Consider the following 72089-nt stretch of genomic DNA (forward strand, 5'->3'; position numbering starts at 1 on the left):
AAAGAATTTTCTCTTCTTTTAAAAATATTTCTTATAAAAGTGTATCTTACCTTTTAGCCATGGTAAAAATGTCGGAGTCATCCTTCACACCTTCTTCTCCCTTAGAAATCAGCATAGTTTGCTCATTTTAGCCAAATAATGTTAACGAATCCATTCTTTTTTGACCAACAGCTGGTGTGGAACTTGTTAAGAGTGTAGACTCTGGAACAACATATCCTGGATTTGTGTCCAAGTTCATCTGTTTATTAATTCTGATATTCAGCAAAGTATGTTCTTAAGCTTTTTTGGCCACAGTTTCCTAAAATAGGTAAAATAATACTTCCTATTGATATGGTTGTTGTATTAAATGACTTATTATGTAAAAAAACAATAATGTGTGTGGCATATACTGCCTGATAAATATTAGCTTTTCCAGGATTGTTTCCATTACCACTGTCATATTTCAGATCCTGTGGCCTCATCACTGGAAAGCTATAACAATCACTGAATTGATCCACTTCACTTCCATCCTCCAAATAACCTGTACAGTGACCAGTCTAGAGTAGAAATCTGACCACATCACTCCTACACTTATTATCCATCCACAGCTTCCTGCCACTGACAAAAAGTGAAAAGGTCCTAACATGGCCAATAAGAGCCTCCATAACTAGATGTCATGTTACCTCTTCAGCCCTATCTTATACCCATCCAGCCTTTCACATTACACTTGAACAGCCATCAACTATTTATAGTCCCCAGGGTATGTCATGTTGTATTGTGCCTTTATACAAGTGAAACCATGCTGTGCTCACCTGCATTTCTTGGATGGGTAGCATTCTCTGGCTGCAAAGACCCATTTTCTCACCTGTCTGGCAGGCAAAAAGTGCTGGAGAATCAACACTTCCCAGGAACCTCCCCCCCGCCGCCCCCCCCTCCCGCCAGTGACCAATAGGAGCTGGTGTATAAAAACTGTCACTCCCTCATCCCTTTGGAATCACTTAGGAATACCTCTGAAGTGTAGATTCTACAATGTCCCTCAGAATTCCCCAGCACGATTAAGTTCAAGTTCCCCACAGCAACTGCTTGAAAATAATATTTTTATTCACCATCATCTTCACCATCTTACTTCCTCACTGGTGTGTACTGGTATAATCTCCCAGATTTTCAAATCCCACCGTTGGGGTCTGTTTTGGGAGGAATCTCAAGCTAAGACTTTACCACACTAATCTAGGTAATTAACGTTACCTGAAGCTATAGCCAGAACATCTCATAACTAAACACAAACGATGTGTTTTCTTACTTTTGTAAAGTCTAATGAAGACTGGTCAGCTCTTCTCCAAGTTGTTGCTATAGCATCTAGAACACACAGTATCCTAAGTCATGTCAGCCGGCACAGCAGAATGGATGATACCTTGGCTAAGTGACTTGTGCCACTTTTGCTCATTGTTCACTGGCCAGAACTCATCTCATGACCTAACCTAACTACACTACAAGCTGTAAAATACAGATGGAATAAGTGGTGAGCATCAGCTGTTTCTCTCCTACCTAACCTCCCATTTTACTACAAAGTCCATTATGGTTCACCACCTCAGCCCCATGATACTGGATCGGGGGTCTTCCTGTGTGATCTCATAATGCTTTTTATAAATCTCTATTAATTGTACCAACATAATTCATATTTTTGCGGGTCAGACTCAAATACCACCCAGTAAGCCTCTTGAATATAGAGATTACGTCTTCTTTTTTGATCCAAGCTCTTAAGAGCAAATAAATTTCTCTTGTGAAGGAGCTTATGTTATCAGTATTTTATAAAACATTCTGATTATTTATGATCAAATCCCATAAGCTTTTAGGTATACATTCCATGGCTGTCGGAATGGAAATCAATGACTAGGGAGAAATCAGAAAGAAGTTCAGAGATTGTTTATCCATCTATCTGTCATAGCACCTGTACAATTTCCTAGTGTTGCTGGAGAATGTGTGAAGAAATACAACATTAATATAGAGATTAAATTGAGTGGTTTTTATCTCTAGATATCAGACTACCCATTTGGAAAATGGTTGTCCCCATTTTATACTAATAACTATGGTTTATATTTTGCTGATTTCTTGTAGGCTTGAACGATAGTATACTTGGATATTTTCCTATGACATACTAAAATATTGTTTGTCACCAATTTTTACCAACAATGATCAAATTATCAGAATTAATTCATTATCACAGTTACCTCTTTCTTCACAGGACATAATCATTTGGGAAAGGATCAAGGTGAAACAATATACTTCATATTTACATAGACCAAACACATAAAAGAGGAAAATAATACATGTGAAGGGAAAGAGAGAGTGTGTGTAGTGGCTTCTGTTTCAAGCAGTGCAGCAGATACTTGAGACATTGAACATCCCTTCTAAGGAAAATAATAAAAAGTTACATAAAATATAAACATGTTTTTAAATGTTACCGCTGATCTGGCAAGAAATGAAGAATGGACAAGTTACAAAAAATAAAATGAAAACAAAAATCCCAGAATATAAAAGAGGAATAAAGGTATATATATCCTCAGGGCATGTATAAACCTTGATGACATTGAGCAGAGCATTCTCTGCTGCTATGAAGGGCACAGGAAAAGGAGCAGAAGTCTAAGGCTTGCCCAAGTCTAATACAACTCCCAGATTAAAGCTAAGGTCCAGAAGGGATAGACCTTCCATGTATGGTAATGAGAAATAAACCTGGCACACTAAGGGGACAACAAGAAAACATGCCTATCTTGCATGTGTTCCCTTAATGAAAGGGAATACAATCTCCCCTAACAATACAATAAGAAACAATAAAAAAATAAAAATGCGCTTCTGAAAAAAAAAAAAAAAACAATCCATAGAAATGAAAACCATAATAACTAAAGTTAGAATTTTGAGAGTGGACTAAATAGCAAATTAGCTGAAGAGAGAAGAAGTAAATTAAAGGCGTATGCAAAAGAACTCTCCAGAAAAAAGTTCAGAGAGAAAAAGCATTGGAAAATGTGAAAGAAACTAAATAAAGTATGCATATATAAGTAGTTATAACAAACAGCGAAAGAAACAGACATATAGAGTATTATATCTAAATATAATGGGTGGAGTGCCTAGGTGGCTTAGCTGGTTAAGCATTCCACTCTTGGTTTCGGCTCAGGTCACAATCTCCTGGTTCATGGGATAGAGCCCCGTGTCAGGCTCTGTGCTGACAGTGTGGAGCCTGCTTAGGATTCTTTTTCTCCCTCTCTCTCTCCCTGCCCCTCCCCTGCTCATGCTGTCTCCGCCTTGCTCAAAGTATATAAATAGAGTTAAGAATGTTTAAAAAATAAATACAATGGAACTCTGTAATAAAAAAGAAAAAAACACTAGCAATACTAAAAAAGGGGTAAGTAGTACAAAATAAATATATGAGAAATTTATTCTACTATATCAGTAATTCTAAAACAAAGTAAGACTAAACTCAACCTGAAAGACAATGACTTTCCAGACTATATACAACATAAAATAAAACCCAGCCATATGTTGTTTACATGAGACCTGCCTCGATTATCAAAATACGTATATTGAAAGTCAAATGATAGAATGATAAACCAGGCAAACAGTAACCAAAACAAAGATACTGTCAATATATTTGTAATAAACCAAGCAGATTTTAAGGCCAATGGATTGTTAAGGATAGAGTTTCAATTTTCTAGTAAATAATGATTTTTAACTCATATGGGCTTAATAATATACCTCAAACTATACAAAGTAGAAACTGACAAAATTACATGGAAAATTAAAAAAAACTCTCACACCATGAGAGTTTCACACACATCTGTAGTAACTAATCGATCAAACAGATAAAAACTTGGCACTAATACAGAACATTTGAATGCTACAATGAATAACTTTGACCCAATGAACGTTTATGTAACATTGCATACAGTGAATGAAGAAAATATGTTTTCTGGAAGAACTTAAGGAACGTTATGATAATTGACCATATTCTAATCTACAAAGTAAATGGCAATACATTTTTTTTTCTTCTTGCTTCTCCTTTCTCCGTACTGACTCTATTTACAACTCCAAACCAGAGTGATCCTGGGTAAATCTCACCTGGATGGGTCATGTCTTTCTTCAGATTTCTCTAACGGCTTCACATCATACTACAAAGTGAAATCTCAAATCCATAGTCCTTATAATAGTTTACAATGGCTACCCACCTACCTGTCCAGCTGGCTTTGTCTCTCCAATCTCATCTCCTTCTCTCTCTCTCACTCAGTGTACTCCAGGCACAGTGGCCTCTATTGTCCCATTAACACATTAAGCCTCACTCAACCTCTGAACTTTCCACTTGTGGTTTCTTCTACCAGGATCCTTCCTGCAGATACCTGGGCATTCACTCCTTTATCTCTTCAGGTTATTTTACAGATATTTATTACTGAGGCTTTCAACACCCTTTCCATAACTCATTCTCTATCCTTTTCCCTACTTTATTTTTACCTGTATCATTTCATACCCTCTCAAGGTAATTTTATTACCTGTTTCCCTTCACTAGAATGCAAACCTCTAGACCCTAAAGTTTTTATTCTGGTTATTTATTGTTATATTACCATTAACTATAGAAATTCCTGGTATTTTTTTCTGCACGTAACAAATACTGGTTGAATAAATAAAGACAGGATGAATTTGGAAATTTAGAAGTACTTTTTTAGGGGTGTCTGCGTGGCTCAGTTGATTAAGTGGCAACTTTGGCTCAGGCCATGATCTCACCATTTGTGGGTTCCAGCCCTACGTCGGGCTCTGTGCTGACAGCTCAGAGCCTGGAGCCTGCTTTGGATTCTGTGTCTTCCTATCTCTCTGCCCCTCCCCTGATCATGCTCTGTCTCTCTCTGTTTCTCAAAAATAAATAAATGTTTAAAAAATAAATTAATTAAAAAATAAAACTAAAAGTACTTTGTTATATAAAATTTGAGTCAGAGAAAAAAATCATAAAAATTATAAAATATTTTAAAATAAATGACCAAAATCATACATATAAAAACTGTAGGATATAGCTAAAGTGATACTGAGAGCAATTTTATATATTAGAAAAGAAGAATCAGTATATGTATATATACACTTCAGTATATATATTAGAAAAGAAGAATCATTTAAAAATAATTAGCCAGACATCCAACCTAAGAATAAAAAAATAACAACATAATAAACCTCCCACAAATAGTAGGGAATAAATAATAAGGATCATGAATAAATGAAATAGGAACAAAAGATAAGAGGCCCACAAAGCTTCAAAAAATTTTTGAAGAGACTAACAACTTGCACAAATCTCTAGTCTTATTAACAAATAAAACAAAATAGAAAAGGCAAAATGGACAATATTTGGCATGAATGATATAACATAATTACAGATATAATAGTGATTAAACAGATAAAAAATGTTATTAATAATCCTGTTAATAAATGAAAAATATCAAATAAAATAAGAAACATTTCTAGAAATTGCAACCTATCTAAACTGGTTCAATTGGAAAAAAAAGAAAACCATTAAAATACAGAATCAATAGTTTAAATTATCCCATCAAAGGGCATGGAGGAGAGCACTTGTGGGGATGAGCACTGGCTGTTATATGGAAACCAACTCGACAATATACTATTAAAAATAAATAAAAATAAATTATTCCATCAAAAAACACATTAGTGGGACACCTGGGTTGCTCAGTCAGTTAAATATCCTACTCTTGATTTCAGTTCAGGACATGATCTCATGGGTGTGGGTGTGAGATCGAGCCCTGCATCAGGCTCTATGCTGACAGTGTGGGGCCTGCTTGGGATTCTCTCTCTCCTTCTCTCTCTGCCTCTTCCCCTACTCACTCTCTCTCTCAAAAATAAATAAATAAACATTAAAAGAAAACAAACACATTAGAATCAGATGGCTTTACAGGAAGTTCCAGAAAACATGAAATAACAAAAAACTCCAATAATAAACTAAGTTTTCCAGTAAAGAAAAAAAATAGAGACTACTTCTTCCAATTCATTTGATGATGACATAATAACCTTAATAGCAATAAAATTTTTTTAAACAGTTTATTAAAAAGTTAGAGGACTGGTCTCCTTGGAGAAATGGCTGATTGATTCTAGGACTGGGGCTGAAAACACACTCAATGAGCTAGCATTGAGTCTAGCATCCTGCAGGGACAGAAAGAAAAGAAGTGTTTGAAACAAAACAAAACAAAATAGCATAATGATTTGGATATGTCAAAGGAACATAAGAGCCAACAATTGAGTAACAAAATAAATCACATACTATTGAATCGTAACGCAAAGTATAAAATAAATATCCATGATACCATAGTGATATAAATAAATGATTAAATAAACAAATAATTAAGGGATAGGAAACAAGTCTCCTGTGCAGAAGAATTCTAAATAATTTATGTAAATTCTTCTCCCTCAAGAAAGGGAGCATAAGTCTCCACTCCTTATTTATGGACTATATAATGATTTCCTTTCGAAGAGTATAGTTTGGAAAGTTTTAGAAACATTTTATGAATACAGATGCACTACTCACAAATTACTAACCACTTCAATATAGTCTTATTGAAAAAAAATCATCATTGCCAAATTGATGTTATCCCAGGAATTATTTTGAAACTTAACAGAAGACCACAGGGGAAGGGAAGGGGAAAAAAATAGTTACAAACAGAGGGAGGGAGGCAAACCATAAGAGACTCTTAAGTACAGAGAACAAACTGAGGGTTGACGGTGGAGGGGAGCGGGGAGGAGGGGAAAATGGGTGATGGGCTCTGAGGAGGGCACTTGTTGGGATGAGCATCAGGCATTGTATGTAAGCGATGAATCATGGGTATCTACCCCCAAAACCAATAGCACGCTTAATACACTGTATGTTAGCCAGCTTGACAATAAATTATATTAAACAATAAATAAAATAAATAAAATAAAATAAAAATAGCAATAAAATTTACTACATTACAGGAGGGAAAGATACATGATCATTAAATACATCAATAAGACGCATTTGATAGAATTCAACATATTTTCCTAATAAAAATTTTTAGAGAACTAGAAATAAAAGGGAATTATTAACCTCTATCATTAATTATGGAAGGCAGATCATCAGTTCCCAAGACCTAGGTGATGGGATGCGAGTGGGACAGGGTGAGGAGGGATTGATTGCAAGCGAACATGAGGGAACTTATTAGCAGGATGGAAGTGTTGTATATCATGAAGTTGGTGGAGATTATACAATTAAACATATCAGTCAAAACTTATTGAATTGCATAGTTCAAAATGGTGAAATTTACATTATTTTACTTCAATAAAGCTGACAAAAATAAAAAAGGGGCTATTAACTTGATAAAGGACACCTACAAAACCAATAAACTACAAAAAACTATAAAATGTCTTGCACCACTCTCATATATAAACTCTTATTTCATTTCCTGCTGCAGCAACCATTTCCAGGCTGCCTTTAATGATTATGTTCAAGAGTTACCTTCAGGAGGGCACTTGGGTGGCTCAGTTGGTTAAGCATCCAACTCGTGATCTCAGTTCAGGTCATGATCTCAGGGTTCATGAGATGTGGCCCTGCCTCGGGCTCAACACTCTGGGAACCTGCCTGGGATTCTGGGATTCTCTCTCTCCCTCTCTCTCTGCCCCTGCTCTGCTCATATTCTCATTCTCTCTCTCTCTCTCAAAACAAATAAATAAATTAAAAAAAAAAGTTACCTTCACAAGCTCCCTCCCCTGGGACTGCATTCCATACTTCTCCCTTCCTGGAACCATGCTGTCAAGTGGTACCTGCATGAACCTTACTTATACTTATGCATGTGAAATCTAAAAATACAGTGTAGTTAATACCCCCCGAGTCTATCTCAGTCCATAGGATAAAAGAGCCCATATATTAATCAGTGTTTCCCTCCTTCTTCCAGGTACACAGTTCTGAGATGCTTTTCCTAAGGCTCTTCAGAAATTCCAAGAGTTCACGAAGAGAAGGAGCAACAGAAATTACATTTGTTGGTTCACAAACCGGCCCCTGTACACAGATGGCGAGGAGTGACCAAAGAAAGGCAGGCCACTCAAGATTGGTAAGGAGCAGGTTTAATAAGCAAGGGAACTTACTTGTAAGACTTGTCTTGGGCTGCCGCAAAACAAGTAGATCTTCACAGCTGCCTGCAATAATCCTAAAGTTTATACATAGGGTTTAACAGGGTTTGGTCATATGTACCATCCAGAAGGTCTTAACAGCACCTTACTCTCTCAAGGCTACATCCTTAGAACAGCTTCTAGTCTGGGAATGGTGGGCAAAATATACATTTCAAAAGGAGGGAAAGGGAGGGTGAGGAGTCTCTGATTGCCCTAATCTAGATCACAGGTCAACCTGTGGTCATGTCCCCTGGATGACCTCCTTCAACATTCATGCACTGCTAGTGGAAACAGAATGGAAAACAGTTTGGTATTGTCCAATAAAAGGAAATAAGAGCATACTTGATGACCCAAAATTTCACTCATTAGTACATAATACTCGCACAGATGCACCAAGCAATATTTACCAGAATGTTCTGAACAGCATTGCTCTTAAAGGCAAAAGTGGAATCACTTGTTAGGGGCTTCCACAGGAGAATCAACAAATATTCCTTCATTGTATGAATAAACACTGGAATATTATACACCAGAAACAATGAGAAAAAAAAAAAACAACCAGCAACCGCATGCATCGGCATCTGTGAAATTCAAAAGAAATTCAGCCATGTTGTAGGACTTTGTTCATATTACACTAAAACAGATAAAGGTAGATACTATATTTTGTGGTAAAAATATAAAATAAAAGAGAAAATAATATAAATTTTTGGACTGTGAGTACACCTGGACTGAAGAAAGGAAAGGGAGATCAAAGAGGAGCATACAGTGGGCTCACAGGTGCTAATACTCTGTTCACAATTAGGTGGTGATGCATGACCACTCATTTAATTGTTATTGGTTAAATGGATATGCCTCCCTTTTGTAAATATGCATAATAAAAAATCTGATCCTAGCTACAAATTTACAGTTATAAAATAAGTAAGGCAAAGAGATGAAAAGTACAGCATAGGGAATACAGTCAATAATATTGTAATAATGTTGTATGGAGACAGATGGTGGCTACACTTAACCGTGGTGAGCATTGAGTGATGTATATAATTGCCAAATCACTCTGTTGTCACCTGAAACTAATATAACATTATATGTCAGCTATATTTCAATTAAAAATTAAAATAAACAGAGTTGTATACAAAACTGAGCAATGAATGAAAAAGTTCAATGTTCTCATAGTATTTGGCTAAATACAAAATATTTACAGAAGCATTTCTTAAAAATTGTTGTTTTTTAGGACCTGAAATACAAATGCATCTTTTTACCACTTATCATTCTCTTTCTAAAAATTACCCTTAACATAAGTTAATGTTGTGTTTCTTTTCCTCTCTGCACATTCTAAGTCACAAGACATGATTAAAAGTATTCTGTACATGGTACTGTCTGTAGTGTCTTTTTGACACATACTGCCATTTTCTAATGTACTCATTTTTGGCTTGTTAGTATAATAAAAATAATAGTTGGATGTGAAAAAAACATGATTGTGAAGAAAAATGGTTTTAGGGTTGGCAATTTGCTCAGAGGCGGAATCTGTCAGATGCTTCCCTAGACTTGTGTCTCTAGAGTAGAGGAACTTATTTACAATATTTATGGTGGATTAGAACAGAACTCCCTCTAAGGACCTAATTACACGACGCTACAATACCCATCCCCACCTCATGCATGTCCGGTGGTGTTTCCACCAAGTTAGAATAGTGTACACAAACCCAGTAAAAACTAAAAATATGTCTTTAGCTGATAAATTCCCCGCTGCCCTTCAGGCCACGTGAAAACCTGTGAATGCTCCCTCTTAAACAGTGTAAGACGTTGGATGTCTTGTAAAGATGTGTGGCAGTTACTGCTTCTTCTCAGAGAATTTGTCAGTGTTTGCAAACCTCCTAGATGTCATGTCATTCCCTCAGGTTCCATCTGGCTGCCATATCCCTAAATTTTACTTCTTGGTCTGGCAACATAGGGTTGAAAATCTGTTTACTTGATTTCTCGTGGCTTCTCCTCAGGATGCAGCCTCTTACATTGTTCCATTATCTGTACTTGCTACACTGGCCGGGAACAAGTAATGCTCTGGTCCAAAGCCAAAACTTGCCCTGCTCTTTCCTGAGTGAGGAAAGGGCCCATCTACCTGCTTTGGCTTACTTCTTATAACTGCAAATTCACATGATTTTGGGGATGCAAAACCCAGCTAACCTGGATGGAGTGGAGGGCAGATACTGGTCCCACTACAATATCAAAACAGTAAAGTTAATATAAAAAACTGGAAAGAATTTTTTCTGGCACATGTGCCTGTAAGTGAAATTGTTGGAAGAGCCAAAAGCAAGAAAATAACCTTAAATTAAGTACAGATATTATAATGCCTTTTTGTACAAATCATAGTTTCTCTAAATCTGTAGCTTTTTATACGTGCAAATAAATGAATAGTAAATAAATTTATTTCTTGTCTTGAAAAGGTAACTAAATCATTTTATATGCAATCTAACAACATTTCCTAAGACGGAACTTAATGTTTATGACCTTTTTCAACAGGTTGGGATGTAAACAAGGTCATCTCTCTTTTATTTTTCAAATTGTTTGCTTAAAACCTCACATGTCCTCATTAGCATTATGTCCAGCTTCTCCCCTTTGAGGGTTTTAGCTAGCATTAACCAAGAAAAAAAGAGTTTGATCCAAAGAATCTATTATTCTCCCCAAATCTATCCACAGAGAGAACCACAAAATCTGGTTCTACCATCATTGTGTTGTTGCCATATGGAGTCACAGCTCGACTCTGGTTCTCTGATGGTGGCTTGTTCACTGCTGAAGTGAAGCCTTTGGTGGTTTGGATCCTTTATGGGACACAGGGTACCTTGGTCTAGGGATCCAACTTTACCACTGTGTGTGTGTGTGTCTGTGTGTGTGTGTGTGTGTGTGTGTGTCTGGGGTGGTGGTGGTTTTTAATGTCACATTCACAATCTTAGTCCTTGTTCTTCAAAGTAAAATGGGACCTCCTCAAAGATTGAGCAACTACTTACCAATTTTGTGATATAGGCCCAGATATGTCCTTTGAATAAGAGTGCACTAATGAATGTCTCCTAATATCTTTCATGAATAAATGACTGTCTTGTTATTTGGGTTTTTTTTTTAAAGTACGAAGGGAACTTAGAACGTAATGTCATTCTGGATTTGGATTGCATCTAGATTTTTGTCTGATTATTGTCCATTTTTATCAATGCTTCTCCTACAGTTAATTCAACAATTACCAGAACATGCACAAGCACTATAAACTGGTATCATAACGAACACAAATAGTTCTTGGGAAACATTTATCTCCATGGTGAGTGGGGTTACGATAGAGTAACCAACCCACTTGCACTGAGTCTTGAGTATGCCTTGGGCATCAGTTGGCTTGCCTTACAAAAACAGTAGAAAGTGTTAGTTAATTTCATTGGTTGGTTCAGTAGAAACAGATTTCTTATTTGAGATCATGACATGTTAAATGATATATGAAGTATGACAGTACAAAAGAAATCTGAGCTAGGAGACACAGGTTTCCCTCCATTTATTATCTTTCACTTAAGATGCTTTCATTTATCTGTGGTTAATATAGTAGTCTCACAAATTTTTGGTTTGTATTTGTATTCAGATAACGCTTTACACAAAATGAGCTAGGTGGGTGGGGTTTTTTGTTTTTTTGTAATAAATACTGCTTAGTCTGAAAGACTAAGTCTCAAGGTGGAAAGAAAGGCGATTAGTAATGCCAGGGGAAGGAAAAGGGTGAATGGAGGGTCAGTCCTGAGCTGAAGTCTACTAGCAGGAATAAAACAGAAGGCAATTAGCAGTGCTTTTCAACTCTTGTTCCCTGGGCATAACATGGCTTTAGGCCTCTTTGTAAAAAAAAACATTAGTTGGGGATAATGAAGCAATCTTAATGTTCTATCAGTTTCAGATGACATAAAAATAGAACCTCAGCTTTACTACTTAATTGTGTAGCCTTAAGTAAGTGACTCAATTTTTGTGCAACTCGGTCAACTTACCTGAAAAGCCGTTATGGTACCTACATTTTGTGTGACTGTATTCACTTAGTAAATAAAAAAGGATGTGCAAAACACCTCAAAAATGCTAGCAGTTGGTACGTGCTCAATAAATCCTAGCTCACAGTAATATTAACAAAATGATGTGCAATGAAATCTGATTTGGAATGACTTAGATCTCACACACTGGGTCATTAGCACATGTGTGTCACAACACTTACATCTCTGACTGTCCTGTACCAGCCATCTGAGTGATAGCCAAAGTTTCCTTTCTCTTCCCCAACCTTCTGGCCAAACATGACAGTACATTATAACAGGGTCTTACAATGAAATTTGTCTCATATTTAAATAAGGTACCAAACAGAACACATATTGGGATGCCAGAGTGAGGATGACAAAGACTATTTCTTCCAATTTCTGAATTTACAAAGAATATAAAGTAGGACCAGTTCCCTATCTCTTAAATACCCCAGCCTGATCAACGGCATAAAACTAGACTTCTAATAGAAGTAGCATTCCTTTAAAAAAAAAAAAAAAAAGAGAGTAGCTTTACATATCCGATCTAAATTAAGCCTGAGCTGCAAAGAGGTTTCAATACTAACTAAAGTTTGGAGTTTGGGTTATTATATTGCAGTTGGACATTATAATTGCTGAATTGAGATTTGTATTTGCCACCTAAAGTGACTGTAGGACTCCCTACTACCTGAGAGCGACCAGATACCCATGAGCTCTGTAGGAGATCTCAACAACGAATGTAGGAAGATTACCCCACACTAAAAATGTTTAAAGAGACCTTGGAGAAAGAAAAAAAATAAGTTGCTTTTTTTTCTTCCAATTTTTTTTATTGTGGTAAAGTATGTATAACATAAAATTTACTGTTTTAACCATTTTTAAATGTACAGTTTAGTGGAATTAAATGTATTCATAATATTGTGGTTACCAGCACTGCTATTGATCTCCAAAACTCTTTTCATCTTGTAAAACTGACTCTAAACCCATTAAACAATAACTGCCTATTCTTCCCTTCCCCCTTCCCCCTGGCAACCACCATTCTACTTTCTGTAAATTGCCTTTTGAATCATGTTTTTTTCAAACAGATCTGTTACCCATAAATGGTGGGGAAACATTTCCAACTCCTCATTCTTTAGTATCCACATATCTTGGTTGTTTCCAAAGAGGCTTTGCATTTTTTCCCCTTATAATGCTTTTCCATACTTTTTCTTCTCATGGAGTCATTGTCAAATAAATTATTCAGAGTATAGTCCACTCTAGCTCAATCTAGACTAGTTTCTCTACTTCTGATCTCTTTTGGGTTAAAGCACTATTAATGATTGCCATCAAAACTATTTTCATTTGTGCATGTAGCCTAGTATCTTACACTTCTGATAGCTCCCAGAAGGGATGATAGGAAAGCAAGAAGTATCTTACAAGACTAAACACTGCAGTATTAGCTAATAGGATGAGAAGCTTGGGCATGGTTGCAAAACCATTTGGAAAAGTGAAGGGAAAATGGAGTGGTGAGAAAACCACTCAAATGCTTGGCTTAAGCAATAAAGTCTTGACTGAGAACAGAGATCAAGGACAGAGCGAATGTTTTATACTACAGATTCAGCAATCCCAAGCCAGGGTTTTGCTGGACTTTTTAATGTTTGGCCTAGTCATTCTTTAAGATAGTTGGTCAGACCTTGTGTCCTAAATTTGGGTTTGATGACTTGTTGGATGGCATGAATCTGGCTTGGTAATGGCAAAAACAGCCCCACATTCAGTAAAACAGCAGTAGGAACATTTATCCTCAAATATGCAGAGCTTTCAGTTTGGCGAAATTACTCATATCCGAGTGAAATTTGACTATACTTCAGGGAAAGATGGCTGTACATATTTCCTGGGGAGAGACGAGGATATTAACGAGGATTGGATGTCATACAAATAGTACAGTATGGGCTGTACATGCTGTGTGTGCGTGTGTGTATGTTTTCAGACAATGTGATTCACTGCTTGCTTATTCCAAAAAAAGTCAGAATGTGGATCATGTGAGAGACTAAATATGACAACAGCAGAAAAAGGAATAAAGAGGAGTAAGATTTTTAAAATGGGAAAAAGCAAGTCATGCATGCATACTTTAAAAATGTCTTTTTTAAAATGTTTATTTATTTTTGAGAGAGAAAGAGACAGAGTATGAGCAAGGGAGCACAGAGAGGGAGACAAAGAATCTGAAACAGGCTCCTGACTCTGAACTGTCAGCACAGAGCCGGGCTTGGGGCTTGAACCCACGAACCGCAAGATCATGACCTGAGCCGAAGCCAGAAGCTTAAGTGACTGAGCCACTCAGGCTCCCCCAGAAATGTCTTTTGATTGTTTTTATTTCTCTCTTTTTCTGTCTTTTTCTTTTATTGGACTTGGAGAATGAAAGTAAACTTTGAAAATCATCAGGAAAACACCATAAATTCAAAAAGGATATGCTAAATGAAAGTAGAATTAAGAAGCATGGAATAACTGAATTTGCAGCAGGTCTATCAATAATTAAAACCACATCTTTTAAAATAATTTCTATTTTAGTTTTGCTGACTCCAAAGCACAACTTTAATATATTTATTTTTTCTTACATTAATTAATTCTATGCTCAGAAACTCAAGCAAAGAATGAAAACCAGATTTGGTTTTTCTCCTAAAAGGAACCTTGCTTCTCTAAGAGAGAAATGTACTCTAGAAAAGGCATGAACAACAGCAGCAGCACACATCAATTCAGTCAATGAAAAACATGTTAAAAAAACAGAAACACCAAAGCATGTATAACAGACACAAAATATGTGCTCTCCCTCCTGGGTGTGCACAAAGTATTAAAATGTATGACCAAAGAAATGTTCAGAGATTGAAATGAAAGTGATAGTGAATCGGTAAAAAGATTCAAAACACTGAGAAAACTTGCAATAGATATTGAAGAGCAGAATATATTGGAAAAATGTGCTTCTCCGAATGTGCGTAGGAATCTGCTTTATCAAAATTGGTGATACCTTGTCAAGAAATAATAAAGGGATATCAGAAATCACAGCTTCACTTAGTTCACTGTAGGGCAATGGTGTCAAAACATAGAATGGTGGTGTCAATCACCCTGAGTCCATGCCAGCTATGAAACATGGGGCCCTACAAGGTTACCAGCCTACCCTTCCGTCTCAATTGGCAACTGTAGCAATCAGTAACTTTTATTTGTTTTCTATTTTTTTCTCTAGAATTGCCAACTATCCATATGTAATTGAGCTTTTATAATCTCTTAAGTAAATTTGACTTGCCTGTCACCGTAGTTTTTTCAACCATACTGAAAATCCTGTATCTACTCTCTCTCTACATCATGCCCCTGGACCAAGTTCCTCAAATGCCATCTTTAGCTTAATTTTGCTTCTACACGCAGTTTCTGTGCTCAACACTGTTCACTGGCACACCATTTTTTGTTTGTCAATTTGTCAATTAAGAAGGCTATATAAAATCTAATTACTGTGTTGGCTAAAGATAAGGAATGTAAAAGGAATCTGGAGAGCAAATGTCAAAGTGGCCACAGTTTAAAACCACTACAATACAGCTTCATCCTCTCACTTTACCTACAGACAGCATTTCCAGGCCTGCAACTCTCTGTATTTGATGGTCTTTATCAGTGGGGATTAGCTGCCCTTTTGTACTTTGTTCTGTGATGTACTTTCAGATGACTTGGATAATTGAACTTTTGCCTCTTACTTCTAGATCCCTAGGAGTTTATTTACATATTGTGCAGCTGCATAAATATCTCAGAGTGAATTCACAAAAAGCCAGGGGTCACTCTCAGTGTTCCTCAGTCTCAGAACTTGTTTTTTAAGGTGTACTTGAAGAGGGATCAACATTTATCTTTAACAGTCAATTAACACATGATCAGAATCTTGGGACTGAACTGAGAATTACAGCTCTCAGAAGTGAGACAACATGGTGTAGAACCAGTGAGTCTAGAATACACTGATGCCAGTTAAGGTCAACATTGCCGACTAATCACTGCCAATGGGACTAAATTCAGTGACAACTAGAGCCTGCTGAGAAGTGCGCATGAAAGAAACACCACCTCCTAGGCAGCAGGTAACATGTTGAAGGATAGGGCATAAAGTGGTGCATTTTTATTTGTTTAGCAGCTGCTTTGGTACTGCTACTTGTAGTAGAAGTTGAGCCCTGAGAGGCCTGAGATCATGTAGGTCAGACATTTCTCAAACTTTAACTTGTATGCAAGCTATAGATCCCATTAAACTACAGATTCTGATTTAGGTCTGGGAGAGGCCCGAGCTGTGCATTTCTAGCAAACTCCCCGGTGATTCCAGTACTGCCGGTGTCCTTGGCCCACACTTGGAGTAGCAAGGATCGAAGGCACTAGGGATGGACTATACTGAAAGAGCAGATGGGGAGAAGAGTAAGGGATGGGACCGACAGAGAGGCGGGACAGATACAGAGCTGATGAGGCAAGCCAGACGTGGAAGCCTTTACTCTTCACAGTGTAGCACCGCTTACTTGTGACTTCTCAAGAGTCCACAAGTTTAATAATTCAAAACTATATACAGTGGTGCTATTCGTTGTGTTTTTCCTGGAAACTGATGAATAAGCTGACATTTGCACCTAGCTTTGTTAGGGGTAGAATCATGCTTTCGACTACATGCAGAACTATATACAGAGAACAGAAGCAATGAATTAGGAGAAGATTTGGGGGCTCTGAAAGATCATAAAATAGAGATTCAAACAAAGTTTATTTAAATCTCCCAGGCACCAGAAGGCCCTAGCTGACATCTGGATTATAATAATATAATAATTATGATTAGTGCCTACCATATGGCAGACATTGTATGTTATATAAATTACTTCATTAATTCTTACAACTCAATGACGTAGGTATCACCTCATTTTATAAAAGAGGGAGTTGAGGTGAATGGTATGCCCAAATGCCCAAATCCATATAGTCAATAGGTTCTGGAATGAGTATCTTAACCTTGGTCTGGCTAAATCAAAAGTAATTCCCATTCTTGTTTACCGAAGACTAAAAAGCTTAAAAGGAGAGGAGGGTGTGAAACAGGCTACGGAAAAGTTTTTTTAAAAAATGACGCACAGAATAACAAAAAGCAATGATCTTCATATTGTTCTGATATTTCCACCTATATTTGTTTGAACCTGAATGAGCTGACATTTTGAATTTTGACAGACTGCTGACAAATCATGCAGTACTACTCAGTCATTTCAGAGACACATTTTAAAAGGTGAAATCTAGAGGTGAGAGCTACACTGAAATATAATTCCTAAGAGGATCTGTTTTCCACCAGCCTCGATCCCCTTGCACTGCTGACATTTAAGACCACCTTTTGGAAATTCCAGAAACAAACAGCTTAGCTGCATTCTTCTCGTTGGAAGTATAAGTATAAACTGCCCTAGGTACTCTTTCTACTTAATCTTTTTTTAAATTTCAGCCTTACCTTCAATTCACTTTGAGCCACCACTGTACTTGAGATTTATGAATGTGGGGTCCATGTTTTTCCCAACTGCGAATGTAAGTCCTTCAGGCCACAAACAGGAGGAGGGATCCACGCTTTCTAATGAAACAGAACTTTCTTATACTATAGATGTGGTCTCTATCAGGAGGACACTTAGGAAGGGCTCCCAGCTATAACAATTTTGATATTGTTTATACTAAAAAACAAACACACAAGAAATCATACAACAGTGCAAATCATTGTGGATGAAACTATTTTTGAGATGACAAATTGACACTGTTGCAGCACCGTTTGGGAAGGAGAGGTTCCTAAGCAGTCATTTCTTAGAATTTTTCCATCTAGTGCCAAGGGTCTTCATTCAAATATCCAAAGGTAAAAGGTCTCTATGAGAACTCACCAAGAAATATGCCAAGATGGCTTTAGACTAAAATCTAAAGTTACAGAGGAAGCTTAGCTAACAAGCTGCAAAGAGAGCAACGGAAAGGGTAAGCAATTTCTCAGGGTGATTCCTGATGGTAATGATTCCATCTCTGTTCTAACGTCGCTTGGCTTGTGTTTAACCTAACACCTTAATCATATTTCAACACTCTGTCCCTTCAAGTTCCACCAAGCACAAGCTAAACTTGATCATCCTACCACAGTATTCAACTATTCAGGGAAGCCACTTCTGAAGCTTCCAGGGTTCCATTTTCAATTTAGTCCTCAAGCATGGGGCACACCAGGAGAGATGTAGAAATGATGTATCATGCTGGTGATGGGCAAGGATAAATGAAATTCCACCAAGATGAGAATATGTTGGTAGGCATGCACTTGCTTTAGGGAAAGCAAAAGCTTCAACTTGTAGAAACACTGAAATAAAAGTATAAAAATGCAGTCATGAGGTGCTTGAAATGCTTATACTGGTTCATTTATCTACAAAGCTGTAAGTGAATACAAATAAAACATAAATATGGAGGAAGTTTTGTGCCTATAAGTGATTACTATTAAGGAAATAGATGCCTGAAAAAGATGGAAAAGGCATTTAGAATTAGTCCCACTGGGAATATTCTAACTTTTTGTGTATTCCTACCTCCTGGGCATCTGACTCATGCTTCTTTCATTACAACAAACATTTATTTTAAAACTAATCATCCTTCAATTCCAGTTGCCTCTTGTGTTTTCACTTCCAAGATTTATTTCCTTTATTTGTGGATGAGTAAATTATTATGGTCATAGGTACTATTATGAAACAACAATTAACTTGAAATCAAAATGTCAATGCATAATGTGAATAGTGAATGCTCTATTATTGACTTAAATCTAACTGATTCAACAATATCATACATTTTTAAATCACAAAAGACATTAGCAAATGATAGAATTCAGGTTTTTTAGATGTGAAATCCTTTATTTTCATCAATGTTCTTTTTTTATAAAAGGAGAAATAGCAATTATTAGTCACAATTTTTTGTGATAACTCGAAGCCGAGAACATTGTCACAATGCAACAAGAAATCTCAATAATGCAATACTAAATATGCCATAACTGGAACTCTCTTGGACGTTATTAATTATCATAAATAGCAGGCAGGCCTCATTATATCATGGTTTCACTCACATCAGAGCCCTTCTAGCATGGAAGTCGAGAATGGAATTAGAGTAGAGAGAATAAACCACTGAAGTACCCTTTGTTTCTGATTTTTAGAGTATTTTGCCAACATTATTATGTGTGACATTGGAAAAACAGTTGGTACATATATCTAATCTTTTAATGACTGCTTCATAATTTTCCCTTTTCATTCATTTATTTATTTATTTATTTATTTATTTTGGGGGCAGAGAGAGAGAGAGAGAGAGTGCAAGTGGGGAAGGGGCAGAGAGGAGAGTGAGAATCCCAAGCAAGTTCAGCAGTTGTCAGTGCTGAGCAGTTGCAGCTCAAACCCACAAACTGTAAGGTCATGACCAGAACCTAAGTCGGAAAGCTTAACTGAGCCACCCAGACACCTCCTTTCCCCTCCTTTCTATTTCTTCTTCTCTCAGAACAAACAGGTCTAACCAATATGCATCTGGATGCCATCTCAGGGCTGAAAGTCATTAGTAGCTGCACATTAGTAGTTGTACATTTCAAATACTAAGCAAATACAGAGATGGTGCCTTTGCTGACAGACTATGAGCAGACAGCATGACATTTACTCATCCTTATTCTCTTGAGATATGTTCCAAGTCTAGAATGTACTATTCTTTCCATCTCTTCCATACTCTCTACTTCCCACCATGACACTTTTCTACTTTTATGATGAGCTTCCCAATCTCTTCCATTGAATTTCACCCCTCACATTGCTGCCCCATTTTTCTGGCCCGATTCAAGCATGAGGCTTGTCTTTTCTTTTGCTTCAGGGTATAGAGAATGACTCCTCCCTGCATTTCCTTGGCTACACAACTCACACAGAGTCACACATCAAAGTTCTGTGACTCCAATTTTCATGGAGCTCCTATACCATGGGATAGAGTTAGGACCTCTAGCCTTTGGCCCCTCTCAGACCAAGGGAGAGGGGGGACCACTGTGACACGGTGTCCTAAAAGAGGAGGCCTCTGGCCTTTCTGTGACACTGTCTAGTACAAGGCCAACAGAGATATTGCTTCTAAGAGATTCCAAGTCAATTCTTTTAAGCTAGGAACTCTTTCTTCACAGTTCAAGGTAGGCCTGCATCATTTCTCAGATAGAGGTCTATTTCAATCCTCATTTCTACCTCCCTCTCCGCCCCCCCCCCCCCGCCCATACACACTTCCTAGCCCACTTTCAGTCAATTAACTATTTTTATAGGTTTAAAATTTTTTTATTTGAGAGAGAGAGAGAATGAATACAGGGGAGGGGCAGAAAGAGAGGAAAGAGAACTCCAGGCAAGCTGTACGTTGTCAATTGTCAGCATGAAGCCCAATGTAGGGCTTGAACCCACAAACCGTGAGATCAGGACTTAAGCCAATATCAAGATCCAGACCTTAACTGACCGAGCAACCCAGGCACCCTTAGCTAACTATATTTTTTTGTAGTTTTCATTCAATGTTTACTAATTGTTAGAATCCTCCATACTATTTTTTCCATCTTTAGGGTAAATATAAATCCGCCACCCTTTATATAAAGCCTTTGGGGCTAGCTATGTTGAGGAATTCACCCTTTTTCAGATCTTTAAAGAATACTGTGATGCATATATTGTAAATTTAGACAATACCCAACAGGGCCTGTGGCTGCATATTTATTGATGTTAGGAGAGGATAAACCAAAACCATAAATAGCCTCACATTAGTCTGGAACTGTTTTTTCCACCAAATGAGTATGCTACAAACTTATGAGAACAACAAGAACATACTTTGTCTTGAAAGCTTTTCATATTTTTTTCTTTAATTTTTTAATGCTTATTTATTCTTCAGAGAGAGAGAGAGAGTCAGAGTGCAAGCGGGGGAGGGGCAAAGAGAGAGGGAATCTGAAGCAGGCTCCAGGCTCTGAGCTGTCAGCACAAAGCTCAATGAGGGGCTGGAACTCAAGAACTGCAAGATCATGACCTGAGCCCAAGTCTGACACTTAACCCACTGAGCCATCCAGGTGCCCCTGAGAGCTTTTCATATTTTAAAAGTGAGGATTAAGGATCGTACATCTGTATTATGTTGTGCAAATTCTAAAAATGATTAACTGAGGAATGGAGTGTTTTAGGAAAATTTGGGTTTTTGTAGTTAAAAATGGCTTATTTTTCTAATTTTAGAGACAGGACAGAGACAATTTTGTAGGTAGTACAAAGAAAGATGGATTTATTCAAGTAAGCAGTGGAGAAGAAGCCAGAAAAATGAAGCAGAATGAACCCCCCCCCCCACTCCTCCTGGGGAGGCAGAGCAGCTAGGGTAGAGGTGGAGAAGGATGGAAGCTCAAATTAGAAGAAACAAAGATAAAGAAAAATATTGGATGGCTGGAAATAAAAGTTATTAAAGGGCAGGTTATAGAACTTGGAGAGTAAAAGATTTCTTTGTAACTTTGAGGCATGGTCAAGGTATTTTTTAAAATATTATTTTCAAAAGTACATTATAAACCTATGAACATAAATCCAGCAAAAAGAAAAATATCATGGTCCTGGTCAGCCCTATTAATTATTCTGGTTTTTAATTTTTCAGTGTTCCATTAATTTTCAGAGAAGAGCACTTAGGCTTCTTTTAACTTGGAAGGTTGGGACACCAAGAAGCTTATTGGATGTTAGAGGTTCCTAAGCCCTCAGAGGGGTCTAGGCATTCCTTTGTAAGGGCACTATATATCATAATTGAGAGGTAAGGGAAAGTTGCCAGTTTTCTAATATTCAAATGTAAGAAAACCATGGTTTTTATTTCACATTGGATGGATTCTTATTCTCAAATCATTTGACCCTAACTCGATTGTTTATTACATTCAAAATGTTGCTTTGGTCAAAATGTAGTCAGCCCTATGGAAAGATGTGGTTACAACAAAGACGCAGAAAGAAACTGTTATCAACAGATAAGTATGAAATCCCTCAGTGCCAAGGACGGTGTTTCAATAAAAGAGAGAAGGCATTTCTTCCATTCTTTAGATCTAAACCACTATTTTGGGTTTCTACCAAATTTTCCAGATGGTGAAAGATCTGCGAACATCCCAATCCCCAATGATCTATTCAATAAATTGCTTCTTTTATAGGAAAAATGGAAAGTAGTCAAAAGATATAATAGACAACCCGCCAACCACAAGCTGAACTCGTCAATTACAGAACCGCAAAGTCAATTTCTAGGAGTGTTTATTTCTCACATATAGGAAAACAAACAAACAAACGCGTGAGTGAATCTCATTAAGAACAGGGGCTAGGTCATACTGGGTTGAGTCCTCAGTTCGAACAGTAGTTGTTCAATAAATATATGTAGATTGATTGCTTAAAGCTATGCTACTTTTCCTATGCCAGCCCCTGGGCCGGGTCTAGTGGGGCACAAGAACAGGTTAATGACCTGGGAGGAATTCAGATCTAACTTGGCATAGTGAAAAGCCGAATGAAAAAAGGTTTGTTAACACGCAGTCAAAGAACAGAGCAGCAGAAAATCAAGTAAGGTTTACTTCACTATTTGCAAGAACTCTCATCCTTGTTTTAGCGCCTGCGCTCCCAGAGCAATTGCCCTTCTTGGTGGGGAGGGGGGGGGGGGCGCAAAAGGAGGTGAGCCCAGAGAATAGAAGCGGTAGCAGGACTGGGGGAAAGTTAGGAAATAAGAAAAACTGCGGGGTTCCTGAGTCCAAGAGTGAGTTGGTCCTGGGTTTGAAAAGAAGGCTAAAATGTCTTTTGTCACTTTTCTCCTCATTCCTCCAAATCCCCCGGGAAGTGAAATTCGCTGGGGGGTGAGGGGGGCGCAGTTCACATCAGAGAGAGAGACACAGGGTACCGATCTCTGCTGTAACGGCCACAGCCCAAGAAACCTATGGATTCACAGCTGACGCCTTCCCGAAAAGGACCCACCCAGGCTCCCTAAGAAAGGGAAACCCACGTGACCGCAGAGGGTGGGGGTGGGAAGTGAGGCGACCCCAGAACGAGTACGGCCAGAGGCGGGGCCGGAGACCAACCAGCTACAGGAATTGTCCCGCGCAGCCGGTCGGAGGTGAAGGGCGCGCACCGGGATCAGCGCGTGTCGGACACCCTAGAGAAGCCAACTCGTTCCGAGCGCGCCAGGCACGGGTGTCAGAGCCCGTGGCCCCCTCCCCCCACCTAGCCCCAAACACCCTTCCTCCCCAGGAGCGGCCCCCCGGCCCCCGCAGGCCAGGCACGGGTGTCAGAGAAGGGGGACCGGCTTCGCGCACTGGCAAGGGGCGGGGCGCGCGCGAGCCTCTGGCGCCCAGAGCCGGGAGCGGGAGCTTTGACACCGCCCGGGTGCGGACTCACCGCCCCTCCCCGCTCGGCACCGCCTCCTGCAGCCCGGGGAGGGGCCGGGGCGGAGCGAACCGGGCCGCGCCGGGGAGGAGCGGGTACCGGCAGAGCTCGGCGCGGGGCTGGCGGCGAAGGTCCGCGGCGGGATCGGCGTAGCTGTCGCTGCCGAAGACCCCCACCCCGGCCGGCAGCCCCCGCAGACCCACCTTCCCGGTGCGCGGCGGCTCCGCTGCTTCCCTCCAGTGGAGGTCGGGCTCTCCGCTCTCCGGACCCGCCTGGCGACCTCGCCTCCGGCGGGGCGGGCGGCCGCGGCGCCCGGGGCATGGCTTCGGCGGGCAGCGGCATGGAGGAGGTGCGCGTGTCGGTGCTGACCCCGCTGAAGCTGGTCGGGCTGGTGTGCATCTTCCTGGCGCTGTGTCTGGACCTGGGGGCCGTGCTGAGCCCGGCCTGGGTCACGGCCGACCACCAGTACTACCTGTCCCTGTGGGAGTCCTGCCGGAAACCCGCCAGCTTGGACATCTGGCACTGCGAGTCCACGCTCAGCAGCGGTGAGGGCCCGGCGCGCCGCGACCCCTGCTCCCGTCCCGGACCGCCCCGCGCCCCACTGCCGGGACAGCCCCGCCTCTCCCCGCACCACCCCTCCCCCCCGAACCTCCTGTGTCCCCTACCCTTGTCCGCCTGGCTCCAGCCTGCCCCTTCCGGGACCCTGGGGCTGCAGCCGTCTCCCCGAAGGCCACCCCTCGCCTCTCCCCGGCCCGGTTAAGCCAGACCCAATGCGGCGTCCCACGCCCTCTCCGTCCTCCCGTGGCCATTCCTCGGGCTCTGGAGTAACACGTACGCTATTTGGGGTAATTGTTATCATATAAGGCGAGAACCGTGTGGCCGTGTTAAAAATGCAACGCCTTCCACACTCTCGTTAAAAAAAAAAAAAAGACAAGCAAAAACGCCCCAACTCCACCGAGACATTGTGGGTTCTCTCTCTGCTCGCTCTTTCCCACTCTCTTCTCCCTCTGCTCTCAAGGAGGAATTTGCCTGAGTTTACCTCTTCGTGCCCACGTTTCTGCCAGCTCTACTCCACTTTGTCTGGGTTTTCCTCAAGGAGTTTCGGTTTGGGTTTTATTTCCTTAAATTTTTGAGGGATATGGAGAGTTGGAAGACAGGCGTAATTTCCTTTCCTTTTTTGGTGACACGTCGTTGGTTGTGAGTTGCTCTTCTTTCTCTTCCTCTCCAAATACCTCGTCTCTCCTCCAGACCTTTCTTTTTCTTCTCCATGAGCTACTTACAGATGCCTGGAAAGTTGTGGCTTATTCAGCTAGTAGTGGAAGCTGCAAATGGATAGAATGCAGGGTGGAAAAAAAGGTAATCACTGGGGTTACCCAGCCCCAGGGGGAATTTACTCTCCTTGACCCCTAGTTGCCTTCCCCTCAGCCCCAGTTAGCCGTTAGCAGAAATCTACCAACTTCCGACTTCTTGCAGCAAACCCTTTTCCTCGCTAATCTTGATTCTTCAGCTGCTGGTGTCAGTGCAGAGAAAGGGTAATAAAGGCAGAGGACCTTCCCGTGATTTTACCCACTTACCCACACGCACCCCTAAGAAACTGATTAAATTCCTTCGTGACAGTTTGTCTTCTCTGGGACTATTTATGAAGCTTTGAAAAACGTTTCAAGTTCCAATAAAGTTGAAATAGCACAAATGCCACACAAATCCGATTTACTTTTGTCTTTGGTTTCTTGTTTCAAGAAAGATTAGTTCACTTGGTTAAGTTTGTTCCATAAATTTTATTTTCTGTTTACAAAAGGCTTTTTCTTTGTTTTTACTTCAAAATTCCCATTGACGGTTTCGTCTTTGTTGTTTAATTCACTGTGGAGGGGACTGGTTGGCAGCAGGAGGTCAACATTTAGGTCTTTTAATTCTTTCAGGGTTGGTTGTTTACAACTAAAGATAAAATAAATTGGTAAAATGCCTTTCTCCAGTAACCAGGAGATCCAAATAAACTTTGGAGAAAATATCTTTTCTTTCCCCTCTCCAATAGAAATGGAAATTTATGTAGGAATGCCAGCTTCAGCATGTCTCCTTAGCAACGTGAATCTTTTGCCCCTTTCTCCTGTCTCCTGAAATAATAGCCCCCTGATTGCATAAAGACTTTTCAGATAGGTTAGAGAAACCAGCTTCTACTCCTATTTTGTTTTCAGACCCTTACCCTTTTCTCCTGGCCAGGAATGTGGGGAATGGGGAGAAGCAGCACTAGTTTGTTGAGCGGTATGCAGTGTTTGCTAATCTTCCCTTAATTGCCTCCATACCCACTTATCTCAGCTTTTTCCCCTCTCTAGGCAAGGAAATAGACAAAAGCTTAATGCCTACGTAGTGATAAGAGGTCTGTCTACAAGGTAGAAATTGGAGGCAGGTACCTTTGCTGTCTCCCCCCCGCCCCCCATCCCATTATTCTTCCCCCTTGAAACTCACACCACAGCATTTATTTCTATTTGGGTTTCTGAAAATCAGCTTCAGTTTTATTTTGCTTAAAATAGTTTTCATCCCAGAAAAAGTATAGTTGGTGAGCAAATGAGGTGGGAGGCATAAAGATGGTTTTGTCTGAAGCTAACTGGAACAAGTTCTTGACTTTTTTTTTTTTTTTTTATGTAGTAGCAGTTCATTTTTCCTCTCCAAGGGGGTGGGTGGGGGGGTGCAGGAGGAAAGGAAACAAAATACGGAAAATTGCTCTATCTCCCCACTTTACAAAATGTGCTTTCTTAAAATGTTCTGTCAACTTGAACGTGCTATCCACAAATGTTTTGAAATGAAGAGGGAAGCTTGAATTGAAAGGAGCAATTTTCTTGCCTGTTCCAAAGGGCAGGCAGCTTAGTATGTTTGCTGTGTGGAGTAGCAGAAAGCAGGGAGGGAAATGTCTTCTCTGAAGATTTTAAGAGATCCACTTCATTGTCTCTTGAAATGAATTACCTAGGGAGGAACCACCAAGGACAATTTTACCAAAGGCCCTTCACCAACATCTTCAGGGCTTAATTAAAAACCTTTGTCTTAATTAGAATTAAAACTGCTATGAAGAAGCAAGCTTGTATTTACAGAAGGGAAATTTCAGGAATGTTTCTACTGACGACAATATGTCCTACTTAGGCCCAGTTCCTACGGAAACTTTTCCCTCAGCCGTTATTTTTAAAGCTGCGTTTTAATTTTGGTACCAAATATGCGGTGTTTGCTGCTTATACCCGTTTTATGGTTTTAAGGGAAAGCAGAAACGTGCCTTTTGTGTGCTGGTCTATGGAAGGCTGCGTCAGCATTTCTAGTACGAACCAGTAATCCGGTGTCAGTCAACTGTAATGCTTTTTTCTGGTGTCCCAGTTCAGTGTATGGGGGACAGTCCAGGCATTCATCTAAAGCCCTAAGTTTTCCAAAAGGACAGATGAGAGGCTAAGAGACTGTCATTCGTGGTGGAAACAAATAATAATAAAATAGGCTTGTTAGGAAGTTTAGAATAGGTAATACTCACATGCCGGCCACAGAATTTCTAAGGATAGTTTTCCCCACTACTGATTTTGGCAGCCTTTTAATCTTTAATCCTATGTTTTTTTAAATGGCAGTCATATTTGTGGCTTTTGCCTAGTCGCATATAGTGTTGATAACTTTGGTTTAGAATATAGTTTTTAGGGTTTCACAGCCACAGCCATGTAGAAAAGAATCCTTAGTGCAAATCCAAGTGGTTGCAAAGTGCTGATGGCCTAAACTCTATATCACATGTACTGTGTAACCTCTAGGGTGGTTTTATGTTTCTTCTTGAAAATTTATAAATATGTATAGCTATTTCATATAAAGCAGATTGCTTTCTTTTGATGTCTGTGTGATTTATTGACTAAGCAAAATGCAAGGACATGCAGATGGCCAAATGAACACATTTCACTGAGAGTGATTTTAGGATATAACAAGTGCATTTATCCATGTCTCCGTCTACAAAATCTATCCATCCTTTTCATCCATGAAATTCTTGATCAATTAGTGCCTTTTTCAAGGAATATTGTTAACATCATTGTGCACTGTCCTAAAAATAGCTACATGTGTAACATGAGTCACTGGCAGTTTTGAAATGGCAGTGTACCGTGTGCTAATAACAGGTGAATATTATTATTTTCAGTTGACAAGAGGTTCTCTTAAGAGTGCTCTATATGTAGCTCCTATTCTTAAAACTGTAGTATAAAATTCTACTTTAAAAGCAGTATAAGAAAACCCGTCTTAGGTGGTATTTTACAATAAACCAAACTACCTAAACACCTGCAAATCTTAGAAAATCTGAGGTATAGTGATGCTGAATTCAGATGTATATCATCCGTGCATATTTTGAATTCATATCTTCATTGGGAAAGAGAATTTTATTGGGAAACCTCAAATGTGTTATAACCCAGGAAAGGTTCAGCTTGTTGCTTGCTATGAGTTGATATTGATGCTTCTTTACAAATAGCTCCTCAAGCCTGGAGGTCATGATGGTTAGATATTCTTCTGGCTCTCCGAAAAAGTACTTAAGTAGAACAAATGCAGTTTTACTTAACCGCACAGCATAGATGGGTAGAAAAGTATACAAAGAGTAGCACTCCGCGCCAAAACTTCCTTAATAAACCAGAGAAACCCAGGTATAACTTCTTTCACGATCTTCATGATGATTTTCTTTTAACATCTCCTAAGATTTTCAAGCTCCCAAGATTGATTTTTACAAAGGACGTTTTAATTTGTGGGTAGATATAATTCCTCTTTTGCTCACATTTACAGAATGATTGTAATCTCCAGGGAACCATTTAGATCAGTCTTTGTCAGCAAAGGGATTTGATGGGTGTGTGAGAAGCCTCGCCTTTCATAAACCATTTCACAATAAAACCAAAACAAACAAAAGCATATCTCAAGCAATAGATTTTGCCTGCTGTCAGGAATATATTTTAGGAATTTCTTTTAAGTTTCTGTTAATAGTAAGACCACTTAGCGAGACCATAGATACGTCTAGTACTACTAGATATATTAGTGAAAAGGATTGTAGATGCTTCAAAATAAGTCCCTGGAATATGTCACCTGAATACCACTGTAAACTTTTCTATAAACAATGCTAAATTATAACTTAATCCCGTGAGAGGGCAGAGTAGTGTTGTGGAGAATATATAAAGCTTTGGATTCAAACTGCCCCGAACTTGGCCACTTGACCAGTCGTGTGAACTCATACAATTTAATGTTCTCAAATGGTTTGTCATTAAGATTAAATAGATAAAAGTAACTGCTCATTGCAGTTGTGTTTCTTCCTTATTATATATTCAGAAAAACAAACTTAAATATTGCAGATTTTTTTTTGGATAATTGAGGACCACCCTACTTAAAAGGTAAACGATCTTTGCATTGAATAGTGAAGTATGCTGTTAGTTTTGATTTTGAATTTTGCTGTGGATTACCAAGCATGTAACAGTGCTCTCGGTAGATCATGGTCACACAACTGTTTTCTAACAGTTTTGTCAGTACTGTTACAGGGCAGACATCTCAAATATTCCCAGGGTCATAGTAAGCTTGCAGGGTAGTTAATGTTATCCATATATGTTATTGAAGAGACCAGGCATTTTTGTAAGTTTACCAAGTTTTCAGTCAGTGGTAAAGATAGGTTTTTTCTGGGTTTTTATAAATTTACCAAGTTTTCAATCGGTTGTTGAGACAGATTTTTTTCCAAGAGAGTACCAGTTACTAATGCTGGGAAACAAACCACCCCAAAAGTTAGTGGTATAAAACAACAATTATTTTATTATGCTCATGATTTCTGTGGGTCACGAATTCAGATAGGACATAATAAGGATGGTTTTATCTGGGCTCCAGGATGTCTGGAGGCATAGCTGAGAGTGACTTGAATGACTAGGGACTGGAATATCTGGAACCGCAGGGTCCTTTTCCAAATGGTTTCACGGGCTTTGGCACCTTGGTGGAAATGTCTGGGAGACTGGATGCCCCTGGGACTAGGCTTCTGTGTACAAATAGAGAACTTCTACCTTTCTCTAGGTGACCTTAGGCCATCTTTGGTTTATAGTCTCAAATGACTGAAGCCCAAACCGATTAAGAATCTGGACTTAATCTGCTACTTCGTATTGTTGATAAAATTTTAGTTTTTTTTTTTTTTAATGTTTATTCATGTTTGAAAGACAGAGAGAGACAGGATACTAGCAGGGGTGGGCCAGAGAGAGGGAACACAGAATCTGAAGCAAGCTCCAGGCTCTGAGCTGTCAGTGGGGCTCAAACTCACAAACTGCAAGATCATGACTTGAGGTGAAGTCAGGTGCTTAACTGACTGAGCCACCCAGGTGCCCCAAAATTTAATTTTTTTTAAAAGAAAGTTTTGTATGAGCCTGATGAGATAGATGCCTTGTACATGTACACTAAAATGTTAAAATTTAAGACAGGAGCCAAGTTTTGTGGTGCTGGAAAGGAATTGGAGTTACAGAATTGGTTTTTGTTTGTTTTCCCTTTGTTTTAATAACATAATTCTCTTCCTGATAATTACCCATATACTAAAATGTAGAATCATAGCACATTTGGGGTAGAAATGATTTCAAAATTCTTAAAAAAATTTTTTTGGATGTTTGTTTATTTTTGAGAGACAGAGTGTGAGCAGGGGAAGGGCAGAGAGAGAGAGAGAGGAAGAAACAGAATCCTAAGCAGGTTCCAGGCTCTGAGCTGTCAGCAGAGACCAAAGTAAGCAGGGTTCAAACTTATGAAGTGTGAGATCATGACCTGAGCCAAAATCAAGAGTTGGTCGCTTAACCAACTAAGCTACCTAGGCACCCCTAGATGTCTATTTTATAAGATTATTTATCATCTAAGATTCAATTTCACAAAGAATTTAAGGTCTTCAGATAGACTCATATATTGATAAGTATTAAGTTTTAGATGTTTATTATCATTAAATTTACATTGTTGGCATGACTAGTCCTTAAAAATCAACAAAACTTGTTTTTAATTTCTCCATGATAGGATACTTTATTTTTTATTAATATTTATTCATTTTGAGAGAGAGAGAGAGAGAGAAAGAGAGAGCACAGCAGTGGAGGGGCAGAGAGAGAGAGAGGGAGACACAGAATCTGAAGTAGGCTCTAGGCTCTGAGCTGTCAGCACAGAGCCTTACGCACAGTGCGATCATGACCTGGGCCACAGTCAGAAGCTCAACCAACAGAGCCACCCAGGTGCCCCTGTGATAGGATACTTTAAAATATCTGTTTAATTGTACTTTGAATCACAATTGCAAAAGTATGTGGAAGGCAGCCATGTAAGTTTCTTAAATTGATTAAAGGACTATAAATTTCACTAGATCCAATTTTTACTGCATTCTGGCCTTATTTTTTTAAAAAAAGATACATTTATTTATCAAAAGAGATGGATTTTTCCTTAAACAGAATTTCATCCTTATATGTGGAAGGCATTGACAGTTAAATCTTACCAGTCTTTTCAAAGTATGGGATCATCTCCCTTAAAATTAGACAAGGACACCTTTCCTTGCCCTTTTTTGCTTCTATATTTGTATGGGATTTTCAGACACTAGTAGACCATCACTTTTCTATTCTGTTGTAGTCTTTGTGCTTTTGGCACCAAAGACTCCCATTAAAAAAAAAAAAAAAAAAAGACAGAAAACCTAAAAAATGAGGCCTCCATGGTTCCCAGGGCACCAAGAAAAAAAATACCTAGGAGATCATTTTTGTCACTACTAGCTTATTAACTTTGGGAGATTTTAAATGACAGTTTAATGAGCCCTGTTTCAACATAATGTCACCTCTCAATTCTCTTTTCAAAATATATGTTTATTAGCAAGAAGATGTTTAAACATACAAGTTGGGGCCCCTGAGTGACATGACATATCCTCAAAATGTGTATAATGGCACACCCGCAAAGAACTCAAATTTCCATCAAAGGGTGTTTTACTGCTCTTATGTTTTAAGGTCTCTAAACAGAAGTTCTTCAAAATGTGGCCATAATACATGTGAATGCAACCTGGTGTCCATTCCTGGCGTGACTAAGTGACTTAAGGAGATAAATGATCTTTCCTTTTTCTTAACTTCCCACAGGTACCCAAAGAGTTAACTTCATTAAAACATGGTCTTTGACTTAGTAACAGAGAGTAGGCATTATCCTGGTACAGTTAGCCAGTCAGTGCCAGCTCTGTGCCAGGTAGTGGCGGTAAGATGACAAATGAAACACTTTCCTTTAAACAAATTAACAAAAATAATATAAATGTACAAACTAATGTAAATGAGGAAATATAAGTTCAACTTCTGCAGAGGGATGGAAGAGATCCTATCTGAAGAAGTTTGCTAACAGGGATCCACTAGCTTGCTAGTTTTATCCCTTCAATATTTACTAAAAGGGTATCTTAATACTGATTGTGGGGGACTGTTTGGCTGTCTTCTGTCTACCCTTTCTTATTAGCTACTCTAAACCCATCACAGAAGAGTTTTAGTTGCTTAAAGGAAGATCACCCACTCCTCTTCTGTGTGCGGGTTTTCTTCCTGCTTTTCCAGATAATCAAGTTTTCTAAATTGCAATATTGAACCTTCTTAGGCTTTCTCCTAAGAGTGGGGAAGGAAAAATGTTCAGTGCAACAAACTCATCAAAACTCTATGGAAATACTGTGATTAGAAATTACTATTGAGAAATACCAGTACCTATTAGATAATATTAGTTACCATCAGATGTTAATGAAAGCTTTCTAACATGGTAAGAAACAGCAGTTGTTAATGGTGATGGCATGGTTTTGTTTTTTGTTTCTTTTTTATCTAAATTCTGAAACATTTAATAGAAGGGCTCTTTGGTAGACACTGTATATAATGGTTTTATTTGGGGGGAAAGATCTCATTCATATGTTATGGTATTTAGATGATAAATTGCATTTTCACCAAATTTTCTAAAGACAATTCTGTGAAGCAGCTAAAATGACTCTTTAGTTGTCAAAGAAGAACAAATGCCTATTCTTCTAACACCAACACAAAATAATTCAAAAGGCTTGAACAAAGCTGTTGTAAATTGGAAATTAGTAACCTGTCTGGACTTTTGGACAACCAGAATTTTCCAGAATTTTGGAAAAATTGACCTACATTTTGGTCATTAAAGTTGTTGCATCACTTATTTGCGTGGTTACCCAGGGTCATTTATGTGCTTAAAATCAGGTTGGTCCTGCACTTTTGACACATTTTTTTATCTATAAATTGTCCTGACTCTAATTTGTATCATTGCAACTTGATTGACATGGTACCTCAAGTAGGTGCTTCTCTAATATTACATTTCACTTTCTGTAGCACATGGCTGTGTCTATACTGACATTTTGTAAAAGACACAGATGTTTGCTTTAAACATTTGCACATGAAGAATGTTAAATTTGATATTAGTTGCTTGAAAAGATGTTGCCATTTTAATTATTGAAATGAGAATCGGAATTCTTCTTTTCCTGCCTATGTTTGTGTCTACATCTCATGGAATAGTGGGAAATTCATGCAACAGTGAAGGATGTAGGTCAGAATGCAACTTAGCCAAGAAAACAGTTTCAATTCCCTCAGTAATGCTTTAGGTTTTCCACTTCATTTGCCTCATGGAGACTAAAAATTCCAAGTATGTCATTTGATACTTCCGGAAATATTTTGGCTGTTAAGCCAACAGTTACCTTCCTTTTATACAAAATAACAGCACCATTTTTATTCATTTTTCATATATGAGGATATGGACTTAGTGTCCAACTCGGAAGTATATAGCATTAATCTCAAATTCTTAAAGTACAATTGATGGAAATAATTAAATGCCATCATTTCTGATAAGATGAACTTGTCGGGAAAAAGACATAGCCTCTGTGAAGAAATGGAGATGTTGGAGAATTTGCGTTTGACATGTTATTCTGTAACTGGAGCTTTTTCCCCCTTAAATACGTATAAACCATCCCATTATTTCCAGTTCCTGATTATAAAATGGAATTGGCAATAGTGAGTTTGCTTTCTGAGCTCTCACGAATATAATGAAAAGAACTTTAAATGTTTGGGTATAAATATGTCCTACAAGTGAATAAAAACTATTTGGAAGAACTGAAGGTTTAAATGGAATGATCCAGCTTATGTGGGTGAATTAGAGAGAATTTAGGGATGACCTGCGAGGTGGTATCAAGATGATAGGGAAAGATCACTCTCTCTTTTGAGGTTGAGCAGTAAATGATTTTGATTGCACATATGGATATCATTTTGGTTACTTTAACTCTTCTGAAGAACTCAAAGATGAAAATAAAAGCGACTGGCAAATTTGAATGCGATTATAAAAGTCACTTTTTTAAAAATTAGTATTTTGATTTGCAATGAGAACTATTAAACAGTGATATTCCTATATTAAAATGTCAAAATACATTTAGGAAAATACTACCCACCTGAACAGTGGGAGTTGAATTTATAAGGTTAAAAATCAGTTTCTTCATTGCTTTTAAATTTTATCTAATTTCCTAGAAGTGGCAATTGTGTGCTCAGGGATATACAGACAGGGTAGAACTAAACTAATTTCAGCAAATAAACAGCACCTACAGAGGTAAATAAATTAGGCAGTGTTTGACAGGATAAAGGTTTTGAAATAAGATAGGTGGAGGAAAGCTTTACGCATTAGTGTTGTGTATTTGACCTTGATTCAAAAGTATGGAAGGTGTATTGTCATTAAGATTTTGCCTTTATTGAAAAATGAAAGTAGATTTGACCATAAATTCCCTAAAGGGGTATGAATTCTCCAATTTGGTAATTATAATGTGGCCCATAGAATTTTCATAATGCAGCCGCAATTTCAGACCAGTCTCTTGTATTAGACTGTAAAGTAAGCACAATTTTGTAGAATACTAAAGCATTTATAGACATTGGAAACTCTGGCACCAGCTTATAAAAATACCTTGAAAGAGGACTTGAATTTAGTTCCTGAGTTGCATATTAATGCTGGACTTGATGTTATGACATAAGGGCTGCCCAATTTTTATTCTGTAACTGCAGGGGAAAGTATAATATTACATGTATTCATTCCTATTATATTTTTCCTTTCTTTTTTCTGGTAGAGAAAGGACTAGTAGAGAAGCACACGCTTATCTTGAGCGTTGGCTTTCATAGGTGCACTTCTAGTATCTTCTGTGTGTCATTGTAGCAGTTTGGCTAAAATATAGTAGTTTAATTTTTAAGTTAGACACAGTTAGAGATTAACAACACTAAGATTATAAAACTGAAGAGTTATAATATACTATAACAAAAGTTATGTAAATGCGATATCTCTCTCAGTATCGTATTGTGCTGTACGCATCCCTGTGATGCTTTGAGATTATGAAATGAAGTGAGGTGAACGATGCAGGCACTGTGATGTAGCCTTAGGCTACCTTTGACCTTCTGATGATCCCTCAGGAGAAGGATCCTCTGCTTCCAGACTGGATTGCTTTGATCACGGGTAACTGAAACCATGGAAAGTAGAACTGCAGATGGGGGGTGGGGGTGGGGGGTGGGACGGACAACTATACTCTCCGTATACTATGGCAGCCTCATTTTAGGTTTAATTTGAAACATCCTTCTCAGCCCATTTGAGTCCTCACTGGTTCCTGGTCCACGGAGGTATATTTTGTCATCAAAACTTGTTACCACTTGTTCTTGGAGATCTTGGAAACCAAACTCACATTTCAAATCAATTGGCCTGACAGTGAACAATGACCAGTTTTAATTGCACAGAGCACTGCAATTTGTAAAATAGCACCATTGCCATTGTTGTTCCACAGAGCTGGTTTGTGTTCACTGCTCCACGACAGTGTCAGTTTATCATTTATAGAAATGTGTAAAACTAATTTAGAGTAATAAATCTCTAAGGACTCTGAACACATCGTCTGACTAAATCCTGTGAGGGCTATGAAATTGTGGGACTAAGAGTGATATACAAATCAACCAATTATGAGAACTTAAAATAGATGTTTTTTTTTTTGAAGAAATGGGGCTGATAATTGACAATTTTATGACATTTTAATTTGTTTTGAAAACAATGAATATGGGATAGCAAGTATTTGTGGCCTGCCAGCCTTCTAATGGAGAAACCATTGGAGTAGAGACAAGTTTTCTGGTCATTTATTATACTGTTACCATAAAATTGTTCAAGTTCTGTAGTATATATCTTGTTAAATCTACATTTGATAGATAAGTAAATATATGTGTATACATGAAGCACAACGTATATTATTTTAATAGCCATTAGTAGGTATCTGTAAAACTATCTTTCACTTTTTAAAATCTCCCCTATTCTAGTGTTCAGCAAGAAAGAGGATATGGTATCAGGCCGATCTAAATAGTCCCTGACTTTAGCTCACCCATAAGGCAGGCAGGCCCTCATATTTGGACAATGGATTCTAGCTGTTGACTGAAAGAAACAGTATTCTCAGCTCCAGAGTACCTAATGCTGAACAGAGAAAAGTGCCCTAGGTCTTACTGACTATGGTAGCCATATTGAACCACTTTTTCAGCTTCCTCATTAATGTTCAACTGATGATCGAGTTAAAGCTTTGGTTCTGGGCAACCTGCCTGAGTGAAGCATTCCAAATGGGTATAATGACAACAATCTCAAAACATGGCACTGTCTACCAGAGATATAGCCTCCATACTTCAGTGTAAGCCTCAGCCTTTGGATGGGGCAGTGTCAGACATGGCCCAATTCTAGTCTTTTGTAAAATAAAATGGCTTCTCTGTTTGAACAGGCATTATCTGTGGTTATGAACCAAAGGGAAGGGTAGCGGTATTACAGTGTGATATTGGTAATGTGCCTCTTTGACTTTATGTCTAGGATGACTTTCTCATTAGCCACAACCATCAGTACTAAAAATAAATATAGGACATAGAAGAAAATCAGAACTGGCTGTATTTACTTACTTTTTAGAATTATTTCCTGTGGTATAAGAGGTTCCCTTCCTAATTAGGTTCTAGTCCCTTTTAATAAGTGTTACTCTCCTGGTGGCTTCTGTTGCATTTTACTGGTTTCCCATATGAAATAAATTACTATTTTCAGGAAATTTGACATTTTGTGACATTAGGATCTTTTGTACTTTTCTCTTGCTAAATTGCCTAGGTATCACTTTGTACTCCTATATTAGTCACTTATCAAACTGACTTCATTATAAAATTATTATTGTCTGAAAGACCTTTACCTAGAAAAAAGTTCAACATTTATAAATGATATGTCAAGTACAGACCAGGGATCCGCAAAATTTAGCTGAAGGGTCAAAGCAAGCCAACCACCTGTTTTTGTAGGTAAAGTTCTTTTGGGACACTGCCATGCTCATTCATTTACATATCATTTTTGGCTGTTTTCATACCATACAGCAGAAGCTGAGTAGTTGCAAGAGACTCTGACCTGCAAAGCTGAAAATACTTACTGTCTGGCTCTTTATAGGGAAAGTTTGCCTATTTTTTTCTGTCTTAGTTTGTTTTCACAAAATGCTAATAGCTATTCTTTGAGGATACTTAAAGTAGAGAAAAATGATCAAGATCAACACCTTTTTTATTTTGGGTGAAAAGTGGAAACAGTCAAATGAATGGCATTTTGTACATATGTATTGGGCTGTGTGAAAGAGCTTATCAGAAAAAAAGCAATCTTTTAAGGTATTTTTTATATGAGCGAATAGTTGTATCGACTTAAAATTAATTTTTCAGGAATTCTTATTTAAAGTAATTTGGAGAAAGTTGCTAAAAGTAATGATCATTTTATAAAAATAATGGTTCATCTAGAAAATATTCAGCATAGGCTCTTTTATGGAATCTGATGGATGAACGGATGGATTTTATCTTTTTTTGTTGTGCCCCAAAAACTTTGTTACAGTGAAAATTTTACTTTTTCAGAAATTGCAACTCAAATGTTTTCAGAACAAATTCTATTATGTTAAAGTGTAAAATAATTGTGCTATGTATAAACTTTTTCAAAGAAATTTAGAAACTTCCAAATGTAAGGATTATTCTTTTGGCTTTTTAAATTCAAAGTTACATGCTGTTATGGAACAAAAAAGTCATAGTATGGCTTTCCTTTTAAACTCTAGGTGAAAGCCAGATATACTTTTGTTTGAAGTTATATGGCTTTGTTACAAGTAGATGGCTGAAAAATACTCTCCAGTTTCTTGTGATTCACCTTTATATTTTAAGAAGTGTGGATTTTTTCCCTCTTTTTCCCTTGTTTGTTTCCTGAATGCATTGTGAGTTCTAGGTCAGTGCTGGTTACAAATCCAGAATTTATTAGAAGGAAAGGATGTGGAAGAGGACACTTGAGGCGGAGAAATACAAGTATAAATAAAAGGAGGAAATTCTAGGGAATCGTAGGTTCCTCCACTCATCCCTTATCCTTCAGTGGTAAAGCGTGCACTTTGGAAGCTTTCTGAAGGGATAATTTCAGAGTGCAGCATCAAAATGTCATGAGTTCTTGACTTTAGATAGACTACATTGCAACTTAACCATGGATTAAAGTTTGTTTTCATTTTCTGCACATATATTAAAGTGAAGGCCAGAAGAGGCAGCCTGGGACTTCCAAAGGACCCCCACTGAAGAATGTTCTGCACAGTTATCATTTTCTTGTGATGCTTCCTAAGCTGGGTAGTGCTTTCATATATTCACTTTGCTTCTTCTTAGAGAACATTCTACTCTTCTGTAGAATGGGAAATGGGCCAATTTTCTGTCAGGCTATTTCTACATCCTTATAAGCAATGACACATGCATTTCAGTGAGGTTTACTTTTCACTCAGCACATGGGAGACAAAATATCCATGTACAGAGACTTGTACATAGTAAGTGGTCAATATATGCTTGCTGTTTCCTTGCGTGAGTGAAGAAGGGGGCCCAGCAGCTATTTAGAGTACATTCTGGCTCCCTGGGAATACTTAAATTCACAAACCATCCTTGTGGTAAATACCACAGTAAGATTAGAATGAAATGAAAGAGAGGAGGAAAAAACAAACAGCTGATAAATTCTCCTGCTGCCAGTTTGCTGGAGGAGTTGTTTTAGAGAAAGGGAGGAAGAGAAAGGCAAATATAAACTTGGTGTGTGTGTGGATTTTTGTTTGTTTGTTTGTGTTTTTTGTTTGTTTGTTTTATGTTGATTTTGTACAGAAAGGGCAGGCTTTACAAGAAAGGACCAAAAAAAAAAAAAAAAAAAGAGTGAATGAATGTATTACTGCCACACAACATGGGTAGATATCGAGACATATAAGCCAGGCACAAAATAAATATCCCAGGGACTCCTGGGTGGCTCATGGTTGAGCATCCACCTCTTGATTTCGGTTCAGGTCATGATCTCATGGTTTGTGGGATTGACCCCCACAGAGGTGTCGGGCTCTGCACTAACAGCACAGAGCCTGGTTGGGACTCTGACTCTCTCTCTCTCTCTTTTCTCTTTTCTCTTTTTCTCTTTCTCCCCTCTCCCACTTCTGCCCCTAGGCATGCTCTCTCTCAAAATAAATAAATAAACATTAAAAAATAAATATCACAGACTTAAAAGCCAGACACAAAAGGGCTCATGCCACGTACATAACAAAGATGAATCTGAGGTATAGATGTCCATTACTAGCCCCTGGGTGGGAGGGTGATTATTGATGGGGGGGAGGGGCATGAGGGAACCACAATGATGGGAATGTTCTAGACCATAATCTGGATGGTGGATATATGGGTGTATGAATATATATAAAATTTCATCATGTTCTCTACTTTCATATTTAAGATGTATGAGCTTTATATGGCTGAATAGAAAAAAACTAATAATCAAAATAGGTTATGGAAAGGATACCAAATTTACCATGAAGGCTTAATAGAGTCCTTGGAAAGCAGTAGAGTCCATGGCAAACCCCTGCTCTAAAAACACTGCTGAGCCTAGCATAATAGACTTTTCTGAATAAGGACATTTATAGTAATTTTTGTTGCAAAAAATTTCAATTCCCAGAGGATGCTTAGCACGCAGTAAGCTTACACGTATTTGGCTGCTGCAAGGTGAACATAGTTGTGTTGATTCTTTGAGGACTGACTGCTTAAAAGCAATATCTTTCTTCTTTTCTTTCCAGATTGGCAGATTGCTACCCTGGCTTTACTCCTGGGCGGTGCTGCCATCATTCTTATTGCATTCCTGGTGGGTTTGATTTCTATCTGTGTGGGATCTCGAAGGCGCTTCTACAGACCTGTTGCTGTCATGCTTTTTGCAGCAGGTAAATATATATTTATTACTTTCGAAGTGGTATTAAAGTTTCATGAACCTTTCTACGCATCCTGCCTTCTCATGCAAAAGCAGTATGTGATTGCTGCATTACATACAAATTGAGAGACATTTGTTATATTTTAAGGTAAATTGGCTAAGGGTTTATCATATTGTTAGTTTTCAGTGTGTTAAATAAGCATTTCACAGAGCACAGTGGCAATTTCCAAACTTGTAACTAAAACATGAATAAGTAATAGTTCTTGACAGGGCTATTGTCTTACGAATTGCAGCAGATGTGTTTACCAGTGGTCTTCACATTCAGTTTTTTTCCACTCCTTTTACTGCCCCTTGGTGATCTTAAGGCAACATTATTGTTTTCTGACATGAAACTGAAAAAAAATTCCGATATAGATAGCCTTAAAGTATAAATCTGTTTGGAAGTAAACACAGCTGTAATGAAAAATGATAATGTAGAACTTGAACCATCAGACAGACAGTTGAGTTGTGTGAGGTCAATGCCATATTCATTAACTTAACAACCATCATTCTGTGAAGCACAGCTTGGATAAAAATATCAACCAACGTAAGATGGAGGTTTTGCTAAAATCAAGGAACTATTTAGAAATGAGATTTACAAGATTAAAAGTCCAGCACATTATTTTATGTGTTTTAATTTTCATTTGTAAGAATAGCCTTGGATATATTGTTCTTTTGGAATCAAACTGAAATACTCTTATGGTACCTTCAATTTACCCTGTCAGTCACATCTGATTTGAACACTGTAAAATAAGCCCCTGTGACTGTCAATAATGAAGACACTGACAGAACCATCTAGACTGTTAGATGGATTTTTTTAAAGCTGTTTAAAGATGAAACTTCTCTGTATTTGAAGGGTAGTTTGATCTAAAAATGTAAGATCAGAAGTATTCTGCTGCCCCCTGCTGTTTGTGCTCACTTTTTTTTTTTTTTTAATACCCACGAAGACTGGTCTTAATGTAGTTATTATAAAAACGAAGGTCCAAAGGCCTGAAGGAATCTGGAAGAACAGCTAATTCAAATCTCTTAAGTGACTTGCTCAAGATGACATACTAGTTACCAGCAGAGCCAGGGCTGAGAGGCTACTGAATTTTAAATATGGCTCATTCGCTACTGACTTGTTCATCCAGCTGTTTATTAGGTGCCTATTACAGACTGTCCATTGTATTAAGAGACCCATAAAACTAGTTTAAGTAGCACCACAGATACTTTCTAATAGAGTAGAAAACACTATTACAAAAGGTATTCTGAAGTCTTAGGCAGTGACCATACTATCATTATTTTGTTGATCTCATGTGTACTAAAGATCTGCATTATGAATCATTTGGTAAACATGAAAATTCTCCTAAAGATTCCATCACTTTTCTCTAGTTTATTTCTTGGTTCATGGATTTATCATGGCTCTTTCTATTTTTAGAATGAAATAACTTTAGATATTTTAATTTTAGTATAAGTTTGTCTTTGCAGCTAGGATATATTGACGTAGTGATTCGATAATTAATCGTAATAGAATGTCTTGATAAATTGTTCTGAAATGATATACCATTATTTAAAACTGGAATTATGTTTTGAATAATTCTTAGAATACTCAGGTATTTCTGATTTTAGGAAGGTATAGGGGTACTCTAGACATTCTCTTGTGAATATGCAATGTTATTGTGCTACCTAGTTGCTTCTCATTTAGACTTTAACTTACCACATACTAGCATATGCAGAATCTATAAAGAAATCCATTGTGTATAGCACCTATTATAAACATGCTTAGAAAAATAACTAGGAGTTTCTAGTTCTTTTCCCGTTTAGTTCTTTCTAAAAAAGCTCTGTATGTTTTCCCAAGTATAGCAAAATTTATGAAAATGTGAAAATAAGTACTGGCTGTAACAGAAAACATACTGTAAATGAATGTAAGTTAAAGGTACTGGGCTTGGTCAAAATAAAGATTTTCATTTAGCTCTAGCTACTTCAAGTAGTAGAAAATTATAAAATAATGAAAGGAATCCCTACAGCAGTATTCATATATTCATATTCTACCCAATGAGACCTCAAGTGGGCATCATACTGCTATATTTTAAAAATGTACATGTGCTGAGATTTAATTTTACTCATTCTCTTTTGACACTGTGCTTATGGAAGCTTTTTTTTTTTTTGAAATAACCATTAGTTTTGTGTTCACTTTGCACATAAGCAAGGTAAAACTTACTGGTGATTTGAAACATGTCATGAAAAGGTCTCTCTCCCATCTGAGAAACCATTAAAGAATTGCCTGTAACTGATTTCTGGAAAAGATACTCACTACACATAATAATCCATTACTGATTTGGGTAGAAGATGAACAAATTTGATACTCTGCCTACTTGAAACAATGCTAGCTAAAATCATGGCTGTTGATTTTGCTTGCTTTGTAGTAAACATACTTATTTTATTGGTTTTGCTTGTCTCAGTTGTAATTCCGTTTAGTGATTTTTTGTAAATGAATATTTGGGGCCCTTTCCTCTTTTTGTTCATCTGGGTCTGCTGGAAAATGGTCTATGTAAACCCTTTTCCCAAAGTGATTTTTTTTTTTTTTCCCAAATAATACAAGCCTTATCTTGGTGTTCACACACAGATCGTGTTTATCTGTCTCAGCAAAGAAATAATTTCTTCTGCTGAAACATGCAGTACATAAAATCACAACCCGCATAGCACTACCACTTGGAAACATCTCTACACAGGACTACATAATTCACTCAGTACTGTGTGCTATGCCTGGTATAACTAGGTTCTCAATAGATAGTTGAATCAATGATGGAAAGATGACTAAGGCATGTGGCTTACAATTTGACAGGGAAAACAGGCATGTAAACAACTAGCTAACTATAATTCAATTTTTCTTAAACCATTTCTCTCTCTGCAGTTTATGAAACAGTAAATTTCATGTGAGCACGAAGCTCAGACCAAAAAGAGCTTGAAAAAGTAATACTTATAAAAATGGTTTTTTCTTTTATTCACGTTTTCATTCATTTATTTCACAAATATATGTTGGGCACCTGTAGTATGTAATTATACTACCTTGGTGTTAGATTATATACTCCAAAGGTATTAACTAAAAGCTGATGATTAAATCTCATAAAGGTTTTTCATCTTCCCTTTTTCTCTGAAGTCCTTAATTTAGGGTGGGTTCGTTACCTGCCTGAATAGTTGCTCGAATTGCTAAGACCTAGTCATCACTGAGCCCATCTCAAACAGTGTCCTGGGATGCTTGGGTAGCTCAGTTGGTTAAGTGTTCAACTTGATTTCTGCTCAGGTCATGATCGCATCATCAGGCTCTGTGCTGACTTCTCAGAGCCTGCTTGGCATTCTGTCTCTCCCTCTCCTTCTGCTCCTCCCTGCTCTCAAAGTAAATAAATAAGCATTAAAAAATAAAACATTGCCCCATGTTCCATAACTCCCTCACTGGTCCTAGAAGTCTAGACTTCAGAATAAGGTATTATCTGTAATAATAATACTGGCAATACTAATGAATTGAGCACCTACCATGTGTCACACTGCTAGACACTCAGTATATACTATCTCTGTATAAGATGAGGTATTTCTTTTTCCCATAATATCAATGAAGAAATAGGTTCAGAAATTTTAAGTCATTCCCCAGAGTTATCCAACAGGTAAGTTTCAGTTCAGGGCATCTGTCTCAGTTGAAAGTCCACGTGGGGATTCATAAGTCATCTTTACTTGGTTATGTATAACACATAGAAAAACAAGAGCAGAATCAGCCTTGAATTTTGAATTCAGCTGCCAACTATGTACTCCAGTTGGAGTTCATCCTGTTACTCCTGTTAATCCATCTCTTGGGGGGCAACACATGAAGGGAGTAAGCAACCAACAAGAGATGTCATAAAGACCACAACTTGATCAGTGCAACATGACTGAATCAGAGCACATCATGAAAGTGTACAAGTTTCCTATATAGATGACTGTAGCACATTTCTTACTGTGTAACTGACAATGATTGGTGAGATATGATGGGATTATAACTGGCATCTAGTTCTCACTGAAGACTTGGTGAAATTAAAGGAGTTACCTCATTCTGTGTCCTCTTCTTTTATTGTCTGGTTTTGCAGATCTTTTTTATTCCCCAGTGGGACTTAGGGTGATTGTTTCCATTTTTCAGAGGCCTTTAGTACAAATTGCAAATTCTCAGTCTTATAATTCAGGTTTTAAATAACAGAATCCCCACTAATTTTATTAATGATATTTCCTTTCTGTTCTATGTGCAAAAAGCCTTCTGTAATTGAATGTTTATACAGAATGGTGATTTCCCCCTCCCTAGGGTCCTGTAACTGATTTCCACCTCTGAGCTATCTCTGATGAGAGGCTTGTCTTATTTTATAGCCCTCCTCACCATCATGTCACATGTATGAGATTGGCTGGAGGTATTTTCAGTCTAGATTTTGGCAGAAAAATCAGTTTCCAGCTTAGATTTCAAACTAAAAAGGAATTCTACTCACAGATCTTTATCAGTATCAAACTACTCTCTGGCTAGAACATTTTATAGTATCAGTGCAATAATTAATTTAATATGTACTACAACTCTCAGTAGTTACAGATGAAATTTCAAAAGGAAAAGAAGATGGCTTCATATTAACACTTTATGGGCAAATGTTTCCATTCTCCAAATTACCATTTTCTTTTTGTAAATTCGGTATTTAGGAACTTGGCTGGTAAGTCCTATAAATTCTGTCTCTAAATTATCTTCTAGAGCTTCTTTTCATGTACCACAATTGCTGCCTTAGTTGAGGGCATAACTCTTCCTCTAGTAGAACATCTCAGTTCCCAAATTTGAATTTCCCCTACTTTATTTTTTGATTTTTAATATCCAACTTAAAATGTCTACATGACTCCTTTCTTTCCCTTTCCTAGAATCCAGTTATTGAGTTTATCTTTTATGGTCTTTTCTTCCCATTCTCTGACCTGTGTCCATGCATTGACCAGCCTCCTAAGGGCCTTCTCCAGTCTCCTTCCGTTTATAGTCTGTCTTGCACACAAAGGCATGAGGTTTAGTTCTCAAATACAAATCTGGTCTTGTTGCTTGTCCCTTTGGCTTCCCCAGAGGCAGAACCTGAGACAAAGAGACAAGTGCAAGCACTTAATCTGGGAGGTAAAAGAAGGGAATGGAAAGTGAGACAGTGAAGGGAAGGGAGCCAGTAAGGAGTACATTATCAAACCAGTTGTTGCTGTAAGCAGCTGCAGCTTGTCTCGGAAAAATTCTGGAAACCAGTTTTACAACACACACCTCAGAGTTATTTCATCGGAAAGACTAGGGAACTGGGGTATTTAGAAACCAAATTCTGAGAGTCATTGGTAAGGGCTGAGGTGATGCTGGGGAGACAGCCGTGTTAATTTCCCAGAGCACCAGGCTACAATTAGGCAAAGTAGCTTTAGTGGCCAGAGGAAAAGTCAGGCCAAGAAGTGCAGGTGCTGCTGAGAATCGAAAGTCAGGCTGACATGCACTGGGATGATGAAGATGAAAGTGTATGGTTAGGGCACCGACAGCATCTACAATTAACCTCTGAGGGGCACCCAGATGCCTCAGTCGTTTAAGTGTCTGACTTAGGCTTAGGTCAGGATCACACTGTTCTTGACTTCCAGCCCATCATCAGGCTCTCTGCTGTCTGTCGGCTTTCGGATCCTTTGTCCTCTTCCCTCTCTGCCCCTCCCCCGCTTCCTCAAAAATAAATAAACAAAAAAAAATTCCTTATGCATGGGGTGGCTCAGTCGGTTAAGTATACAACTTTAGCTCAGATCATGATCTCACAGTTCATGAGTTTGAGCCCCACATCAGCCTCTTTGCTGACAGCTCAGAGCCTGGAGCCTGCTTCCCATTCTCTGTCTTCCCCCCTCTCTCTCTCTCTCTCTCTCTCTCTGCCCTTCCCCCACTCATGTGTGCGTGCGTTCTCTCTCTCTCTCTCAAAAATAAATGTTGAAAAAAAATTAAAATACTTTATTAGAAAAAAATAAAAATAATCTCTGATGTCTCCCTATAGAGTACAGTCTATTATATTCATGACACACTAAGCCTTTTAGAGTCTGAACCAAACATTTCCATGTGAATATAGCCTTTATTCCAACCCTGTGACGTTTCTATAGTACACCATCTTACACTGCTAAGCTTTGTACAAGCTGCAGCGTTTTCCTAGAGATCTTTTCATCTTTGCTGACCAAATCCTGTCCAATTCAAATGGTGCTTCCTCTCAGAAGCCCTCCCTTCTTTCTCCAGGCAAAAATGGTGTTTGGAATATTGAATTCAGTAAATGTGTAATGAATGGGTAAGCGAACATGCCTCTACTATTAGTGTTGAACACATTCGTTTGTAATTATCTTTGTGTCTGTTTCCACCATAGAGTATGAAATATGGCTGGTCAAGGGCTATGTCCTATCTGTCTTATCCCTTTCACCTACCACACACTGAACATCCAATAAATTTTGGATGTTTCCCCTTAGAAGAAAATGTTGGATATTTCAGTACTGAAAGTTTTCTGTTTCAATATTGAAAACACTGAAAAAAATCCCCTTAAAGAAAACTAGACATAAGACAAAAATTAGTACCTCTAAGTTCTTGTCAGGCTTCTAGCCACACAATTTCATGGTTAGTAGCTTTGTTGCCTCTTTTCAAAAAAGTGGAGAGAGGTATAAAATGAACTTCACATTCCCTTCAAATCCTAAAATGCTCCACAACTTTACTCATGTTGCTTCTGAAGTAGAGTATAGAGAATACCACTGCCAATGACTATTATGTTTCATTGATTGGTGGTAAAATAGAATATAAGTATGATGATATTTTCTTGAGTCCTGAACTGTTCAGGTTTGTTTTTTGTTCTTATGTTTTTTTTTTTTTTCCTTCACAGCATCTATAAAAGGCAAGGAGGCATTTTTACCTGTGTGTGTATTTTTATTAAATGGAGAAAGTTATTTACAAATGCAGGCTTATATATGTTTTTTCTCAGCTTTGCTATTACATGCATTTCTCTCAGTGATTCTAAAGAGAGAAAAATAATTCAGAGTCATAAAGCGTTTTAGGGTAATTGTCATCTGGCTACAATAAAATAAAGTTTTATCTCTAAGAAAGCTGCTCAGGAGAATATGCCAGTGGAACCTAATGGAGTTGTATTTCCACTTTTCCACTGGAGGGAAATTATGTCATTGTATTATACCAGGGAGGCCAAATATTTGCTAAATAAAACATATTGAAATGAATAGGTAAACAACTCACCCTAGAGACTGGCTATCTCACAAAAGAACCTGTAGATCCCTTCTAGAATAGAATCCAGATCAGTTATTGCTTCTCTGCTCCAACTCCTTTAGCAGCTGTCCATCATACTTAGAATAAAATCTCGACCCCTGTCCATGGTTCAAAGGGCCATTCCTGAATGGGCCTCTGGCCGCCTTTTCCATCTCCTCTCCTGCCACTTGCCATCATGTTTTCTGTCCTGCAACCACAGCATTGTCACTGATGCTCCACTGCAATCAGCATGCGCCTGCGTCAGGGGTTTTACACTGCCTGTACTGTCCACCTGGACTGCTCACTCCCCACTGTAGTGACCTATGCCCCTCTCTTCGTTCAGGTCTGTGTTCAAATGACCCCTCCCTAAAGAGGCCTTTGTCAGCTTTTGATCTGAAAGAAGAGCCTGTATCCCTTGATCTTGTTTTTTTTTGCTTTCTTGGATTATCAGGTCTCTTAGCAACACCTGCCATGTCTTGTACTTATTTTACTAATGGACTGCCTGCCCATTGGGGTGGCAACTTTGTTATCAGTGCCTTAAACTGTATCACTTTAGAAACACTCAAACATTTTTATTGAATGAATGAATGAATGAATTTGTTGAATTACTACTCCTAATTCAGTTATATTTCAATCACATCCTGGCAGTATCAGTCATCCTTTGACTAGCGACCAGAGTAGAGAAATATGAGGAGAAGTGCCGTTTTTAAAAAACTTAGTAACTTTGGAATTTTTTTTCAGTAGTTCATGGTTGATAGGAATTGACTTCTTGTTCATTTTAAGACATTTAAAACATGAAAGCACTCTTTCCCTCACAAAGACACAGAACTTGCTGAATTTTTTTTTAATTAGTACATATTGAGCACTTACTGGCCGGAAGTAGAGGAAGTGTGGGCTACATAATGAGCTATCGTTGTCCTAATATGGACTTAAAATCTTTTGAGATTTTTAAATTGTAAACAAGGTGTAGTTTCATATGTGGATGTCAAGAGATTCTCCTTTTATATGGACCTACTTATCCTTCCACTCTCCATAGTGTAGAAATGTGGTTTAGGCCAGTGCCGACCTGGAGCTGCATTGAGGCACATGACAAAAATGTTTCAAATTCTTACACCTGGCTCCAGAAAGGTTACTTGACCCACAGTCAGAGCCTTATAGAAAGTAATGGTTTTGTGGAATCATGCCCTCGGGGGTTTTCTTTTTTTGTTTTTAACATTTATTTATTTTTGAGAGAGAGAGCTTGAGTGGGAGAGGTACAGAGAGAGAGAGGGAGACAGAGAATCTGAAGCAGGCTCCGGGCTCTGAGCTGTCAGCACAGAGTCCGACGTGGGGCTTTAACCCACGACCATGAGATCATGACCTGAACCGAAGTCGGAGGCTTAACTGACTGAGCCACCTAGGCGCCCCTCAGGGGTTTTCTGGAGTTCATCAGCTTTATACTAGAAATAGAGGATCATTAATGTAGACTTGCTAGGAGCATTAATCATATTGGTAATAAGGATCTTTTATAGGTACTGAGAATAGATGAGCATAGACATTAAAGCACAAAAGTCCAGTTTAATTAAACACACTATCCATCCTACTCTTTTTAAAAATTCTAATAAACTATATCTGTTTTACTATATCAAATTTTATTCTTGTCTCCTTAATTGTTCACATTTTTGTTGTACTTTTGGAATTTACAGTATCATTAAGGTGAGTTAAATAATTATTTCAACCAAACATTTATGTAGTAGGGGTTGGCAAACTTTCTTTTATAAAGGGCAAGATAGTAAGTACTTTGGGCATTGTGAGCCACACGGTTTCTATTGCGGCCACTTAACTCTGCTGTTGTAGTGCAGACAGTACATAAATGAATGAGCCTGGCTGTGTTCCAATAAAACTTTTTTTCAGAAACAGCAGACCAGATTTGGTAGTTTGCCAAGCCCTGTCACATACTGCATAGTACCCCAGATTTTTGAAGATTGTTTCTTGAGGGTGGAAGCTATCATATGGCAGAGAATGAGGCAGATGCATCCCATAAATTCTAGTTAAGCTGATTTAAATACAGTGGAAATTATATAATATTTGATCCCACATGAAGTTATGATTTTGAAGAGAAGACATCATGTCTTGTGTAATCCCATGTCTCCCATATAGAAATAGCCACAGGATAAATACTTTAATTTTAGATCTATAAAAAAACAAAACAAAACAACCCTTCCCTTTCCGGATTATTTGGTTTGTTTTATTTTATTAGGTATGACTCATCACAGTTTCCCTTTAGTCCTGACTGACAAGTAACTAAGAACTAAGAGCTAAGTTTTGTGCTCTAGTATAGTAGCCATCATTAGCTTATGTTTTCAGTACCATTATTTCCCATGCTTTCATTGATTTCACCCTTTTTTGAAAGTAGGTGAAGAATAAGTATATAGATGTCATCTGTTATATCTCATGCAAAGGTATTACTGGATGTCACTTCTTGAAAAAGATGACTTTTGAGCCCCTTTTTAAAGATGAGAGGAAAAGAATGGAAATAGTTTTTGAACAGAGGAATATAAGCAAAGACATCCATGGTAGGAGTTGCTGGAATGGTCAGCTGAGTTACATGGCATTGAGAAGCAGCAGCAAGAAATAGCATGTCTTTTTTTTTTTTTTTATGTTTTATTTATTTCTAGGAGAGAGAGAGAGAGACAGCATGAGTAGGGGATGGTCAGAGAGAGAGGGAGTCACAGCCTGAAACAGGCTCCAGGCTCTGAGCTGGCAGTCAGCACAGAGCCCGACGCCGGGCTCGAACCCACGAACCACGAGATCATGACCTAAGCGAAAGTCGGACGCTTAACCGACTAAAGGAAATAGCATGTCTTAAATCACAGGTTGGCCAGTTTCATTAGTACAAGTGAATTCAAGTTCCTCAACTCTTCAAAAGCCTAAATAAATCGCAGGCATTTTAACTGGCATTTGGGGTCACTGTTCTTGGGGAGCTATTTACAGGTTTTGTATAATGGAACAGTGTAGCTTATGGGACTACTATATGCCATAATAGCAATGATTATACATGTATGTTTGTAAATCAATCAGTACTTTGTATGCTGATATAAATTTTTATATTGCACTAATTATTTCAGCAAATGTTATTATAGTGAGATACTAATTATTAAGAGTAATTACTACTATATTGTGAAACAGTGTTAAAGAAAAAAATGTTAATGTTTTTAGGTGTACCATCTAGAAAAAGCAGTGCTTCAAATTTTTTGGCTTTTATGTTTGATTAGAAAGTAATTCTCATATGTATATATTTATGTTGTATCATTTTATTTCCTACAAATAACATTTTTCTAATTTTGATTTGCTTTACTTTCAGTTGTTTTACAGGTTTGCAGTCTGGTCCTTTACCCAATCAAGTTCATTGAAACTGTGAGCTTGAAAATTTACCATGAGTTCAATTGGGGTTATGGCCTGGCCTGGGGTGCAACTATATTTTCGTTTGGGGGTGCCATCCTTTATTGCCTGAACCCTAAGAACTACGAAGACTACTACTAGAACCGACAGTCTCAGATTTTCAAAACAACCAACCATCCAACAAAAGGATTACGTCTGTATCTTTTCTAACTCACTATTTTCTAAAACACTTGTGGAGCATCAAGCAGTTTGCTCAGTTAATTTACTATCTTTTGCCTTTTGGCTGTCGACACCGTAACCAGCTTTTACATTCATTTTAGGGACCTGCACAAATTAAGAGAGCTGATTAGACATAGGCAAATGCTGCAAACTTCCAGTATGTTCATGTCATTTTTCTTGACAAGTGGGGGGTCTGTATGACAGCAACCATTGTGAGAAGCTAGTTGGAATGAGAAATGCCTGAATCTCCTATTGCCTGCAGGGGAGCAGCTGGCATAAGCAGCATTTAGAAGTTCCTTTGCTCTGACAGAGATTCCTCTATTATAGTCCTTATCACCTGCTTACCCTGCCCAGTGACAACATTGGCCATTGGTTATTTGCTTGAGTGAGCTTTTCAAAAGTGAGCTGCCCTTCAGCACCTAATGGGAGTTCTGAATGTAATTGGTTAATGGTACAACTTCCACCTTTAAGAATACTCTTTTTTTAATGGGAGGCAGTGCTTTGGCAATCAGCAGCTCCCTGGGAAGGGAGTCAAGACTTAGAGACACATGCTTTTCATTATGTGGTTAGAAATTGTGCCTCAGCCATATCTAGAATGAGGAAAATTGGGAGGCTTTACTTTCCCTGAGGCAACTAGAAAGAAATATGCATGAGTTGCTTTTGTCCTAAGTACCCTTTAAGTCGTTTACCAAACATTACAGCAGATAATCGTGCGTATGTAACAAGCTTAAATATTTTTATAAAGGTGAACCATTAGTATAAATGGTATTAAGTTGTTCCCTGGCCCTATACATGCATTTGCCTAATACACATAAAAGTAATATTTGCTCTAGTGAAGTGATCTGAACACTAACCTTGTACACGTTAAGAGGCTTAGATTGGTATTCACACTTACTTACTGTACAAAAGTACATATACCGTAAAGCTTTTGCTCTATGTTCTCTACTGTTTCACTGGAAAGTTTTAATAGAATTGTATAAGAAGAAAAACTGAAATGGTGTTACTCTGAAAATTCATGATTCTTCTGTAAACACTGTAGTTCAAAAGAGTAGCAATTAGAATGATCGTTTTGTTAAAAATTCAGTAAAATAGAAGGCTGCTTTTTTTCAAGTACTTTAAATGTCTTTATTTAAAAAATAAAAGAATAGTGATAGATTGATATAAATGTCTAAATGTCTCAGTAGAGGAGTAGAATTCATCTGGTTGTCACCTGGTCCTCTGAAGTTAACTAATGGGCTAACTGATTTGTGCACACAATTATGATGGATTTATGTTAAGGGAATCATTTATTGGCTATTCAAATGGAAGGAAATATCAGTAATAGGGAATGAGTTTGCAACTAATCTCACCCTGCAGACTTCTGTTAATCCTGTTGAATATAAAATTTGGATAGTTTAATTATAAACATATTTTTATATCAAATATACAGTTCTAATATAAAAGTTATAAATAGTTATTTTTGTTAACAAAGACACTAAAACAGTATGCTCTGGTTTTGGCCCTTTTGCAGAAGGAAGCATTGGAAAAATAATTTAAAATGTACTTATGTTCTATTGTATTGCAAAATCTGTTAAGAGAAGGACCACATCAATAGTATTTAATAATTTGCTTTACCTCCCAAAGCAGAGTTCTGCTATCAGTTTGTCTTAAGAACTGTTGCCAAAACAACAGGAAAAGAAACCTATTTTATTATTCAACTGCTTAAAAAAAACCTTATCTTGCTACTTTTCTATAGAATCACAAAGTAAATATGAACAACCAGGCTTAATCTTATTTTAGCAATGACAGACAAAAGGAATTAAATGCATCCTAGAGAAAAGCCTTTATAAAAGTATATGATTCTCCATAGAATCATGAGAAACTATGGGTGGAAAATTTCCAGAAAGATATTAGTATTATAGAATCTTTTGAAGCCATTTTCTTGAGAAATAGTAAAATCTGGGCCAGAAAGTCTTGCAGTTAATTGCGTATTGTCAGGGCATCATGAGAAATACGATATTTGTCGGATGGGGATTTCGGCTCCTAAACCCTCTCTATTGTGAGAGAGTCTCTTTATTCCTGAATAATGGAAGAACAGTACTTTGGTGCTGACATCAATGAGGCACTTTTCTTAGTCCTAGAAGAGGATGCAGTGTACTGTTAGACCAATATCACATCTCCAGTCTTAGCAAATTTTCATTGTCTGTCAATATGACAGGCTGGAAAACGACAGAATATGTTATAGGCTTAAGGCACACATATTTGCAGTTCACTGAAAAGTAGATTTCTTATATGACGTTTTCCCCCTTCCCAGTGAAGAGGCCTATGCTATATTTCTACCGTCACCAATATTTGAAAGTATTCGATTTCTAACAGGCTCAGTACAACATGAAAGGTGTTGCTCATCTGAAATACTGTTTTGTCTATCAGAATAAACACAAGTGAATTTTCACGTACATTATGTCTTTGCAGCTTTAGATTTGTTTGATGTTTTCTTACAAGCAAAACTGTTAACTACAAATCCATTGTTTATCTTAGATATATACACATACACATGTAGAGCATAAAGTACTCAGCAGGGCTAGTTATTTGGATTTCTTGCACAACTATTTAGCTTTTTGTAAGTTCAACATGTAAATTTTAAAAGACAACTATAGAGAGACCTATGTGTTTGAATTATAAATGATATATATGGATTAGCATGTACCTGTATATTATTAAACATGCAATGAACTGACTGGTAAGTGATGTCTAATTGTATGGCTAGCAATGTAATTTATTCAGACTGTATTTTTGTACAGAGCAGCGCACACTAACCTATGCCTCTGTGTCCTCTTTAATGCCTAAAACTGTGCCTAGAAATTTCATCTGTCTTAACAAATAAAATTACACTTCATGCTGTTGATGCTATAGTTTCTCTACTGCTGTTATATATTTGTTATTTTTAAATATATGACATGTTTACTACTTAAATATGAATCCATGGTATTCTGGTTATTTTTTCTAACAGTCCTCTGGGGGAAACCTGTTTATCACTCCAGTGGTTTTGAGTTTGCAGTTTCATGATTGGTTCTTCATTTCATGATTTTTGTAGCTGACATAAAGTTATCTATGTGGAAAAAATAAAAATAAAAGTGGTTTCACTGATGTGGTGTGACCTGTGTCTTCTCTACTGTGTAGACCCGTTAACAGGTTCCTAATTACATGTCTTCAGTTCATGTTTTCCTTTATAATATATATTATTTGGAAAACAACATAATATGACATGCTTGTTTTAGGTAAGAGTTTTAACATTTTTTTTAGTGTTTACTTTTGCGAGAGAGGGAGCAAGCACGAGTGGGGGAGGTGCAGAGAGAGAGAAAGGGAGACACAGAATATGAAGCAGGCTTCAGGCTTTGAGCTGTAAGCACAGAGCCTGATGCAGGGCTCAAACCCACAAGCCATGAGATCATGACCTGAGGCGAAGTTGGACACCTAACCCACTAAGCCACCCAGACTCTTTAAAACTAGTTCTGTTTCTGGGGTGCCTGGGTGGCTCTGTCGGTTAAGCGTCCGACTTCAGCTTAGGTCATGATCTCACGGTTTGTGGGTTCGAGACCCCCATCAGGTTCTGTGCAGGCAGCTCAGAGCCTGGAGCCTGTTTCAGATTCTGTGTCTCCCTCTCTCTCTGCTCCTCCCCCACTCATGCTCTGTCTCTCTCTGTTTCAAAAATAAATTTAAAAAACTGTAAAATTTTTTTTAAAAAACACTAATTCTGTTTCATATTCTCTCCCAAGATTCTTTTCTGTCCTCTGCAGGTGAGTTATAGAAACAATAAAAGAAAGAATGTTGAATGACTTTTGAAACTTTGTTTTGAAATGCACTGGGAGGAGATAACAGTAGGCTTTCCTTTTTCTGCCTCTACTGACACAATAAGAAACAGGAGTAGCAAAAGGGTTGATAATTCTACTTTGGGTTTTGTTTCGTTTTCAGTGTTTGAGAGGTATGTTAAAATAGCCTTTCATGCAGTATTTCTAATTTTTTAATTAGAGAAGCACTCTGAATTTTCAGTGCACATGCACATGTGTATGTGAAGGAGTTCATAAAGTCAAAATTTTGCATCAGCTTTGTGTATATGAATGGTGAGTGTGCTTGGAAAGAAATTTAAATTAGGTGATAAAATTCACTTGTATGATTGCCAGAAATTTTTCATGAAGATAGAAATAGAACCACGTATAACTGAATAAACCTTCTTGTGTTAAAATCAGTTTGAACATGAAATACATATTTTTGTTAGGATATCCTTTCCATGTGTCATATGAACCCTTAAATTTTGAAAGGTTCTCAGTATTTTTTCCTGCCAAAAATATTGTAAATCATCTGTGAGCCTATGCTATATTTAATATCAAACTTCCAAAAGTATGCATATTTAACAGCTATAAATTCTAACATTTTCACAAATTTTCTATCATTTTGGAAATTTTCCTTTCAATTGCCTTTTCTTAATTTGATGGAGTAGCATCATTCATTTGATATATTAAATTTTCAATATAAAGTATTTTCATTTGTATACAGAATTCTCCTGAGCAAAACACGTTTACAGACATGTCCTGCCTGGTAATTATCCATGACCCACTTTCTCTGAATTTGGAAGACATGGAGACATAACTTAATTCTGATTTGACAAGGGAAAATCCTTTGCCTTCAGAGATTTCATTGTGTACATAAACAAGAAAGCAATTTCAATTTGCTTTGCCATAATGGCCATATAGCCTGTTAGCAGTTTCTTTTATTAAATCAGGCCCATCCTATGTCAATACAGTGTCCCATTTTGAAGGTTTTTAAGTCATTTGGGTTAGAAAATAAATTGGTAGTGAAATTATTTTCTATTCTGTAGAATGATCCACCGAATACCTGAATTTCTGGTTTATCAAATTCTCATGACCTGCTAATAGCTTTTCAGGAGTGCATTCTTAAATGAGATTAAAAGAGCAAATAAAAATTAGAATTATGTGCTTAGCATTTTCACAGGAAGCTCTAACTTACTGAATAATTTAATGTCTATGTCAACTATTGGAACATGGTATCATAGCTACTTAATGCCAAAGTTAAAATCACACTAAGTAACAAAATGCCACCTAATAGAATGCTAACAATTTTTCTTGCATGAGGCAGGTCTTCAGACTGTTTGGGAAGTCCTCAGATTTTGAACAACTGAATGTTGCTGTGAGCAGGGAGTCCATATATCTATACTTGGAAAATCTGTTTTCAAAGAGTCACCAGCTGGGTGACTCACACATTTATATTCCAGCAGTAAGTCTAATGGTTCCAAAGTATAACTAAGAGAACAGGAGCTGAACTGTTCAAGTGGGAAGAATAATATGTGGTGTTTCTAAGCCAAGATTAACAGCACACAAAGAATGGTGTTCTTTATAAAACTAAAGCTGTGTTGAGTGGTTCACCAGAGAAACTCAGTTTTGGCAAGCAATTATTTCCAAGTTGAATGACTTCATAGGAATAATGATTATAAAAGAAACTTGGAACAAGTACTGGAAAATCATGTCATCAAACCAGTAAAAACCTTGAATACTTCAATTTCTGCATGTGACAAGAATTAATGAAGAAAATAGTATCTAAATATATATATACTAGTTATATATCATATATAATTACATATTACATAGATGTGATGATGGTATTGAAGAGTGTCCCTTGGTTGCTTTGAATTTATCATTATAAAGGTAAAATAAGAAATATCACACAGCCTATTTAATTTTTTTTTTTATAAAAATGGTTCACGAGAAGAGTTCAAAGAAATTGTTTCAAGTCCGAACAGACTTTTAAGATTATTATGAATGGGGGATTAAATTGTTAAGGGTTAAATGGAGAAGAAACACTGCTTTGCTGGTCTTTGATACCATATGTTAACTGAAAAGATAAAATGCTCTCATGCTTGGCAACCTCTCCCACACAAACTTCTGTATCAAAGTGTTTTTGGAGAGTACTTCCCCCATTGTGACCATATCACTGCTCAGTGGTAGTGTGGCAACTCCTGACATCAAGGACAAATTTTCCAATTTTTAACATATAGGTGATTCTTCTTAAACATCATCTAGCTATTATAAGTGTGTTTATTTGCATAGTGATGTGTCTGAAAGAAGCAAAATGAGAAATTGTTGGGAAGGAAAATTTGTCTCTACCATTCAAGGTTTTTTGTTTGTTTGTTTGCTTTTGGCTGTTAAGAATTAAATAAGAGACTGAATAACAGGAGAAAATAAAATTTCATTACATACACGTGGGAACTCTAAGACTTTGAGGCCACAGACAGGCAATTGAGGCTTATATGCCATTGTAGGGAGCTAAGGAGAAGTGAGTAGGGGTCTGGGGCTACTAAGGGAAGGAAGGCAATTCACAGGAAGATGAAAAAGTAAATGTTTGGTAAACAAATATTTGCTAAGCTATCCAGAAACAATGGGACACAGAGAGAACTTGGATCAAATAGGACTTGCTAGGTTCCTCCCTGACCACCACACCTAGTTCATATTATACTGTAGCTATCTATGGGGATAGCTCTCTCCTGGAGCAGATCCTCTAAATCCTTTTAGGCAGTTATGGGGAAGGCAAAGAAGAAAAACAACTTGAGTCTTCTGTTTCTTACAAACAATGAGCCTAAAGTAATCCACATGCCAAAAGACACATTTGGGGGTGGCAAATTTTGCTTCCCTAAATAATAAAACATTTAACATTCATGATCATGAAAATTATGTTTCTCATTCAACTCTGAATGCTGTTCACTGTTGGAACCAATTTGGCATAAATTTGACATAATATAGAAATCCTTATGGAGGTATAATGTTTCATATAAAATTTCCAGTTACATTTTATAAAGACGTTGATATTTTTAAATGCTGCTTAATGAAGCAGAATTTCGGAAAATCTATTCTCAGAATATTTCTGTGCAAACCTTAATATTTAGCACATATCTTTCTAGCCAGTTTTCAAGACATGGAATACTGTGAGTTACTTTCTCCCATTTTTTTTCCAGGCATGTATAAAATTATTTTTTCCTATCTGTATCAAAAGTCAATAAACATTTGCACATAGTGAGCCAGGTATTTGAGCAGTAGGAAGCTCAAGTATGATCCTAAACACAGCAACCTCTTGCGGCCAATGACTGCATAACAGTTTTTGAATTAGAAATGCTCTAGAAGTTGAGGCAAAAATTAAGACTTCTCATGCCCATTGAAACCAAAAGCACTGTTTGGCCTCAGATTTCTTTGACCATTGTGCTGTTTGAATGGTGAAAACAAGTGTAACATGCTGTTTTCCTAAACTAAGGCTGGTTTTGGTTTCTTAGTATAAATATGTACAAATTGCATGCATTTATATGCTTAGGTACATTTTTAGATTTACAGTTTAATGGAAATACAAAGTTACATTCAGAGTAAGGATTGGGGGAAATTATCCATGGGAAAAGGAGATCAAACAGTTTGATCTTACAGGTTTTACCATTTAGTCATAACTGTGTGGTATAAGGCTGTGTAGGTATGATAGTAGAAGCCTGACAAGGCTGGTGTAGTTGATTAGCTTTGGAGTCTATGCTCCACCCATAATGATTTTTCTGAGAACAATAGTGGACTTGGGAGGCAGCCATATTTGCACCACATGACCCTGCACCCCTGGTCAGAGGTAATTACAGAAGAGATGGTTCCTGCCTTAAGCTAGACTCCTCTGTTTCTCTTGCCCATTAATTTGGAATTGGTCTCTGCATGGAGCTAGAAATAAAATGCATAAACCATGGGGTTTTGGGGTGTGTGCAGGGATGCAAAGAAAAACTACAGAAAATAAAGGAATGAAATAGATATGCAGAGAGAAGCAGTCAAGAAGGACCATGTAAGACCCAGACATATAAAGGAGTACCAGTTCCTAGTAAGGTCAAGCTGACTTGTGTTCCATGAAATACTCCCATGCTGTTTCAATAATTTCCTGTTTTGATTAAATCAGTTTTAGTTGGAATGAATAGAACCTATTGTTAGACAAAGCATCCTTTATTAGAGGGTTCAATATTCAAGTTGTGCTAAATGTCGAAAAAAGAACTGGAAGTACATGAAGATTTCTTGATACACTTCTCATCCCAACCCAGGGTGCCCAACACTATTTCTCTGTCAAAATTTGCTCTCAGTTGTCTCATTCACAATACAACGTCTTATTCACAGTACAAGGTAGCTCAGGGAGAATATTTTAATGTAAACTCTCCCTTCTCTGTATAGATTCTTTCCAGGATCAAAGTCATAAGCTAAGAGTGAATGGCCAATAATTATCAGATGGCATGAAAGCTGCCCTGGAATGTCTGAAGCCACACATGGTAATTTCTCCTCCATCTTACATCCAGAGTGCATCAGTAATCGGCATTAACCCATAAGAGCTGTTGTGCTGCACAACTCCAGAGAGCACCATTCACATGTGTTCTCCAAGAATGTCAGTCTTGCTGACTTTGCCTATTTCTTTGTACTTATGGCTTATCTTGATTTCAGACTAATACCTCACACACAATACCATCAACCAAGGTTTCTATTACCTTCATTATAGTGCTGCTGTGGGCACAAGTAAATCAAGCCCAAGTAGAATCAAGCATGTTGGAGCAAACTCATTAATTGCGTACTGTTAAAGAGTCTACTCAACCAACTCCTCTGGAGATCTGATCTGCATGGCTGAGTAAGCCAGTCATCCTAATGGTTACAGTTATTCTTGGATCATCCTTTGGCTACATAGTGGCTCCACACATGAAAAAGTAGCTACATACAAGCACAGACAACTAAACCCAAGGTCAAAGACTAGTCTCCCCCACATTGGTGTTCCCAACTCAACCTAGGATTAAACAAGGAATGGGAAGTAAACCCTCCCCCAATCTTGCTATTGTGTCCTAAATGCAAATCCCTGTCTCTGTGTGTGTATTTTAAGAAAAAAAAATTACTTGTTCATGAAAATCCACTGATTAAATATGTTATTTCAATATCAGATGCACCATGACATAGATATTAACACTTTCAAGAGGAGGCTTGTTCTTTCTTGCAGTGAGACCAAACACATTTAAGTATTTAAATGACCTACTAGGATGATTTGTTAGTTCTTGGTGCAAAGTATTATAGGCAAATTATCTGTCATTTCCACAGCTTTCATTCAGGGACTAAGTCACCCACTGTGAGAGGTTTTTTGTGGTTTTTCCCCTGTTTAACTTGAAAATAAAATTCTATTGATTGATGTAAATTTCAGCTTTGATGGACATTTTTTTCTGTGACTCTGGATGACAGCAGATGGCCTCATGCTCTTAAGACAAACTGAGTCAGAATCAGAAGCATTCACTGGTCTAATATATGATCCCTTATTTCTGTGAACAATATCTTCAAATTGTCCAGAGAAGCCACATGCATGCAGAACACGAGACAAAAGAATGGTACTGACAAAGGGTACTATTGCAAAAGAAGACCCTTAAGACTAAATTGATAGAAGACTTCAGGGATATGGCTGGACTTTCTCTGGGCCATTTTAGTTGTTTTAGTATCTGATATCACAAAATATCATCATCATTTTCTCATTTGTTTAAATTTCTCAGGCCTTCAAAAGATGCTTGAACATACTTAACATAAAGTCCAATCCTTTAGCACAGTCTTTTTTCCTGTTTTCTGAGCAGCAAAAGCCATTTGTTTTTGAAATACTAGGCAACTATCCCATTTCCTGGGTCAAGGGAAAATGCATGCCTTGTAATTCTCCATTTTTATTTGGATCTAATAATGCAAGGCAAAATCATTTTACATTCCTGACTCCTTCATCAGGAGAATGACATAAGAATCCACATAACAAACATAGCACAAGGCAGTTAGGAGTGCTGTATTTTACACACTATATTTAAATGCTGCAGGAATAAGAATAGAGTCTTAAAAATACATTGGGTCAGGACTTGCTTCCTCCTTTTTCCAGTCTTTAAATGCAAACGCATGCATACTGACAGCTCTCAGAAAAATAGCCCTAATGAGAATTTCTCCCTTTCCCAAGGGGTGCCCTCTGCCACCATCTATTTATGGAATAATAGTGGGCTCCCTCCTTCATTCTCACACCGTACATTTAAAAGAGCAATTTCCACTTTTAAACTATTGCTGAAAGGAAAAAAGTCGTCTTTTATCACAGTCAGGAAAGGTCAGGAAGTCAGTAATCCTCCATTCACTTACTGACAGAAATATCCTTTCCCACAGCAGACCAGAGAAGTGATTTATTTGAGATTGGCATTAATACATAAAATGGCCAGTACACCTAGCTATGCCTGGGCAATCCCTTACATGGTCCAGAGGCTTCTTTTATTACCTGCTAAGGCTGTGGATTGAATCTGTTAGAGCAAGCATTGTAGATAGGATTCCCAATACCCTCCCTAGCTCTCTTCCATAATATCTAATCCTGGCAAGGCCGAAATATTTTCCTAATGAAGAACAACCAAGAAGCTCTCTTTGCTTCTGTGCCCAGATGTTGACCTTTCCTTTGCATTTGAGTGCACACACACACAGATGACCCTATTTACAGAAGTTTTCTTTGTTTGGATGTTTGCTTTTCAGTCCTTCAAATATTCAGTAAGTTTTATTGTGTCTTTAATATGGGCCCAATATTGTACAAGGCAATGGAACATTACTAAAGGTACATTCTGAGATTTCACAGGTCTTTTGATTCAAGTAGGGAAGACAAAGCAATTCACATAGAAACAATAATTCTGCCATATATAGTAGAATACTTGCAGTTGTCAAAGTAAGTTCACTGATTTTGTTTCAACCTGATACTTTACCATATAGCGTATAGAGCAAGATTTTGACCAAAATGAATACATGGTTAAACAAAATGATATATGTAAGAATCAGTCTGGGTTTTGCTGTCCAGTTGTAGGTTAAATATTTTCTTGTGGAAAACAAAGTAAACCACTACTTGTGACCTGTATCTTGTATAATCTAAGACATCACTGATTGTAACATTTTAGGTACTAATAAGAAAGGAAAAACCAAGAATGGATGGAAGAGAGGTCTAACAGGTATCCTCTGACTAAAAGTGGGTCACCAAAGGCTATAGCTTTAGTGTAAAACTAAACATTTCAATAGAGTGGCCACAGAGAAAGAACAGAAAGGGGACCTTAATATTTCAACTTCGACACTGGGTGGCAAATTTGAACAACTAGTCACTACTCGTGCATGTTTGAGATCTGAATTCACACTTTCAGTGTGGTCCAAGAAACCTCAAGCAGAGAATTTAATTTACAATGGTCTCAGATGGGTAGTGCCTCAAGTTGGATGGCAAAAGCAAATGAAAATTCTCTCTGGAAGACCTTAACTTTGATCGAGGCTGACAAAGACTGAAGATACTGTTGATTATAAGATGCACTCTGATTTCAAAGGTGTGAAAAAAATACATCTTAGGATTAATGAAATATGGTCATTACTTATTTGTAAGTGATTAAAAGACTTTCACCTCAGAATTAGCTCTTAGTTATGATTAAAATATTGAAGATTTAAGAAGAGTTGCCATATATCTAGTTACTACTTTTCAGTGTCTTTAATTTTAGGAGACTTATCTATTTATCTTCCCAGATATGTTTCCAGCCTAGCAATTCCAGGCTAATATGTCACTTATTCACAAAATAATAATAGTGAAAGTATTAGATAAGACTCTAATTAGTTTATTTGAAAGATGTGCTCTCTATAAGCAACCAATAAAAAAAAGCATGATGTTTAATGGCAGTGAAGGCTAAAGGAATTTAGATAAACCAGAATATAATCATGTAGGGATCCTTCCATACATGATGTTCTAATTAATATTGCTTGATTGTTTTAAAGTCTGTTTTTATTGTGAAGGAAAACACACGCAAAAGCATACAAATACATATGCAGAGCTCAGTAATTTATCATGGAGTGAACATCCATATAACTATGACCAAGATCAAAAGCCAGAAATTGTCAGGCTTCTCTCAACACTTTCCTCCCACTTTCCCCCACTCTACAGGTAATAATCTCATTGTTTCCTTTTTAAAAAAATAACTTGATCACATAACTATTCATTCTTATTCATTACAGTTTTATTTAGTCTGTTTTTTGAATTCAGGAAAATGGACATTTTGTTTGTGTCTTAGTTCATTAGACATATGTCCTTGATATTTATCCATGTTGTTGCATGTAAACTGTAGTTTGCCCATCTCACTGCTCTATAGTATTCCATTATATGAAGATGCCACAATTTGTTTATCCATTTTACTGTGACTGGACGTATAGTTTGCTCTCAGTGTGGACTATTACAAATACTGATGGTATGATTATTCTCATCCAGACCCCTTGATAAACTGTGTACACACTTCTGTTGTGTATTTATAATTTAGAATATAATTGATGGGTTATTGGGAATTCACATGTTCTACTTAATAATCAAGCAGTTTTCCAAAGCAGTAGTATCAATTTGTATGCCCAGCAGCTATGTAATAGACTGCCACTTTTTTCAGGCTTCTTTTTTTTTTTTCTTTAGTCATCTGGCCTGTGGGAAATTTTGTCAATGACTTTTAAGAATACATAAAAAATGTCATATAGCATTGTATGATTAAACTATCAGGACTGAAAATTATTGACAGGCTAGGACATTGAAGCAATGACAATAAGGTAAAATTCACCAGGAATTATACAAAGTGACATCATCTGATCAAGTACAATATGAGGAGACTGTCAAGGAACTTCACTTCAAATGGGAGGTCATGAAGGTGTAGTGGTCAGGGGAGAAAAAAGTGCCATCCAAATCCATATTAAGTGGGGTCAGTTTTCTCTCAGCCTATCTTGTATACACCCATCTGCTAATGAGGAGTTATCACTTCTCTCAGTAGAAGTTTGTTAGTTAATGAATAAGTGAATGAATGAATGAATGAATGGTTTGTGTTCAAAGTTGAACACTAGAGAAGGACACTCAAGAGCAAAACTCTTCTGAGTGTTCTCCCTCTTTCTTTGTTCCTATTTCAGAGGACAGAGAAAATAGGGTGACAATTATCAGAGGAGAAACAAATGGTTAAAATAGGAAACAGCTAAATCAAGCCTAGGATTTTTTTTGGAGACATTGATGAAACAATAGGCTTTGTATAAATCATCTAACTCTTAGTTATGCTTTCTGGAGAACTCTCTTTTCCTTTTCTGTTTAATCTGGGTTTTTTTGGTTCCTTTTCATTTTTATTCTCTGTTCTTCCAAGTTCACTTTTTTCTTTCTCTCTTTTTAAAAGTGTCATTTCTGTGTTTTGTTAAAAAAGAACTCCTGCAGACAAAAGCCTCCCAAATCAAGATGTCCCTCTTCCTATTTCTCTTCAGTTCTCCCCATTATTCATTTCACCTAGTGTAACATTCTAGTTATATTTTTTGAAGAAAATAATAGTTTGGGGGGGTTGACATATATAAAAATGAAAAATCAAATGGAATTTTAAAAATTCATGCCCATAGAGAATATTCCATGTAAATAAAGTCACACCTCATAAATTTAATGCCTATTAGCACCTCCAGACTTTCTTTTTTATGTTTATTCCAATTTCCAGGAATAATCAGCTTCTTGTTTTGCACCATTTATATTTGCATGCCTCCTCGAAGCTGAGGAATAAATGCCTTTTTCACTGCTATTTCCCTAGGTTATTTTGGTTCAGTGGTCTGATGTGTGTAACGCTTCATAAAATTAAGAAATATCTTATTAATGCCTTCATTTCCCCTTCAGGTTTTTTGTCTGTATGATATATGCTACAGATTACATTCACTGTAAACTTAATCTATTTTTAATGACACTTGCCAAGAAAACCATAGGTTTATTTTTCTGTTTACTTGGTAGTTGCCTAGCAAATAGCAGCGGTCTATCACCGATTCGGAAGGAAGGTGGCATGCTAAATTTCACCATTTATCAGTTTTCCCTATGTTACTGGCATATCAGAGAACAGTGCATTTTAAATCATCTTGTGCTTGCCTGGGGTTTCTTTTTTTATGAGACAAAGAAAAAACTTAGTTGAAATTTTACAGCGTCTTTGTAAAGGAGTTGGAGCTTCATAATAATGACTTATATTTTTAGTGTGCTTTAACATTGACAAAGCACTTTCAAAAAATAATCTCATTTCATCTTTACAAGAACAAAGCCATTCAGTATACTGGTTAGAATACGGCCTCTGAAGCCACGCTCCCTAATTTCAAACCTTTCCTCTGTTATTTACTATCTGTTCATATGAGCCAGGGTAGTAACTAAACTTTTCTCTGGGTCACAGCATCTTCTTTTGTCCACTGAGGATGATAATAGTGCCTATAGATTTGTTGTGTGAATGAAATGAATCATTTGTATCTTAATCATTAGTTATTGCCACAATAATAGGTGTGCTTCTGGGGTTTACAACTAAAAGTTTATAGCTGAAGGTTGGCTATACTAATCATACCTGGTCTCCTGAACAGGTGTGGGAGTGGGCTGGATGTCAGTTGATCTAGGATGGCCTAGGCTGGAATGACTGGATGTCCTCAACTCTGTCTACATGTGTCTTATTCTCTAGAGGTCTATCCTGGACATATTCAGATGGCAAGAGAGGACAAGCCCCATTGCTAAAGTTCACTTTAAACCTCTGCATTCACTCACCCATGCTAACATTCCTTTGACAAAAATAAGTCAAGTTGTTGAGCCCAGACTCAAGGGACAGGGTAGATCCACCCACTAGTGATGGGAGGACACTAAAAATGGATTATTGCAAAGGGCCCAAATACAGGGAGGGGTAAAAAATTGAAGTTACTGTTGTAATCTACTATAACATGTCGAACACAGCAAAGTGCCTATAAGATTTGTGTAGCTCTTACTATTAGGTTGATCCAAATGAAACTATCATTTTTGTAGATAAAAACGGTCGAATATCAGCAACTTTATATTATTCAACTTCAAACTACCATTAAACATTCTATGAAAAAAGAATTACCATCTATAATTTTCAGTGGAAGAAAATGAAGCCTAATTAATTTTCAAGGTTACTCAGCTAGTAAATCTTAGCCTTTTATTTCAGTGTAGTCTTCTGACTCTAAATCCAGTTGTCTTCTTTTACATTACAGCTGCATTATGAGATGCTTGGTGATAGATAAATGATTGTAACTACGACATGATTATATATATAACACAGAGTCATAATTTCCCCAATTTCTTTTTAAACAGGCTTTGATTCACTTTATTCTTCTCATATAAAACTATGTGGTGGCCACAGCTGGAACCAGGGACCTTACAAGATGGTCAGTGAATTCTTCATTGGGAGACTTGGTGAACACAGTCTCTTTCTAGAGGTGGGAGGTGAGATAACTGTAGGTCTTGGTAATGGCATGAAATGTGGCCTTGGTGAAGTTACTCCCAGTGGCAATGAAGCCTCTGACTGAGATTTAACAGGTGTCATTTCCGGCCATCATCAGTAGCTTCTTGGGCAGTGCCTCTGGGGGCAGTGATGAGGTACACCAGCACAGAGCCACAGTGGCTGGTCACCTTGTATGGGACAGTGTGGGGCTTGCCAGTAGCCTCACTACACAGGGATGATGGAAAGCTTGGCCAGGACAATGGCCCCAAGGATAGCAGTGGCTACCTTCTTGGAACACTTAACACCCAGACCAACCTGTCCCTTGTAATCTCTGATGGCAACAAATGCCTTGAACCTGGTCTGCTGGCCAGCATGGGTCTGCTTTTGCATGGGCATAATCTTCAAAACCTCATTCTTGAGGGATTCTCCCAGGAAAAACTCAATGATCTCAGAGTCCTTGATCGGCAGGGAGAAGAGATAGAGCTCCTCCAGGGTACTTGATATTCATGTCCTTGATCAGGCGCCCAGCTTGGTGATGGGGATCCACTCTTTGTCCTGAACCTTGCCTTGGGGAACCTTGGTCCAGACCATAGCTGGATGGGGTCTCAGATGCCACTGCTGAGGCCTCTGCTGAAGCCCAGGTGGCTTCCCCGGGCACCAGCATCATCAGACATTTGGTGTTTTCTCAAGAAGAGACTAATTTCTTGACTCTTTATCCTCATAAAACTCATGCCCTGCTAGTGAGTACAGACATCTGAAATACCTGGTCTTTTGCCAACAATAACCCTGTAGCACTCCATCTCCTGGTTACTGGCACACAGAAACAGAAACAAAGCTGGTAGTATCTAAATACTATATTAGTACTTTTAGAAAAGCCATGTCAAATGCACTTGCAAATTTGTGAGTTCTAGTTAATGACATTATTTTATGCCTATCTCACTTATAGTTTCCTAAACATGGTGGCTATGATATTTTTTCACATTTATTTCTTGTTTGTATATGTAATTATATTTTTAGCCAGTTAAAAAGATACATGCTATAAAATATACATTTGGATTATTTTTACATATGTGCCTCTAACATATTTAGCATTAATCTATGCATCACAATGTTTCTAGAGATGCCCTGTTGTATTGTCTTTCACATGGTCTCAACTCAAATTGACTAGATTGGTAAATAGAAATATAGTTACAAAACAACTGATTTCCCTGTGTGTGGATTCAGATGAATCAATTAAATGAACATCCAAATCAAATTATTCTTACATTTACAAATCACGTTTCATATAGCTGAGATGGAGAGAATATTTATAAAGAGTAATAAACTATTAAAGCTCCTCATTATCATATATTGCTGCTGAATTAAGTTTCCTTATCTGTCAGTTAGTATCTTATTTACAATAGATTCAACTTCATTGCCCTCCCCCTTTCTACTCCCACTAAGGTCAAGATCATTGAAGGATTCTTCATTCTCTGAAAAACAGTAATTTTGAGACTCCAGAATTCTGTTACTTAATACATTTTAAATTAAATGATTGCATTGATTTATTTTGTTGGTGTTATCATATCAAAAAGGACATACATTTATTATTAGTATGAAAAGCCATCACATCTAATCAGCACTAGTGATGCACTAAAGCCTCACATACTGCTTAAGCATTAGTTTTTCTACTTTGGGCCTGAAAAATGTGTGTACATGGAACACCTGCCATCACACCTAATGAAGTGACAGAAGAGGCCATGACATCACAGGGTCTATAATTGATTCCTATTTTTGTCTTGTACTAGTTGGGTGACTTTGGGAAAGATATTTAAATTCTGCATTCTCTCTCTAATATTTGTATAAGCTCTAACTCACAGTGTTACTTGGGATCAAATGAGATCTTGTGTACACTAAAGTGCCACACAGTAGTTGGTCAGGCTCTGAACTACAGAATTCAGAGAGTCATCTGAGAGATATCTGCTTCTACATCTAGTGAAAGAGAAAATGAAAAGCAGCCCACACAGCCTGTAAAGCTGAGGAAGTTACCAATCAGATCTTCCAGTTATGGTACTTTATTTTAGGGGGTTTCTTTTTTTTGCATATTATAATTACCACAGATTATTTTGATTTGAGAACGTAGACTGCAGTATTTTTTAAACTTCTTTTTTACTGTGATACAGCAAGTAATGCATTTTTATTTTAGATCATTATAGACATGCCGCACACATACATACGCATCTGAAAGAAGAGTTTCAAAAACTGTTGCTACTTGTGTTCCTGTCTAATATTTTCTATCCTGCCTTGTTCCATTGTAATGTCTTTTTTATTAAAAAAAAAAAAAAAAAGAAAAGAAAAAGGTTGATCAGTGTCCCAGCAGCAGTGTGCTACAACACATGTTTTAAAATACATTGAAGAAGGACAGGTCAGAATTTAAATCATCCCAGGGCAGCACAGTGACAGCCTTAGGATCCCCAGGAAAGTTTCATGTAGTTTCACAGATTGGCCAGCTGACTCCTGGACTTCAAGTGGGAAAGACACAGGTCAGCAAGTTTTGAGAAGACCCTAGCTCAGGATGTGCAAGCCTACAACTTCACATTCAGAACCAGGATCAGCCTCAGGGAAGAGAGGCTGTGACCCCTAACGAGAATGTCATGGATGAGATTTTATCTCTGTGACTTTTTATTTAAACACTACCACCAGCAACAACAAAACCTGAATAGCAAAAGCCGCTATTTCGGAAGTCCAGAAATGATTAGTGTCTTAGATGACAGCTTTCTAAGAGCGAAAAACACTGCTAGATTTTCTGGGGCAAAAAATAAATAAAATAAATTAAATAAATAAATAAATAAATAAATAAAAAGAAATAGAATTTTAATAATTCCAATCATCCACTTACTAGCATACTGTGAACAAATTAAACCCTCAGATTCCCCATTTGTAAAACAAGAATTATAATAGAAAAAAACCTTATCTCATAGAGACATAGTGAAGATTCTATGAGGTAATTAATATAAAGCACAAAGTATAGTAGATGCTCATTATTTGCAGGTTTCAAATCACTACCTTTAATTGCATTAGAAATAAAGCTGTAAAAATGTATCTGACTATATTCTATTAAATTCAGAAAAGTCAGACAATAACCTGGAAAATTCAGATTCTCAAATTTATTACTCCCTTGACTATGTCATACAGAGAGAAATCAAATATTACTTTAGGATGTTTAATATCCATGAAGACACAAACTTAATATATAAACACCACTGACCTAGTTTGGTAGGAAAGGCCATGAATGCATTGGAAGCATCATTCTGAAACTTGACAAGTGCCTCACTACACAAAGCCATTCAGGGCACTCGCCTGGCATAATTTAACTCTGTTCCCGAAAGCTCTAAATCCAGGCCAACATTTGTAAACACCACTGCACAACTGATTGCAATGTCACCGTACTTTCTCTTTTCCCTCCTCACTCTAATTCATTTCCCCAAGATGACTCAAAGTTTAAATTTATCTGAACCTTCCAAGTGTGTGTAAGAAAAGTGCATCATTGTTAGTCTACTTACCTCCCTTTGGGCTTAGAATACCTGGCCAAACCAGACCTCTCTCTGTTTACCACTAGTGTGAAAAGCAGAAATTAATTTAATTTGTATTTTCTCCCTAATTTAGTAATGCAAATGATTATATTCTACCCCGTAGTTACTGCAATGCACAGTGCTCTTGGCTAGCAACCCAGATGAGTGAATCAATGGAGATGTTTACAGGGAAGCAAATGACATGCTTACTTAAAATTCATTTCTCTTTAATGACAAGAAAATTTATCTTCAAATTGCAATCTACAGTTGTTTGCTATCAGACCCTTGCAGCCATTATGGCTTTTCTTATCACCCAACCCCTTTTGCCATGCCTCGTAAATATTGTTGACAATGGGTTTCAAAACATTTTGCTGGTATGTTATGTTTCTAAGTCCTATGGATCACGTATCATGTCTTCTTGATATCATCTGAAATATACTGTGTTCTTATGAGGAAACTGGATGATTACTTAATTGCAGTATTTCTGTTTTCACTGTATGTGCTACTGAAAAGAAATGAGAGGAATATGGTCTCCAAAATAAAATTCCCTAGCTAAGCTAGAAATCTGATTTCCATATCTCACTCATCATGTGAATATAAGCCAAAAAAAAAAAAAAAATCCTCCATCTGAATGGAAATATCTCATGCCAAGTCTCTGATGGAAGGTAAAGCTTATTTTGATCCAACCTATCTCAGTCACTTTTCCATTAAAGAATCTTTAAAAATATTTTTGTGACCTGTAAAATGTTCAGGTAGCCTTAAAAATGGAATAACTTTAACCTAGCAGGAAATCAAGAAGAAGTTAACACGGCAGAGCAGTAGGGGAACCCTATGCTTGCCTTGTCCCTGGAACATAGCTAGATAAAGATCAAATCATTCTGAACACCCAAGAAATCAATCTGAATGCTGAGAGAAGAAGCTGCAGAACTAGAGGGAGAAAAGAAGCCATTTTGTGGAAGCTAGGAGATGAGGAGACATGATTCTAGGAAGAAAAGAATTCCAGGTGCTGTAGAGGGGAGGGAGCCTTGATCTCAGAAGGAGGAGAGAGAGAGAGAGATGGAGAGAGAAATAGAGACTACACAAGAGAAACACTTCCCTAAAACCATTGACTGGAAGAACGAGAGTGGCTGATTATTCCAAGTTTTTACAAGCAGTAGAGCGGGAAGTTTCAAGTTTTAGAAGTCTGTGCTACTGCTGTGGCCTGGTGGGTGAAGCAGTGCTCCTGTGGGGAAGAAGAGCAGAGGCCTGGAAGCAGATAGTGTGGTTTGAGGATCCCCTGGGTCAAACTGGGAGAGACAGTTCCCCTCCTTGGAGTGCATTTGGGAGAGGTGGCACTGCCTTTCAGGGGACAAAAGAGCTTGCGTGTACCAACGTGGTGCCCTGTTTACTAGCATAGGAACAGAGACACCTGATGAGGGCAGCAAACCTTGGCGCCAGCTTTTTGCTGTGCTTTACCATAAACTCCAACCCCTGTGCGATTGTGCAACTGCTTTTCTGGAACTAAATGGCACCAACTGCAGCATGGCAAAACCCTTCTCCAGAGGATCAGTTAGGGTCCACACCACACTGGGTCCCTAAAATTCAGAGTTTTGAAACTCAGCTGAGGGCCTGAAACTCAGCTGACAGTCTGGGCAGGCAGACAGCTCAGACATAGGGGAAAGGCAGGGATCTGATGGAAGCCAGGGACACAAGAGGAGAGACTGTTCACTCTTCTGTGAAGGCTTTCTGGACAGCAGCAGACAAGAACTCCCTGGTCTGTGTACAGGATAGCTGGGAAACGCGGTTTCCAGGCTCATCAGCACCAACAGCCTTCAGGAAGTAACACAGCACCACCAAGTGGAGGCTGGGGTCTCTTATACCAACTCTGGCCTCCCTGTGCCCTACAGGTGCATCTTTACTAGGGCAAGTTGGCCTGAGAATCAGGAGAGCAGACCCCTCCCCCAGCACAAACCCCTCACACATACCAAGTCTACTGATCATACAGTGTTGCAAAGCTTCAGCTTTAAGGAAAATCATATTTAGTCTCTTTTAACAAACAGACAAAATCATATCTAGTTAAAACTTGCCACACAGTGGACAAGATCCAAACACTCCCCACTGTAGGCAAGGAGAAACTGCAGAGGACTGACCTGAGGGAAAGAGCGACCAAAGCACAACAGCAGAGTGCAAACTCTGAAACATTTCCTGAAGCACCAGGCCTTGGACAATATAGGACCTCTTCTTAATACAGCCATTACTCTCAGAAGCAGGAAATAAAACAGGCTATGCTAACACATAAAAAGACAATGACCTAGACAAAATGCAGGAATTAACCCCAAAAGATCCTGCAAATAGATGCAGAAAAAGCATTTGACAAAATACAGCATCCATTTTTTTAAGTTTATTCATTTTGAGAGGGGGGAGGGGCAGAGAGAGGTGGGGAGAAAGAATGCTAAGCAGGCTCTGCACTGCCAGCATGATCCCAATTTGGAGCTCAAACTAAAGAACTGTGAGATCATGACTTGAGCCAAAATCAGAAGTCAGACACTTAACTAACTGAGCCACCCAGCACACCGGCATCCATTCTTGATAAAAACCCTCAACAAAGTAGGGATAGAGGGAACATACCTCAACATACTAAAGGCCATATATTAAAGA

General features: G+C 37.8%; 1 protein-coding gene and 1 pseudogene across 1 annotated transcript; one reads left to right on the top strand and one right to left on the bottom strand.

Moving 5' to 3' along the window:
• The first annotated feature begins 23584 nt into the window (after window positions 1-23584).
• On the top strand, window positions 23585-53723 carry TMEM47 (transmembrane protein 47). Its single transcript, XM_039256696.1, has 3 exons — window positions 23585-24042; window positions 39576-39716; window positions 50341-53723. The coding sequence occupies exons 1-3, from the start codon at window positions 23817-23819 to the stop codon at window positions 50517-50519; spliced, it is 546 nt and encodes a 181-aa protein (XP_039112627.1). The 5' UTR covers window positions 23585-23816; the 3' UTR covers window positions 50520-53723.
• Window positions 53724-65803: 12080 nt separating this feature from the next.
• On the bottom strand, window positions 65804-66492 carry LOC120248105 (annotated as a pseudogene).
• Between the last annotated feature and the right edge of the window lie 5597 nt (window positions 66493-72089).

The sequence above is a fragment of the Hyaena hyaena genome, unplaced genomic scaffold (genome assembly GCF_003009895.1).
Source record: "Hyaena hyaena isolate Hyena2069 unplaced genomic scaffold, ASM300989v1 scaffold_12, whole genome shotgun sequence".
NCBI classification, from domain to species: domain Eukaryota; kingdom Metazoa; phylum Chordata; class Mammalia; order Carnivora; family Hyaenidae; genus Hyaena; species Hyaena hyaena.

Excerpts from the sequence above, each read along its gene's own strand:
- TMEM47 (XM_039256696.1), top strand. The coding sequence starts at position 23,817 with ATGGCTTCGGCGGGCAGCGGCATGGAGGAGGTGCGCGTGTCGGTGCTG. Across the intron at positions 24,043-39,575 it reads CGAGTCCACGCTCAGCAGCG|ATTGGCAGATTGCTACCCTG; the intron begins GTGAGGGCCCGG and ends TTTTCTTTCCAG. Across the intron at positions 39,717-50,340 it reads TGTCATGCTTTTTGCAGCAG|TTGTTTTACAGGTTTGCAGT; the intron begins GTAAATATATAT and ends CTTTACTTTCAG.